General features: G+C 42.5%; 2 protein-coding genes and 1 pseudogene across 3 annotated transcripts; 1 reads left to right on the forward strand and 2 right to left on the reverse strand.

Moving 5' to 3' along the window:
• The first annotated feature begins 15,130 nt into the window (after positions 1 to 15,130).
• On the forward strand, positions 15,131 to 20,157 carry tnnc1a (troponin C type 1a (slow)). Of its 2 annotated transcripts, none has more exons than XM_021615570.3 (6): positions 15,131 to 15,333; positions 17,042 to 17,072; positions 17,762 to 17,908; positions 18,274 to 18,388; positions 19,053 to 19,189; positions 19,440 to 20,157. In XM_021615570.3, exons 1-6 carry the CDS (start codon positions 15,310 to 15,312, stop codon positions 19,469 to 19,471), a joined length of 486 nt encoding a protein of 161 aa, XP_021471245.1. In that variant the 5' UTR covers positions 15,131 to 15,309; the 3' UTR covers positions 19,472 to 20,157. The 2 variants fall into 2 exon arrangements, with proteins under 2 accessions (XP_021471245.1, XP_021471246.1); XM_021615571.3 differs by having other exon boundaries at positions 15,193 to 15,333; positions 19,542 to 20,157.
• Positions 20,158 to 38,794: 18,637 nt separating this feature from the next.
• Positions 38,795 to 44,186, reverse strand: LOC110532001 (dual specificity protein phosphatase 7). Its single transcript, XM_021615572.3, has 3 exons — positions 43,404 to 44,186; positions 42,337 to 42,765; positions 38,795 to 40,877 (listed from the first exon to the last, which is right to left on the reverse strand). Exons 1-3 carry the CDS (start codon positions 43,768 to 43,770, stop codon positions 40,567 to 40,569), a joined length of 1,107 nt encoding a protein of 368 aa, XP_021471247.1. The 5' UTR covers positions 43,771 to 44,186; the 3' UTR covers positions 38,795 to 40,566.
• A 4,258-nt stretch (positions 44,187 to 48,444) lies between these two features.
• LOC110531161 (5-aminolevulinate synthase, non-specific, mitochondrial-like) lies at positions 48,445 to 52,067 on the reverse strand (annotated as a pseudogene).
• Positions 52,068 to 72,089: the final 20,022 nt, after the last annotated feature.

Here is a 72,089-nt window from a genome sequence, read left to right on the forward strand (position 1 = left end):
ATATTACAAATTGCAATTCATACAATATGTTACGAATTTACAAAACGTGCAATCAAATCAAATAAAATAAAATTGTATTTGTCGCATGCACCAAATACAACAGGTGCTGTGAAATTCTGACAAGCCCTTAACCAACAATGCAGTTTTAAGAAAATAGAGTTACAAAAATATTTGCTAAACAAACTAAGGTACAAATAAAAGTAAGACAATAAAATAACAATAATGAGGCTATATACAGGTGGTACCGGTACCGAGTCAATGTGCAGGGGTACAGGTTAGTCGAGGTCATTTGTACATGTAGGTAAGGGTAAAGTGACTATGCATAGATAATAAGCAGTCAGTAGCATCAGTTTAAATGCAAATTACTTTCTTGGTGTGTTTGGACCATGATAATTTGTTGGTGATGTGGACACCAAGGAATTTGAAACTCTCAAACCGCTCAACTACAGCCCTGCTGATGTGAATGGGAGCGTGTTTGGCCCTCCTTTTCCTGTATTTCATGATCATCTCCTTTGTCTTGCTCACGTTGAGGGAGAGATGGTTGTCCATTGCACCACACTGTCATGTCTCGGACCTCCACCCTATAGGCTGTATCATCAGTGTCGGTGATCATTATTGACAAATAGACACACACCGCCACCCCTAGTCTTACTGGACGTAGCTGTTCTGTCCTGCCAATGCACGGAAAACCCAGCCAACTGTATATTATCCATGTCGTCATTCAGCCAAGACTCGGTGAAACATAAGATATTACAGTTTTTAATATCCTGTTGGTAGGATAGTCTTGGATGGAGTTCTTCCAGTTTATTCTCCAGAAATTGCACGTTGGCCAATAGAACGGATGGTAGAGACGGGTTACCCACTCGCTGACAAATTCTCACAAGGCACCATGATCTGTGCCCACTGTATTCTCTTATTTTCTTAATGCGAATGACAGGGATTTGGGCCTATATCCTTCGCATCAGACTCATTAAATAAAAAATCTTTGTCCAGTTTGAGGTGAGTAATTCCTGTTCTGATATCCAGAAGCTCTTTTCGGTCACAAGAGATGGTAGCATAAACATTATGTTCAAAATAAGTTACAAACAAAGCGAGAAAAAAAACACACAAAATAGCACAATTCGTTAGGAGCCCGTAAAATGGCTGCCATCCCCTCCGGCGTCTTGGTCATATGTTATGAATTCCAATTTGTTGTGGCTAATATTAGATAGGCTAGGTGGCTAAAGCTAATGTTAGCTAGGCAGAGGTTAGGGTTAGGGGTTATGGTTAGGCTTAAGGTTAGGTTTAAGGTTAGGGTTAGGGTTAAGGTTAAAGGGTTAAGGTTAGGGTTAGGGGAAGGTGTTAGCTAATATGCTAATTAGTTGCAACATTGTTAAAGTTGTCCGTGGTGAATTTGGCTTGCTAGACATTCGCTTTATACACCAACGCATCTACCCTGACCAACCACCCAAATTTCATTTTTGCTGTAAGTAACCTTCTGTCTTATGTAACCTTACCAAACGTAACATATCATACTAATTTGAGTGTCCCGTATTTACATTTACTATGTTATGTTTAGTCTATGAGACCAGGCTGGGTCTATATTAAAGGGCACTTCATTTAATACAACAGGCATTTAAAAGGAAATATTGGTGCTAATTAACAGTAGTGAAAGTGCTAATGGTACAGAAAGTCGACACAATATGTGGTGTTAATAATAGTAATTATTTCCACTAACATTTCTACTACTGTCAATACTGACTACCATTACTGTTACTGTTACCACTACTACTACTACTACTACTGCTACTAATACCTATTTTGATGGTGCTTTGTGTTCTGTTTCTAACCTTTGATAATTTTAATGATAACGAGTTTCAATTATAGTTTGCCTGCTTTCAAAAACAATACAAGATGGTTGAATTCTGGGTGACACTGTTACAGAAAACTGTAAGATGAGAACTGCAGTATCATAACATCCACCTCTTACTGTGAGGCAGGAAGAGGGAGAGGCGGGAGAGCGACAAGGGATCATCATCACCTCCAAATACACTCCCCATCATTATGAAGCCCTACATTCTTAGAAGAAAATGGTGCTATCTAGAAACAAAAATGGTTCTTCAGCTGTCCCCTAAGGTAAACCCTTTTATTTTGCTTGATGCTCTTACTCATACAGGTCCCCTGTGGGTATTGAACCCACAACCCTGGCATTGTAAGCACCATGCTCTTCCAACTGAGCCACATGAGAACACAGACAGCTTGCCCTGGAACATGAAAGAGTTCTTCCTGGAACCAAAAAGGGTTTGTACCTTGAACCAAAAAGGCTTCTCCTATGGGAACAGTCGAAGTACCCCTTTGGAACCCTTTTTTTCTAAGAGTGTAGGAGCTATATGGAGGAGCAGAGACATTGAGCTGTTTGAAAATGTCATTTTTTTTAACAGAAAGCCTCTAATCTCTCTGCTCCACACTGCCCCTGCGAATATCCCCTATTCACGCGCATCACTATGGAAACTGACTGACTGGATGGCTCGCTCCTGCAGCCTGCCTGCCTGAATTGCGCCATGGAGCCATGTCTGGGGATGTGAATGACACGCAGGTTGCACAGCAAATACCTTGTCAATCACAATGCCAACCAAGCATGTTTTCGGCAGCCATGTTGTTTTTTGGTGGCTGCCATCTTGATGCTGTCAGGACCAGGGACTCGATGGGCTCCGGCCTAAAAGCTGTAATCTGTGTGTGTGTTCATGTTATAACCTCACCCGTGAGAGCCTCAGACCTACATTATCATCTAATGGTTAGCTAACTACTGACATAATTAGATAGGGACGTCTATGTTTACAGTTTTTGAGTTATTTGGCAACATACTATTTTTGTATGTTTACTATTGGCACCTTGTCCATTTCTTTTCCTTTCTTTCTGCGAAATAGTGGGGGTAAATATTGGTCATGGTTTTAAAAGGTTTATCAGCTTCAAAGCTCAGCGAGCTGGTCCACCAGCCCAACTGGGAGGACCCAGTTCTGACAAGAATGGGCCGGAGCCCATTCTTAAACGTCTAATTCAGGCATTTGCATAAAGCTTGGAGAAGCACATTTACATGTGCTGTTGACGTCAACCCTAATCCACCGCAACCCCCAGTGATCACAATAAACGATCAGCATCGTCAGGGTTATCCTTAATTGTGTAATTAGGAAGTGGTGTTTCAAGTTTCACGTTATTACTGTCACGTGCACAAGTACAGAAAAATGCCTTTCTTGCTTGCTCGCTCTTTCACAACAATGCAGTAATCAATTTCAGTAGTAGTTACCTTAAATAAATAAAAAGTCTGAGACAAACACACAAGAAATAGAAATAAGAAGGCACGAGAAAGGTATTCATCTATATACTGTACAGGGTCAGTTCAGGGGTCAGCAATGCCATATTTACAATGTGCAGGGATACTGGAGTGGTACTGTAGGGTTAGATACAGAGGCATCATCCTCATAAGGGGCACAGGGGCACGTGCCCATTAGATTTGTCCTGTTACAAATAAATACAATTACAACAACAACAACAGCAAAAAAACGTTACTTTACATATGTATATATTTTGTAGCCCAGATAGGCTCCCAACCATTTCAAGCTATCAATCAAGTTAAAGTAGCTAGCTTGTCTGACTATTTTAGCTGGCATGCCTGCTGGCAAGGTTGGTAAGACTTTAGAAAAACAAGCAATAACTAAATGTCCTGAATAAAACTCATTCCTTTCAATCTTTTACCCAGACTTTTTGCAGAGATGCGGAGCAGCATGTTTAGTTGCTTTAAAAAAAAACAGTCAGGAGGATACAGACAACTCAAGAAGTATGCTTAGATATGCAGAAAAACAGACATAATTTGTACGTAGATTTAAGCATGATGACTATTGCTCTAGATTGCAGAAAAAAGCTGTTTCAGGTGTTTGAAAAATGCTAAATTCCTCAACCACCCTCCAGCCATCCTCACGTACTTGTGCCCCCTCAGATTTGTGGGGTCCAAGATGCCCCTAGTTAGATATGCATAGAGGTAAGGTGACTGGGCATCAGGATGTATGATAAAAAGAGTCGCAGCAGCATATATAATGATTGTATATGAGTGTGTGCGTGTGTGTAGAGTCAGTATGAATGTGTGTGTGTGTGCTATGTGTGTGTGAGCAAAGGAAGTGTGAGTGTTGGAGTGCCATTGTGAGTGAGTGTGTAGAGTGTGCATAGAATGAGTGTGTGAGTGTGCATTGAGTCAGTGCAAAAATCAAATTGAAGGGTCAATGCAGATGGTGGCTGTCTAGAGGGTGGAAAAGGGTTCAGTGACAAAACCATAAACGGTGCACAGTCAAGTGCATCGTACACAGTAATATATTTGCTGACATATCATTCACACATGCCAGACATGCTATGGCATAAACACTGTGACTGCTTTGGCTGATGGGACACACATGTACGGACATTGTCCTGATTTACGGCCTTTTAAAAACAAATGAGTCTGCGCCCCAAAACCCACCCTCCCGCCTATTGTGGCTGTCACCTTAGATCTGTTCACAACAGTGCCAAAAGCGTGGCCAGCATTAGAATTAGCTGGCTGAGTGGAACCTCTGCCCACAGTGGGGCCTGTAGGGCTTCTTAAACATCACATGATGCTTAATTAAAGATCCTGCTGCAATTAGGTTGTTGGAGCTGGGCCAGATGTCTATCAGTCAGTCGTCACAGTCAGTCTCAGCCTGGTTGACTAATCAGCTGGCCCACTGAGTTACTGCATGAGCTCCCCTGTCTGTCGCTATACTAGAGCGCTGTGCTGCAGAGTAGATGGCTCTCTGAACTCTCCTCCTCTACTGGGCTCAGAGCCATTGTTCATGTGAACACAGAAAGGGGTGGTTCATATTATTTAGCAAACCTGGATTGAACCTGTGTCGGTTTAGATGTTCGCTGTGTGTACAGGAAATGTCTCTTTGCCATGGTAGCGATCTACCTTCTGGTAAAAAAAAAACAAAAAACAAAAAAAACATCTACAGTCATGTTTTCAAATATGTATTTTTGCAATTGCGTATGTGGGATCGCTGGTTCATCTCAAGTGTTTTGGTACTCTCAGATGCATTTTTTGGAGCGAGTAATGCCTACATTTTGGGGGTCTCAGGGTTTGACGAGAGTTTCTGTCAGAAATCACGGTGTAAACAGAAACCGCTCCATTCAAATAACATCTAACTTATCGAAGTGATTGACTTGCCACTCAAATCAATATAAAATCGAGCCAATGGTGTACACGGACACATAACATATTTCACATGACATTACCATAGAAACCAAATGAGCCAGCTAGGGACCTTTGACCCCATCATTTTGATCTCCCAGAACATTATGAGGCCTGAGTAACAATCAATATCAAGCACTGGATTAACTTGCAGTTAGATAACGCTGTTAGAATTAAGGAGATAAATAAATCCAGTATTCCATTTGTGTTGTGTGCATTTAAAATAAAGTTGCTGTTATTGTCAGTATCTACTTGGTACATATTTTCTTAACTATTCTTGAACTGCACTGTTTTAAGGGCTTGTAAAGCAAGCATTTCACGGTAATCTACAAGTCTACAGTCTTGTTGTTTTCGGCGCATGTGACAAATAAAGTTTGATTTGATTTGATCACAGGTTTGAATACCTTAAACCAACATGAATGGGGGGGGGTATTTGAGATGCTGTTAGTGTGTGGTTCATTGACAGTCCCTGATTGGGCAACACCATGGTCAGTGAGAGGTTAACACCTTGTAGAATAATAAGTTAACACGAACATACTCTTCATTTATGCCTTGGCTATGTGAGAAAGAAGGCAATCGTATCTTTGATCAATGAGATTATAACCTATAATTACCCACTCAAAAAGACAGGCAAAAAAGTTAGTTGAATTTCCAATGTGTTATCTGTGCTTTCAACTGTCTAAAAGCACAACCAAATTCCAATGGAAAAACCAATGTCTGATTTGTTGTTTCGTTTTAATCGAACTGTGTTATCATTGCACTGTCAACCATTTAAAAGCACAACCAAGTTCAAATGGGAATTACATGCCATCAGATATTTTGTATTTTTACAACAACTTAATGTGTTATCACTCAGCTTCATTTAATAGCACAGCCAAATGACCTGAAATCCAGTTCAGATTACATTAAAAGTACATAGTGCAAGTGGTTGAGATTCCACCCTCAAAACAACAGTATTTTTCACGTAGATTCACAATACATTGACAAATTATGCTGGAAACAAAGATGATTCAAACAGTTTGTGTTCAGTGGGTAGCTTCTTTTTTATTTAATTGTATTTCTACATGCTTTAAATATCCCTTCGTTGTAGATACCCCCATTTTCATTTTTACTTCATTTCATCATTTTTGATTTTTTTTCACACTCTCTCATGAGCATTTATTGGATTAATTAAAGCGTTGGGAGGTTAGTATTATTTCTCTGGGGATTTGGAAAGATCAATGGCTTCATATAACCTTTTACCGCAGTGGGCTAAATCAGGGTCACAGAGTGATTCTTGGTCATCTTAAAACAAATCAACTTAGGAGCAAAAGTAGGCCCATACACCTCACACACATGATTATGGGTTTAAACAAAAGAACACACCTGTACCATGTCAGATATAGAGTCGAAATGTACAAGATCTTGAGTTTGCATCCAAATATTACACTATGTATCCATCACAGAAGACTGAAATATAACAAAAATGTTTGACATAGAAACACTGGATCAACAAAAACGTTTTTTTTAAATTCACGACAAAGTTATGAAACGTGTTAACAGCATTCCACCCATGAGGCCAAAGAGCTTTTGGTCATTGACCGCAGGAAAGGGCTACCGATTCTCACCAAAGGAATGCTCTTAGCCCCCTCCGGTTTTGGAACTCCAAAATGCCAGTCTGAAAAGAGAGTCTTAGTGATGGGGAGATGCAATTTTGTGATTCAATTCACAAAATGTCATATACGTGTTTTTTCTTCTTCTGCCCATTTAGCCCAAATCATGTTAGTCCATTTACCACGGCACAGTACGCTGCGTGTGTGCGTGTATGCATGTGTGTGTGTTCAGATAGTGAATGCTAATCATCCTTTGTTTCGTGTGAGGCATCATGGAGACACGTACTGTATTGTTCAGAGACTGTTGTCATGTTGTGCATGATGAGACGGACCCCGAGGCTGTGGGTGAATGCCAATGCTCCTGCTAGTGTGTGTGTGTGCATGCAGGTGTTCTAGCGGCCGCTTTGTGCGTGCTGAAGACAGAGATAGCAACGAGTTTTTGTCTTTGTGTGTGATGTGTGCGCCGACGTGTCCCAGTGCTTATGCGTGTGAGTGTGCGTGTGTGTGCATATGCATGTAGGCTTACAGTACGTGTGTGTGCTTACGTGTGTGTGTGCCTGTGTCTGCACATGCACATGTAGCCTATGTGCGTATGGTGTGCTCCTGTCGGAAGCAGATTGAGAAGCGTAGTGTGTGAGTGCGATGCAACACCTTCAATAAACAAAGCTGAATCCATCCATCCCCTAAAATGGGACAGATGCGTGGGCAGGGATGAAGTCACTTAATTCAGTTGTTGGCAATGGCATCAGGAAACATTGACCTTTAGTGGATTCCTTGAGGCCATCCAGTGAGTCACATGAGGGCCGGATATTTACAGTGTCTCTCATCATCGGCCTTGTCAAATCACAGCACACTCCACTGAAGGCTGGGCGGCCCCGGGGCGCAACTTCAGCCACACAGATGGACGCATAGGTGATTTGTTCCTCTTTGAGCCAGAACGTACTATAGCCTCAATTCGGGGATACAAAATGGATATGTGCGTGCGTGCGTGCTTGTGTGTGTGTGGAACACACATGCACCCCGGGGTGTCCTAAGCCCCACAAATCCGGGGCCAATTCTTCTCATAAATGGGCTTCGTCCATGCATTTAATCCCCAGCGAGTCTTGTGAATTGTATTACCACTGGGATTGTACATGGGACCTCTCCCAGCAGATACTGTTGACATTTTCTATGGTACAGGTTGGAGGAACGTGGAGCTCATCTCAACAGGAAATTGACTTGTCCTGTGCTATATTCTTTCTCTCTGTCATGGAGTAAAAAAATACATGGTAACATCAGGTAACATTGATCAAAACACTGCAGAATCATTTCTAACTAATATTGTGCTGTTATTCCACTTCCGTGGCCAGTGGTGATAGCTGGGTGATAGAGTGACCAGCCACATTCGTTAATTTCCCCACGAGCTCCTTAGGCAACGCTTGACCTTTCGACTGAGTTATTCTTGTACGAACAATTGTTTTCTTGTAGGCACTGTAGGTGTGTAACACGTAACCCCCATGACTCAAACTGAGTGATTACAATATGTGTTACACCACACTTACAAGGATGATTACGTAATTACAAAAACACTACCCAAACCTGCTCAGTGAAACTGAACTGTATTATCTGAGGCATGTCTTTAGGTACTATCAGAAGCATGTTGTCTTGCAGTTAATGATGATCTTGTAACGGCCAAAGCCAAAACTTTGCTATTTTAAGACTGTTTTTTCAACTGATTTGAATCAGGCTGTTCTGAAGATTTGGTTGCTGCAGACATGAAACAATTTGAGTTATGTAAGAAACCCAAATTGCCCATTTCCCTCTTTATTATAATTTGCTGTTCAGGCGGAATAGCTGGGATGTTGAAAACAATGATTGGCAGAAATGCTGGCCAATGCAATAGCGCCAAGACACGTTTTAGGAGGAGCATACATATTTGGAGAGATTTTCCTCTTTGGTTTTTTCTTCTGTCTACGAGAAAGTTTCCTCAATGATGCCTCATCAAGTTGAAAGGCAATGGAAAGCCTTTCCTCAGAGTCATGTCTGTCTGGTGAAGGCTTCTCATGCACACTCACCTGACTCTGCATGAGGAAGATCATTGTTGACTTTTACTTCCTCTAGATAGTCAAGTTTGATCGTCTTCTCGCAGTACACAAATGACTAATTTGCTAATGTTCTGAAGGACGTGTGTGTGTGTGTGTGAGAGAGAGAGAGAGCTGTCTGTGATGTGGACTTTGCACTCAGAGAGATGAGAGACCGATGATAAGGTGTTAGGTCTGTAACTGGGGGGCAGTGGTGTACTGCACCCATCGTCATCGCCATGACGCACACCACTCGAATGGCATTGAAGACCACTGATTACTGAAAAAAAGAATGTGTCATCTGTGCTCAGATCTATCTTCATCAAAGCTCATATACTGCAGGTGTACACACACACACACACACACACACACACACACACACACACACACACACACACACACACACACACACACACACACACACACACACACACACACACACACACACACACACACACACACACACACTAACACAGACAAACAACTCACTGAAGGAACACGCACCTTTGATGTCACTTGATATCTTTTGATATATTCAACAACATGTTCATTCCAATATAATACCTCATGATTATGACCAGCATATTTAACATGATTGTTTTTCAGTACTGTTTCTTTTTTTTTGCAGTCGTGAGGGTGGGTTGGGGACTTGGTGGTCTGCATGACAGTAAGCCCTTCAATACAAACCTTGCAGCCATCAAACGGCAGTGGGAAGGTAAATGAGAGAGAGGGAGAGAGTAAGAGAGAGACACATCCCCTCTCCTCTAAAGCCAAATCTTTCCATCCGAGTCTGACGTTTGTCACCGTTTGAGAGCGGAGAGAATACAGGCTCCCCTCTGAGTGGTAAGTGTTGGCTGGAGGAGTGCTCACTGTATAGAGAGACTTAAATTGCCCCGAACCACTCCCCCTTTTAGTCCTTCACTCTGAATACACCCCAGATAGAGAGGGAGGGAGAGAGGGGGGGGAGAGCAGATGAGAGGGAGAGAGTTAAAGTGAGGAGAGAGAAAGGGGAAAGAGAGAGGGGAGAATGAGAGTTAGGAGAGAGAAAGGGAGAGCAGCAGAGAGAGAGAGTGTGTGAGAGGGTGGGAGAGAGAAAGGGATAGAAAGGGAGAGAGGGTGAGAGAGAGAGAGTGAGAGAGGGGGGAAGAGAGAGGCTGATGGACTTGGAGTAACCCTCCAACCAAGGAGAGAGAGACAGAGGAGAGACATAGAGGAAGACACCTGGCCTGCATGACAATAAAACAGCAAATCATTTCTCTGACAACCTTTATGCAATAAAATTAATGAAATATCACTAACAGAGGAACTGTGGTTGCACGCTGTAACATGAAAACAATATTACACACTTGGTTTGAAGAATGCAGGGGCCAGATTCTTAAAAAAATTGACGATTTGATATTTTGTCCCTTTTCCAATAGAAAGACCATTTAACCTAACAAAATGGTGAATTGAACCTATTTTGAAGCAACCATATGAACTTACAGTATTTGCTGGCTAGGCTAGTGCAAACCTTGAATACTATTCCTAACCTGATCCGTCCCAAGTCAAGGCACCCAACAAAGTTCCTTTTTATCTTCGCTATGACACATGCAATATAATCATTTGGACACGTGGATTAAGTCATCCATAACATTTGCATAAATGATTCTCATTAAGGTTACCAGGGAATAAATAATGATTGCCAAACCTGTGTGTGCGTGTGTGCATTCGTCTGTGCAAAAGGCAAAGGAGAAGAACGAGGAATACAGTGACTGCGAGGACAAAATGTGGCGGGGGGGGCTAGCTCTCCTCATCTCCTCTCCTTGTCTGCAGCTACAACCCGGCAGGGTTTCTATGGCAACCTCTCAAAAAACGGTGTGCGGGTGATTTGAGGATTTGAGATGCGCTGTCTGATCATGATGTGTGGAGATATGGTTGGCTCTTTCGTCAGCAGCCCCTTCCTCTGTGAGAGGAAATTGGTGAAGTGTTCCAGTGAAAACTGCACTCCGTATGCTCCTATTGATGTGGGCTTCTCCAGGCTCTGTCAGGCTGCCATCCCACAGTCGATAGAGCTCATTCCGTCTGCGTGTTTCTGGTTCAGTCAGAGAGAGAGAGAGTAGAGGCTTTACATTAGAATCTACTGCCCCTTGTAGAGCCGCTAATACTGGAACTCAACACATACTCCGCTCATCTGTCTGCTGGACACTGTAGATTGACTCATCAGTATGCTTTGAGTGGAGATGATAGCCATGGTGACACCCACACCAATGGTGACACCCAGCTGAACTTGCATGTCAACTGGAGTGAGGTGCAGCAGGTTACGTGGGGACGTCTTTCACCGTATCACTGCAAGCATCGTTTTTTGCCTTTTGAGGGCGAAATGGGAAAGATTGAAGAGATGACTACTGTAGGAATGACAGTATCTCCTGCTTCATTCTCCCATAATCCTTTGCGCTAGTCACGTACTAAACCACAATATTATTTTAAAAAATATATATATATACTGTATATATCTTCTCTATAGAAATCCATGTTGAGATTTCATCCCTTTTCGTGGTGTGGATTGTTGTGTGTTGTGTTGTGTACACTAAAGAGAGTAATAGCTGTTGGATTCAGGCAGGGTCTCCCTGTGAGAGCTATCTGTCTGTGAGGGCAATGAATTCATGACTGATGTTGTTCAGTTCAGCCTTCTGTCTGTGAAGCCTCTTTATTCGTGGGGCATTTCTCTCTCTATGAGGGATCTATCTACAGTGCCTTGCGAAAGTATTCGGCCCCCTTGAACTTTGCGACCTTTTGTCACATTTCAGGCTTCAAACATAAAGATATAAAACTGTATTTTTTTGTGAAGAATCAACAACAAGTGGGACACAATCATGAAGTGGAACGACATTTATTGGATATTTCAAACTTTTTTAACAAATCAAAAACTGAAAAATTGGGCGTGCAAAATTATTCAGCCCCTTTACTTTCAGTGCAGCAAACTCTCTCCAGAAGTTCAGTGAGGATCTCTGAATGATCCAATGTTGACCTAAATGACTAATGATGATACATACAATCCACCTGTGTGTAACAAGTCTCCGTATAAATGCACCTGCACTGTGATAGTCTCAGAGGTCCGTTAAAAGCGCAGAGAGCATCATGAAGAACAAGGAACACACCAGGCAGGTCCGAGATACTGTTGTGAAGAAGTTTAAAGCCGGATTTGGATACAAAAAGATTTCCCAAGCTTTAAACATCCCAAGGAGCACTGTGCAAGCGATAATATTGAAATGGAAGGAGTATCAGACCACTGCAAATCTACCAAGACCTGGCCGTCCCTCTAAACTTTCAGCTCATACAAGGAGAAGACTGATCAGCGATGCAGCCAAGAGGCCCATGATCACTCTGGATGAACTGCAGAGATCTACAGCTGAGGTGGGAGACTCTGTCCATAGGACAACAATCAGTCGTATATTGCACAAATCTGGCCTTTATGGAAGAGTGGCAAGAAGAAAGCCATTTCTTAAAGATATCCATAAAAAGTGTCGTTTAAAGTTTGCCACAAGCCACCTGGGAGACACACCAAACATGTGGAAGAAGGTGCTCTGGTCAGATGAAACCAAAATTGAACTTTTTGGCAACAATGCAAAACGTTATGTTTGGCGTAAAAGCAACACACCATCCCCACTGTCAAACATGGTGGTGGCAGCATCATGGTTTGGGCCTGCTTTTCTTCAGCAGGGACAGGGAAGATGGTTAAAATTGATGGGAAGATGGATGGAGCCAAATACAGGACCATTCTGGAAGAAAACCTGATGGAGTCTGCAAAAGACCTGAGACTGGGACGGAGATTTGTCTTCCAACAAGACAATGATCCAAAACATAAAGCAAAATCTACAATGGAATGGTTCAAAAATAAACATATCCAGGTGTTAGAATGGCCAAGTCAAAGTCCAGACCTGAATCCAATCGAGAATCTGTGGAAAGAACTGAAAACTGCTGTTCACAAATGCTCTCCATCCAACCTCACTGAGCTCGAGCTGTTTTGCAAGGAGGAATGGGAAAAAATGTCAGTCTCTCGATGTGCAAAACTGATAGAGACATACCCCAAGTGACTTACAGCTGTAATCGCAGCAAAAGGTGGCGCTACAAAGTATAAACTTAAGGGGGCTGAATAATTTTGCACGCCCAATTTTTCAGTTTTTGATTTGTTAAAAAAGTTTGAAATATCCGATAAATGTCGTTCCACTTCATGATTGTGTCCCACTTGTTGTTGATTCTTCACAAAAAAATACAGTTTTATATCTTTATGTTTGAAGCCTGAAATGTGGCAAAAGGTCGCAAAGTTCAAGGGGGCCGAATACTTTCGCAAGGCACTGTACCTCTGTGAAAGCTGTGGATGTGAGTGACGATGTTAGTTCAGTGCAGAGGCTCTCTGTAGGTAAATGATAATGATTTGTGTGTGACTGATGCTCTTCTTCATATCTCTCTCTCTCTCTTCCTCTCTCTCTCTCTCTCTCTCTCTCTCTCCTCCTCTCTCTCCCTCTCTCCCTCTATCTCTCTCTCCCCTACTCTCTCTCTCTTTCTCTTTCTGGGCTGTTGTGTTGCAATGTTCATAAGCTGTGCCAGTCCCCATTAGCATCCCATTTGAACCCAGCAGGATCACCAGCCTTTTAGAGTCCCTGCCTCAACACCACACCTTCTGTCGCACTACGTGGGTCTCAGAACCGTCATGCATGGCGAGGTTTTAGAAGAAACTGTGTATGTATGCTGTTCTCTCCTACAAATGGATGAGATTGACGAGGCACACAAGGCACATGCATGATGCCTTTGGGGTGACTACTGTCCTTTCCTATCCAAGTCAGTGGGGTGGCGGGGAGAATCTAGCATAGCACAGGAGCAGGAAAGTATTGGATATTTTGTGGCTGAGGACATGATTTGTATTCAGATGTGTCCAGAGGGGTGAGCTGAGGTGCGGCTTACTATTTCGTTCCACATCCACACTTGTCTGTTCCCATGATACACATCAACACACAAAGGAATGGTCTAAGGTGTTCATTTCATTCAATGTTTTCAGGCAAATTGAAGTTCTTGTATTTGACCCAGATTTCTGACTTGAGCACCCTGTTGATAAATGGGATACGCTGTAGCACACCTAGCTGCGTAACAACTCTATTAAAACAACACACAGTAAACAGCGCCCTCTGCTGACTGAATGTAGTTTATAAAGGCTCAATATAAATATTTTATTTTTACCTAGGCAAGTCAGTTAAGAACAAATTATAATTTTCAATGACGGCCTAGGAACAGCGGGTTACCTGCCTTTTCAGGGGAAGAACGACAGAGTTGTAGCTTGTCAGCTCGAGGATTCAAACTTGCAACCTTTCGGTTACTAGTCCAACGCTCTAACCACTCGGCTACCCTGCCGCCCACTGTATAATATAATGTTAATTGTATACCTATAAATATCTATTGTTAATCTGTATATAAAAATGTTAAAAAAAAAAACATTTCCCCCTTCAAAATGCTATGTTGTAAAATTCTGCTGGTCAATGATTGATGATTCGTGCATTACAGAAACACATTATACACATTATACTGTGCAATCGCCATTTGGAGGGTGTTAGATTACATTTTAAATGGAAAGTGTCAGATAATATCATTTCAAATAGAAGTAAAACCCTTGTCGGTTAAATGGGTATTAGTGAAACACACAGACACCCACGCTTGCACGCACACACGCACACACACACACACACACACACACACACACACACACACACACACACACACACACACACACACACACACACACACACACACACACACACACACACACACACACACACACACCCGACCCAACCCACAAACACACATCTCTTTGATTGTGTTTGTTAATGGCAGGCTTTAACCCATTTGTCTGAACCGCTCTGCCTCCCACTCCCGTCCCCAGTCCACTGACTCTTATCCCTAGCCCTCTAAACCCCCATCCTCTATTCAAAGTTGCCCACCCTCTGCCCCCTCCTGTCCCAAGCCCCGTTTTGCTCTGGTCTACCCTCCATGCCCCTCTCCCCTGCCCCTCTGGTCTACGACTGATGGTGGAATGTTGAGTGTCTCTAGCTCCCTCCCTGGAGATTAAGGTTCGCCATGCGTGCCCCTTCACTTCATTCCATTCCAAAGTGTACCCCATAAGAGCAGCTACATTTTTATCTGAGCCTGGTGGTGATTGTGATGGATCGGCCCAATGACACACACACACACACGCACACACGCACGCACGTGGGACACCCAAGGGGATGGGCAGGCGGGCAGGCAAGCAGGGTAGGGAGGAACCAGGCCCTGCCAGGCTCCAGCTATAAAACCCTCCCAGGATGGGGCCAGTGTCCTGCTCCTAGCTGTGCTCTACCTCGCTCCTCTGTGCCACTACATCCTACAGACAGACGGGCAGCGGCCAAGCCAAGCTTCCATCATGAACGACATCTACAAAGCAGCGGTACGTCCCACTTCACTTCTACAACAGGGTATATTGTTTGTGGAGAATGTGAAAGTGTTTTGTATTTAGTAGGTAACATCATCATGAAAGGTTTGCTTTTAATATTGTTCAACTTTGGATTTCAGTGATAGGTGACATGGATGAAAATGCTGTTTTGGTTTAATTGTGAACTCCGCCAAGTTTAAGAATAGTTTAATAGTTTAAGAATATTTTGTTGTCAGATTTCTCTCTTTTGGACTGTAAAGGTTTATGTAGGTTACTATTTCAAATGAACACTTCAGCACCTGAGGGTAGGATTCACCCTTAAATAGAATGAAAAGTACCTGAAAAATTTAGTATTGAGGGTCAAATCCACTTAATAACACTTTTATGTTGTTAACAGTTTTAAACTACAAACTACAATGTTTCAGATCAACAATTCATTCAAATGAGGTACATTTGGATATTCCCCTTACAACAATTTAGCCATTTGTAATTCTGACATTGCTCAGATGATTCAACTTCCATTACAAACTGTGTCTGTCAAGCGAACACACACGACACCAGCCTTTGACAAGTGAGGTGAGACACCGTACGTATATAGACCTTGTGCCTCTTGAAGCCTATCAGGGTTGATAGGAGCACGCCAGGGGTCAGAAGCAGGACAAGCCCCTGGTCCACACTGTGGTTTCATTCATGACTACAAATGGAGCAGTCCCACTTCTCATCGGCTAATTTTGGCCAGTTGCTCCTAGCCTCCTGCGTGTGTGTTTCTGTGGTGCCAGAAGAGGGCTTCAGGTCTAGATACCCCCCCCCCCCCCCCCCCCCCCCACACACACACACAGCTGAATTCCAGCATTATCTGTGTGAGCCACTGGGAGAGCTGTTTGTTTATCTGTCTAGCTATCTCTGCCTGCTGCCTGGTGGCTGATGGGCTGGCCTACCCGTGTCTCTACTGGGCATTACAGCTAGAGGAGTCAACTGCAGGGAAACAGACTGGAATGTGTGTGTGTGTGTGTGTGTCGATGTTGAGATGGACATGGCTCTTTTCCCCCCAATATATCATCACCAGAGGAATGTGTGTTTAATTTGTTGTGGACGACAGACAATAACTCTTACGTAAGCAGCTGTCTCCCTCTCTCATTCGCGGTAGCTTTTCCTGGATTACGGTTCCATTGTTGAACCAGATCCACAGCTATGCTAATTTAAAGCACCGTGTATCCTGTCCTGTATCTGCTGTTTCTGATCCTCCTGTCAATGTATTTTTAACCCCTGCCTCTCACTGGCCCAGGCCTCATGTATGAAATATAGGTTTTGTGTTTTGTGAGGGACGGACGACCAAGTGTGAAGGACCAAAATAACTTTGTGTAAACTAAGGCGACATTTGAGGTGAACTGTTCCAGAGAATTGGTTCCACCTTGTGGAGTCTACTGTATATCCCCTGAAGGATTATTTTCATACACTAGATTTCTCGATCAACATTTTTAGGGTTTAGGACTGGGCCTTGTCTGAGCTGAATTTGAAAACTCCACAAATGAGATTAAAATGGCGGGCAGAGCGTAGATGTTGTACACGTGTTAATTGCACGAATGGAAAATATTATATTGTGCTTATCAAAGGAATACAGCAAATCAAAGTTAGGATTTGGGGTTGTACAAGACATCCCAGAGTGGATTCAATAACAGATATTGGCTCGACTGCTTCTGAAAACGTTCCATTTCTTCAATAGGTAGAGCAGCTGACAGACGAGCAGAAAAATGGTATGTAAAATGTGTTCATCCTCAGTGTTTCCCCTAGGAATTCTTTCAGTAGCGGTGGCAAAGTCTTTTTTTTTTTTTTTTTTGTGGTGGCCACAATTTCGCAGCGTGGGTGCGCCGCTGCTAAAAACATATAGGGGAAACACTGCATCTGAATTTCATTATGGTTTACTAATCTATGTCGGTCTCTGAGGCCTATGCATAAATGCTTCTTCATGTGGGATATATATCTTCACGTTCTACTAAATTTAATCACATCTAAATCAATTTTTGGCCTAAAATGTGTACCACTCTCTCCTTCAGGCCAAGATGAAAAGTACATTCTAGATATCTCAGAGGATCACATTTTTTTTATTTAACTAGTTAAGAACAAATTCTTATTTACGATGACGGCCTACCAAACCCAGACGAAGCTGGGCCAATTGTGCGCAGCCTTATGGGACTCCCAATAACGGTCGAATAAAATTACAGCCTGGATTCAAACCAGGGACTACAGTGACACCTCTTGCACTGAGATACAGTGCCTTAGACCGCTGCACCACTCGTAGGAACCAAATCATTTGATTGACTAAAAAAGTATATCTTACACTAAAGTAGCCTACACATAGAACTGACCATGAAAACAAAAGGGGAGGGGGGAGAAGAAGAAGAACTGACCGTGGTCATGTGCTGTGCTGCGCTGTGTGTTGCAGAGTTCAAGGCAGCCTTTGACATCTTCGTCCAGGATGCAGAGGATGGCTGCATCAGCACCAAGGAGCTGGGCAAGGTGATGAGGATGCTGGGGCAGAACCCCACCCCCGAGGAGCTGCAGGAGATGATCGACGAGGTGGATGAAGACGGTAAACACACACGCTCACACGGAAGAGAACAGACTCAAATGACTACAATAGGCAAATGCGTTTCCCATGAATAGTTCCTATCACGAATCACGTGTTAGAGTAAGAGGTTAGCTCATCAGCAGTGGATGAGGATGGTACACAACAAAGGCAGACACAAGTGTTCTGCTCATCAAAAGGCCAATTCATGGCTCATTGATGGCCCGGCAGGGACAGTTGGACACTGTTCTTTGTCAGACTGTAAACACACAAAAGACAAGCATCACATGGCTGAGTAGAGGATCTGGTCACATGTAGCTGCTATATCAAAGATAGGCTCCTTGATCCAAAAGGTGGTGTGACTTCATTCTGTTGACATGTCTTGGCAGGCAGTGGGACGGTGGACTTTGACGAGTTCCTGGTGATGATGGTGAGGTGCATGAAAGACGACAGCAAAGGAAAGACAGAGGAGGAACTGGCGGACCTCTTCCGCATGTTTGACAAGTACGTTTGTCCTCATAAGTACATAAGGAGATTCATGAGGGGGATGAACTCTGTAAAAGTAACTCTTTATAGTCTCACCCAACTAAGTACCCACAGCCTAGTACCACCAGGATAGACAAATACACACGAATGTACGCTGCAGTTTTAGCTTGGGTGCTAGTTTGTTTCTGTTTTTGTCTACTTGTCATTGTTTGAGGAGGCAACTATGTAATGTTTTTGAATACAGAAACAGTCATGTTCCCTGGTTAACCGATTTGTGAAGTAGTATAATCCTCCTCTCCTAAACGCTACAGACTCCCCAGTGTAAACTGGCCCGGTACAGAAACGATGTTGTGCACCATGCACTGACCCTTATGAACAAATGAGGAGGATACTAGGAGTATGGGATGGAGGCACTCATTTGGGAACGTGCAATAGTGAAAACGTGAAATGTAACTAACTGTCAAACGATCATGGATATTGAAATTATAGGATTGCTATATTATAGTTGCATAATGGGGAAGGGAGGGGTAAGAGTCCTTAAGCAGTCATTTTATGAATTTGTATGTTTGATGTGTCTGGCCTATGCCATGTCTCTCGCCCAATCGCAGTGCATGTTATTGCACGTAAAGCATACATCTGTGAAATCAGGCAATAAAGAAACGTATCCTCTATGGCCCCCCAGGAATGCGGACGGCTACATAGACCTGGAGGAGCTGAAGGGGATGCTGGAGGCCACAGGGGAGGCCATCACCGAGGACGACATCGAGGAGCTCATGAAGGACGGGGACAAGAACAACGACGGGAAAATTGACTATGACGGTAAAGTTTTGGAAATGGGAGTTAAAGCACACATGCTTCTGTGTAGAGACAGAAGCATTCATGTATTTTATTCGTGATACTGATGCAAGTGAACAGTTCTATGGATACTCCACTGCTAGAAAAGGAAATTGGGAATATGAATTATGAATGGTGACATGCTGTGTTATTCACAGGCAAAGCAGTGTCATGACCAAAGTGAGGGAAATAATTCACTTAATTGACTCCCTTTTTTCCTCCTCTTGGTTTCCAGAGTTCTTGGAGTTTATGAAAGGAGTAGAATAAACAGCATCAAGAGAAGACAGAGTCTGCTGACCCTTAGTGATATTTTTTCTATTTCTCTTCAACATCATAGACATCTACGGAAAAGCCGGCGGTTGACTTTTGGACGTCATCGGCAGAACTTCTGAACGACTTTGCAAGACCTAGTTCAATAATCTGATTGCTTGTGTATTTTTTATAACTTTTTGAAATGTCTTGCATTGTTGTAAATACTGTCTGTAACCTGTTTTAGGTGCCCCATACACTGCGTTTGAGTAAATGTAACCAACCGAAATACTCACATTAACAACTCACATATCACTTCAGTTTGCCTACTTGAACTAAGCATTATTGTTTAACTTCAAATGCATATGAATTTCTGCAGTGCCACAAACAGTTTACAAATCTCTTATTTTTCCAAGTTGCTGATGTTGTGCTGCCGGACAGAATGCTGTTTGAAATACATCCTTTTAGGCATAGGACAGTACATCTGTCCCTGTAAGTCCCTGTAATTATACCATACTTTGATTAGCCCGTTACTAGTCTAAACATACATTGAAATGCAATGTAGCCACAGCGGCACATTGCAACGGTTGTACGTTTTAACAGATTCCCTCAGGGCCATTTAATCTGCTGGAGAGCCTGTGGTGGATGTACACACCGTACGTCTGCTTAGAATGTACAGTCAAGTAATAAATGTGTTTGCCAAAGCAACGCCTGGTTTGCCTGATGTCGTATCGGTTTGGAAGTGTTTGCTTCAGTGGAGTGTTTTTTAGCGGAAATTATTCTTTACCATGAGAATATTTTTTTTTATATACAAGTATGGGATAAAACTCAATAAGATCATGTACGCCGTTGGTATGAACCTTTCATTATAACTTGTGAACTTCACTATTTACTCCAACTCTTCAGATTCCTTCTGATGTCTCCGTATTGTATTTCTCTCCTTTTTATTGTACTGTAGATGTTGATGCTACACAGAGGATCTTCTCTGCAAGGGGTATAATAATAATAATTAGGTGGGCGCTTATATTTGTCCGATTTCACAGATGTACAAGTGCGTATTAGAAATATGTTTTTGCATATTCCACTCTCCCTGAGAAGGTGAGTTCATAGCCAGAGTCTACCATTGTCAACAGTGACCCCGGAGTAATTAGGGTTATTATCTTGCTCAAGGGCACATCAACAGATTTTTCACCTTGTCAGCTCAGGGATTCGAACTAGGAACATTTCAGTTAATGGCCCAACACACTAACCTACCTGCCACCCGTATGTAGGCTGGTATCTAGTTACACAATGTATTTAGACAAGAGCTATTTATGTCTAATTACGTTAGTGCCCATGTTAGGGGATCATATTTGACCGACACCAGTTGACAATCAAATGCCTTTAGCCTTACAAGGCAGAGAGGACCAGTACAGAGAAAAACAGTCTCTGTGCTAGGCCTGTGAGCCAATGTGTCAGTGTACTATACTGACACCCAGTGTGCTCAGTGACTTGGATAGGATATTTCAGTTCAATGGAGTGTTGAAATGATTGTTTCCAGAAAATTCAAAACCCTCTAGTAATTGACTAACTATAACAAACTGATTGTCAGATTGCTGTAATCAAGATCATTGGCATGAATTAACTTCAAATTCATCTAGCGAAATTGCCCCTTTAAGTTGTGTTGATCGTTGATGTAACCTGTACACAATAGACAGACATGCTTTTACCTGCGCAAAAGAACAACAGTGTGCAGTTATCATTCTTACCACTAAGTGTCAGTAGAAAAACATACAGTCACTGAGAGGCCATTACCATTATTGGTGGAGGACGACATGTCAGTCGCCGAGCACAATAATGATATCAATACACAATTATGTTATTCTACTTAAATAAAAACAACTGTCGGACTGCAATACAAAACCTCAAACATGAAGATGTGATCCAAGTGAGCTATGACAAAATCAAATGTGCAGGCCCTATTTTCAAAGAAAAGGACAGTAATAGCATACACAATCATTTTAAGAGAATATGAACACATGTCAAAATAGGTATAAAACTATCACCTTAAACATTTTGAATCAATCTGTTTGAAGTTAGAAGAGAAAGAGAGAGAAAGAGAAAGAAAAGAGAAAAACAAAAGCTTGCTCGGATGGCCAAAGCCTTTTCTGGTTTTCATCCTCTCCTTCTAATCAGGTACTGATTTAGACCTGGAACACCAGGTGAGTGCAATTAACTACTAGGTAGAAACAAAAAAAAAGAAGTGTTTCGGCCCTCAAGGATGGGAATTGAACAGCCCTGAGCTAGAGAATGTGAAGAATGAGAATGATCGGATGGTGACCCTAGACCCACTTCAATTTGCTTACCGGCCCATTAGGTCCACTGATGATGCAATCTCAATCACACTGCACACTGCCCTCTCCCATCTGGACAAGAGGAATACCTATGTAAGAATGCTGTTCATTGACTATAGCTCAAGAGGCTGAAGAAATCTGGCTTGTCACCTAAAACCCTCACAAACTTTGACAGATGCACAATTGAGAGCATCCTGTCGGGCTGTATCACCGCCTGGTATGGCAACTGCACCGCCCACAACCGTAAGGGTCTCCAGTCTGCACAACGCATCACGTGGGGAAACTACCTGCCCTCCAGGACACCTACAGCACCCGATGTCACAGGAAGGCCAAAAAGATCATCAAGGACAACAACCACCCGAGCCACTGCCTGTTCACCCCGCTACCATCCAGAAGGCGAGGTCAGTACAGGTTCTGAGACCGAGAGACTGAAAAACAGCTTCTATCTCAAGGCATTCAGACTGTTAAACAGCCATCACTAACACAGAGAGGCTGCTGCCTACATACAGACTTGAAATCATTGGCCACCTTAATAAATGGATCACTAGTCACTTTAATAATGTTTACATATCTTGCATCACTCATCATATATGTATATACTGTATTTTATACCATCTATTGCATCTTGCCTATGCCCCTCTGCCATTGCTCGTCCAAATATTTATATGTATATATTCTTATTCCATTCCTTTACTTAGATTTGTGTGTATTAGGTAGTTGTTGTGGAATTGTTAGATTACATGTTAGATATTGCTGCACTGTCGGAACTAGAAGCACAAGCATTTCGCTACACTCACAGTAACATCTGCTAACCGTGTGCATGTGACCAGCAACATTTGATTTGATTTGGCCCGACGGAAGTCACACAGACAGAAATGCTCTTACTACAGGTCTAAATGACTAAGCCCAGGACCTTACATTGACTGGAAGTCTGGCTACATGAAAGGCCCTGATTTGGGAGAAAGCTGTTGGGCATCAGAGCAACAGCAGCAGTCGCAGCTGGGGTCCTGCTCTTTCTGTTAATTGTGGAGTATTCATACAAGGCCTGTGAGTGAGTCAGGCGATGTGTGTGCGTTTAGAATACAACTAATCAAAGCAGGAGGAATATCCTAAATACATTTCCATTGCAATTTATTTCTGAAAAGCTCCGCTTTGTCCATAGATTTTGCAATTCACAGTAACACAGCATTTGTACAGAGCATGATTGGCCATGTGTTGGCCCTAGTCAATGAAAGGCAGTAAAAGGCTTAGTAGTAGTAGGTTCCAGTGGTGTGTGAATGTGAATGAATGGGTCTGGGTGTGGAGCAGTAGGCAGGGTGGGGGAGTGACTCAGTTATGTAAGACCGGCCTGATGACTCATGCCTCCTGTCATTAAGACCCACTGCAGTGTGGTTATATATCTTAAAGGCCCAGTGCATTTAAAAATTGGATTTTATTTCCTGTGTTATATATATATATATATATATATTTCCATGCTATGATGTTGGAATAATACTGTGGAATTGTGAGAATTATGATAATGCCGTTCTATTGTAAGAGCTGTTTAAATAGACTGGCTGCAATTTCAGCCTGTTTTGGTGGGATGGAGTTTTGGCCGGCCTGGTGACATCGCCAGGCAGTAAATGAGTTAATAGACCAATAAGAAAGAGAGTTCCAAACCTCACTGCCAATAACTGCTAGTTTCCCCCTCCCCACTCAGACAACTCCCAGACAGTCCGAGTTAAATTCTTGCATGAGAAATGTCTCTTTGCTAAAAAGCTTCTTTTTTTTTTTTTTTTTTACTATTTTAATTAAAAACAGTAAGGTACATAAATGATTTGATATTGAGATAAAAAATGGCTGGGTTGGACCTTTAAAGAGCCACATTAGGTAATCTGTGTTTAAGGGACACACAGGATGCTTATGACTTGCTTTCTATTGTGTGAGCTGTGCCTGATGCCTACGCCCCTGTAACAATGACCTCTGACAGTGATTGAGGCAAGGTGGATGCAAATATGGTTCATTGACCAACATTATGTAATGGGGCCCTTTCCATTCATTCATTCATTGAGTGTGTGTGCGTGTGGAATGTTGTTATCCCATGGCTGTCAAGGAGCTAGACACTGACATGGGGTTGTGTTGATTGATCCACTATCAATGATGACGCACAGCACAGCACAGATCACATTGCAGGAGTACGATCTAGTGAAAACGGGAATTCAATTATGGATCTATGAAAGTAATCCACACGACAAGTTATAAAAAATGTTTTATAGGAACTCTTAACCAACTCAAATGTGTTTCAGCTGAGTAACATCTAACAATATCACTATTTTCTGAAATCAGCTTTTGCTACTTTTTTTTGCAAAATGTATACTTCAGATACGTTCTTCGAACCTACAGATTATGATTTATTTCACAATGAATTCATTCATTTTCATTTCAGGAATTACTTTGCACTTGTGTTGAGTTGTTGAGAGTGCATTTCTAAGGAGTTAACGAATCATACAATGTCACTACCTCCTACATAGAAATGGAGCTTAGTTGAAAGCAGCAGGCTTGTGGGCTTACGGGATTCCTGTTTTACCCGCTCGACTACATGAAATACTCTTGGAAGTGTTCCAACAGCAGAAATCACCCATGGTGTTATTCTTCAATTCACCGCGGACAAAGGCACAAAATACAAGGGTATCATGTCTTGAAATACTCCCATTTTTGGTGAGCTGATCCTTTTTAGGTCAAGGTAGAACATTTTCTATAATATGATAATCATTTTCTGCCTTTGATGTTTGCTAAGACACGATTAATAATCAAGTAAGAACACCTTAGGGTGTAAGAAAAATTTGATTCAGCGAGTTGAGAAAAATACCCTAAAAAGATTAAGAGGCAGAAGTAGAGAATTATCGCAGATGATCTAAAAGTCTAACAATTTACTCCTAGGAAGAAGATACAAAACAGATCCTCAAAAATATGTGACATCTCAAACCATTGTTTTTTTCACATGAGGAAATGAAACGAGTAGTTTGGTCCTTGTTACTGTAAATGCACAACGAGGGAGTGGAACGCTTACACAAAGAGAGAGTGGAAAGTGCAAATCAGACTGGAACAGACAGAATATTGTGTTATGATGCTCCATCCCACTTCTCTCCTTCAGAGAACACTGAAGTACTGTTCGGCCGTACTAACCACAATGGGCCGTGGAAGAGTAAGGATTCGAGAAATAGAAATCTCCAAATTCCGCTGTTCTATTTCACAGATTCCAGTCAATGTGAGCAATTGTTTTTTGTTTTAATGTATTAAAATGAATTCAATAAAATGCTTTGTCTATTTCTAAAGATTTTCAAAAGATATCATATTATTTTTAGTGTTTGTGATTTCTCGCTCACAACAGCACTCATCAGGGCCCTCTGTTCTGAACACAACCATGTCGGAGGAAACGTGTAACTCACACATGAAGCAGACAACTCTGCTGATGTATGTACTATAAATGTCATCTCTATGTTGTAGGGCAGGGTTCCTCAACTGGCCCCCAAGTTTACTGAAAAAAAGTAAAGAAATGTGTGGAATTTGTATTGTTGGACATAAAAAGACTGTGAAAACACCAGGAAATCAGCTCCAAGTGATTTCAATTTAAGAAATCTGTTCCTAAGTATTCCCACCCATAATAGAGAGACACGTGAATTATACATATGTAAGCAAGGTTTGAAATTATTATGTTTTAGTCAAACTACTGTATATCTGTTTGGGCTTCTTGCGATCAATTTGCAGTCTACAAATTTCCATTCCAGAAAAAAATCGACCCGCGGCTGAATCTAGTTGATGATCCCTGGTGTAGGGGATAGAGGCAAAGTGACCAAAGCGGAACTTCCTGGCCCTGGATTTACACACTCACAGAGCCCACTCGCATCCAGTGACACCATTGTTATGGTAACCTGTGTGCTGGGACTTCAAGGCCTGAGGCATGGCTCTGATTGGCTCAGCCAGCTATTCCATACTGTAAGCACCATATGGCCTTGCATGAGTGGGATACCAGCCATTCCCACCAATGACCCACGTCTGAGGTCTGGGTTTACATATACAGGAGCGATAGCCTGTTTCGTGTTGGGTCTGTGTACGTCTGAGGAATGTGCCCTTAAACAGTACAGATCGACCCTGTCTTGTAAACTCTCACCCTCGATCTAACATTCAGGTGCTTTCCAAGGAGGCCCCACTGTCCCACTGAACTTTTCCACAGAAAATTGCAGTAATCCTTTGACTAGAGAACTCTGTTTCGCCGTTCTTGGTGTGTACAGTTAGAGTACATGGCCCAGGTGGGATGGTGAAGTTGGCCATGGCAACAGTGGCTTCTGGCAGATGGCATCCTCTCCCTGCCTCTCGTATTCCATGTGGCTTCACTTTTACACAACCCATTTCTCAGGGCCACCACACCCTTTCTCTTCCCTCTACATCGAGATCTACTTCTCAGAAACAATTTTGTGTTTGCTTCGGTAAATGGAAAGAGATATGACAGCAGATAGGGGGATATCTCTCTTGAAAAGTTGATGTTTTCTTATCTCAAGAGACTTCCTGGAAAGATAAGACACTTCCGGAATAGATAAGGAGCCACTAGGCACAGACGTCAGTTCTTACATTTTGTTGAGTTGTCAACTAGAGTGGTTTCAATGTGAAATCAACAAAACATTTCACCGTGATATTGTGGAAAAAAAGACAAAATGCCCTTATGTTGATTACTTTTTACAAATCTAACAATTTTTCTAAGCTGAAATGGAATTGTTTTAACATGGTCATACCATGGTTCATTTAGCTCTTTGATTTTGAAATGTAGGACCTTTTATGTATGAAAAATGAATAAATAAAGCATTTTTTATTTAAATATTGAATTTGGCCTTTATTACCACAGCCCATAGCCTATAGCATTGAAAAACACATTCATAATGGCAAAAAAAATACATTTAAAAAAGTATGAATAAGGAGTAAGGTTTTGAAGTGTCTGTCCTATATCTAGGAGATGTAAGAAAGCTCAGGATATATAAACCCAACAAAAAAAGAAACGTCCTCTCACTGTCAACTGCATTTATTTTCAGCAAACTTAACATATGTAAATATTTCTATGAACATAACAAGATTCAACAACTGAGACATAAACTGAACAAGTTCCACAGACATGTGACTAACAGAAATGGAATAATGTGTCCCTGAACAAAGGGAGGGTCAAAATCAAAAGTAACAGTCAGTATCTGGTGTGGCCACTAGCTGCATTAAGTACTGCAGTGTATCTCCTCCTCATGGACTGCACCAGATTTACCAGTTCTTGCTGTGAGATGTTACCCCACTCTTCCACCAAGGCACCTGCAAGTTCACGGACATTTCTGGGGGGAATGGCCTTAGCCCTCACCCTCCGATCCAACAGGTCCCAGACTTGCTCAATGGGATTGAGATCCGGGCTCTTCGCTGGCTATGGCAGAACACTGACATTCCTGTCATGCAGGAAATCACACACAGAATGAGCAGTATGGCTGGTGGCATTGTCATGCAGCGTTAAGATCAGGGTCAGCCTGCAGGAAGGGTACCACATGAGGGAGGAGGATGTCCTCCGTGTAACGCATAGCGTTAAGATTGCCTGCAATGACATCAAGCTCACTCTGATGATGCTGTGACACACCGCTCCAGACCATGACGGACCCTCCACCTCTAAATCGATCCCACTCCAGAGTACATGCCTCGATGTAACGCTCATTCCTTCGACGATAAATGCGAATCCTGTAGGTGACGTTGTTGCCGGTGATGTCTGGTGAGGACCTGCCTTACAACAGGCCTACAAGCCCTTAGTCCAGCCCCTCTCAGCCTATTGTGGACAGTCTGAGCACTGATGGAGGGATTGTGCGTTCCTGGTGTAACGCGGGCAGTTGTTGTTGCCATCCTGTAGTTGTCCCACAGGTGTGATGTTCGGATGTATCGATCCTGTGCAGGTTTTGTTACATGTGGTCTGCCACACCGAGGACGATCAGCTGTCCGTCCTGTCTCTCTGTAGCGCTGTCTTAGGCGTCTCACAGTACGGACATTGCAATTTATTGCCCTGGCCACATCTGCAGTCCGCATGCTTCCTTGCAGCATGCCTAAGGCCCATTCACGCAGCTGAGCAGGGACCCTTGGCATCTTTCTTTTTGTGTTTTTCAGAGTCCGTAGAAAGGCCTCTTTAGTGTCCTAAGTTTTCATAACCGTGACCTTAATTGCCTACCGTCTGTAAGCTGTTCGTGTCTTAATGACCGTTCCGCAGGTACATGTTCATTAATTGTTTATGGTTCATGGAAAAAGCATGGGAAACAGTGTTTAAACCCTTTACAATGAAGATCTGTGAAGTTATTTGGAATTTCACGAATTATCTTTGATTTAACACATTTTTTGGAGTAGCCACAAAACTACCTCCATACTTCCGTTTATATTTTAAACCGGTGCCGGTTACCTTCAGACGAGTCCCGTGAGAGTTTTGGCGGTTGTAGAGGAAAACAGGGACCAGCATCTCTAGTTTAAAAGGACGGATTCTGAAGGGGATTTTTGTATTATGTTACTTAGGTTGACATTCAATAGACTCAAGTTTCTATGTGTTTGTTTCTCTTTTAAATGGTATTGTGTGTCTGTCATTGTTACGTGTCCTGTCCTTATAAGTTATTGATGATGCATGCTGTGATAATACAATTTTCCCAAGTTGGGATAAATAAGGTAATACTCTACACTACTGTACAGTAGATACATTGTGGGTGTGGATACAAGACATTCATACTGAACTACAAGCTAAGTATAGACAGCGAGTATTAGGCCTAACTCAAAATGTAGCAAAGAGTCCAGACTTAGAACTCTTACTGAACAAAATGCCTTCATTCTCTACTGTTAAGATCTGTAGAACAACGTTATAGAAATTACGTTATTCAAGTCACGCCATCTCGTCATATGCTGATGAAAACCTTGTACCATTCAAGCTTTTCCTAAGAATATGAAGAATACCATAATTGTACGATCAACACATTCCCATGGTTGATTTGAATGTAGGCTTATGTGTTGATGTATCTACACGGTATTGTGTCTTTGTCATGAAGGTTATCAAGCTTGTTTCCAAAAGAGCTCAGCTGATTATCAGTGGAGAGTGCCTCAGAGATACCACTGGAAAAACATAGAGATGAAAAGAAGAACATGTGTCAGCGATTGGCCTTAGCATATGTGCAAAATTAGTTGAGACTAGTCTTCAATATGTTTACTCTATGTGTTTTGAGTTTGGAGATTTATATTCTTAGACTCTACAATATCACAACAGTTTCTGAAAAACAGCCCTAGATGTTACACAAAACCCTAGCATGATATGTAGGTGTCCATGTACCCTAGTTCTGCCATCCCCATTTTCAAACACACTCCTCCATCCCTGTGTGGGAGAGTCCATGCTAATGCTAAATCCAGAGTTTGGCTCGTTCCATTACAGAGATGGAGGTGGAGGAAGCGATGCTAATGGCCTTATATGTTATTCAGGGATTCAATGGAATTAAACTGTAATCCCCCAAGAACAGGAAATAGTATAGTGACGACAGTGCATTACATTCCAATGTGGTGCATGTATACAGTCTTAGAATTAGTTGTGACTCTGGGAACCCTGGAGTTCCTCAAGGAACCATTGCTTGTCAATGGTTTCTATTTGCCACTTCGGTTAATTGAGGGGTTCTTGGAGGAACCTTCAATGGTTCAATGTAGCTACGGGATCCTGGAGGAACCCTGGAGTGGAGGCGGGGGTTAGTGGGGGTGTTGCTTCAAGATATATATTTTTGGGCCACCCGTTAGTGTAAATGTAATTCCTGTTTGTCTGTTCTGGTGTATTGTCATCACATGTTAAGGTTGAAAACTGACAGTCTTGTAGCTTCGATGAGTCTAACAGAGGTGTATGAGTTCCTCAAGAGCCTATAAAAATCCCCAAATTGGAATAGTTACCACTTTATTACTGTATGTAATCAGCAATGGTAATAATATTATATTAGAATATGTAATATGCAAAATTATTCAAGGACATTTTTTATTTGCAGTGTACAAACTTAACATGATGAACAGGAATGACATTTACGCTAACGGGTAGAGAAAAATAACTTACCTGAAAGCCACGCCTCCAATAAGCCAGGCCTCCAATCCGATAGGCTGCCAACTCTACAGTATATTATTAAAATGGTTAAAAATGTAAAGGCTCCGGTTTGAACCTTTACACAGGGGTTCCTCGAACACCCTTTTCAGAACTAGAAACGCAACACAAAAGTTTATTCCGTGCACTTTTACTTCTAAGAGCGTAGTTCTGTGAAATGATGGCTAAAGGATGTAACCACAACGCTGACATAAACGATGTGATCTGATTGGCAGGAGAAATGTGACCGTTCAACTGCTTTTGTTTTGCACAGGCAATTGGTGAGAATTATTTCCCTGGTATCTAGTAGCCTACGTGAGGATTGGTTCCGTATGACCCAGTTCATCAAATATGTTGATAAGATTACTTTCAGATCCCATCCAGCTTTAAGGCCTAATTCAGCCTTTACATCTCCATCCTGGCTAACTAAGATAGGCCAAATCAACATGAGGCAGGGGGAAAAAGAAACATGTAATTCTGCACGCTTTTGTCACGTTCTGACCTTTATTTCCGTTGTTTTGTATTTATTTAGTATGGTCAGGGCGTGAGTTGGGTGGGCAGTCTATGTTTGTTTTTCTATGTTTTGGGGCATTTCTATGTTTTCGGCCTAGTATGGTTCTCAATCAGAGGCAGGTGTCATTAGTTGTCTCTGATTGAGAATCATACTTAGGTAGCCTGGGTTGCACTGTTTGTTTGTGGGTGATTGTCTATGTTGATGGCGTGTTTCAGCACAGTCCATATGATTAGCTTCACGATTGTTATTTTGTTTACTGGTTTTGTATAGTGTTCAGTGTTCACTACTTTCTTTATTAAAGATTGACCATGGACACTTACCACGCTGCGTATTGGTCCTCAGATCCATCTCGCCTCTCCTCTTCAGATGAAGAGGAGGACGGCCGTGACAGCTTTTCCAAACTGTGAGATTAGGATGATTCTACATTGAGAACGTCTGCCTTCCACGGGCAAAGTGTGACCAGGGAAAAATCCTCCCAGTGATGACGGCATAGATCCAAATTAGATTCTCTTTCACACTGGAAAAGCTCAATGGTCTGACACAGAACTGGGAAAGAACAGAGTATACACCTGCTCTCTACTCATTTATTTTCATGACTGAAGTGAATATCAGATCATTGTTGTACTAGTGTACAAGTGACAATTCTAAAAATGAATAGGCTTTAGGAATACTCTATAATGTCAGTCTCGGAGGGACTGATTGAAAATGAACATATACTGTACTATTATCCCATTGGTCAGACCTCACTTTTAAAATGTGATTTATCGCTTGGAAACTCTCCAGGTTCAATGAAGGATAAACAAATAAGTCAATTATTCCAGACATGCTTGTACCATTGAGTCAGTGGCAGCTGTGAGATTATTTTATAGTCAATCAATGTGCTGAATGGGAGGCCTGTGGATGTGCTTAACCACAACAGGTGTGGAGCAGCATGAAGGGCTTCTGATCTCAGTCTCTTTCACTCTCTAACACACACACACACATGCTCACATACAAACTCACAATCACACACATACTGTACAGTCACAATGTCGACTCTCTCCTTCACCTTCACCTTCCCCTTCTCTTTCTCCCTGTCTCCCCCCTCTCTCTCCATCTCATTTCCCCCCTTCTCTCCCTAAAACCCTGTCAGTCTCAGAACACATCTGCTTCCCGTGCCACCACTGCTGAGCAAGCAGTGATTTAACCTCTGCTTCCCTTCGCTAGTGATTACAACAACATGACAAAAATACTCCACTAATCTCTTTGAGTACATTCCGCTGAAACATCAAAAATAAGGCAGGACAGAGGCTATATACCTGCTTAAGAAGCTTTAATTTGCCAAGATGGATAATTAATGAATCAATGATGTCATGACACACAGAAGTAAAACATGTTTCCATTCACATTAAATGCTCTCACACAAAGTCTAGTACCTTCGCAGCCTACATTAACATACAGTGCCTTGCGAAAGTATTCGGCCCCCTTGAACTTTGCGACCTTTTGCCACATTTCAGGCTTCAAACATAAAGATATAAAACTGTATTTTTTTGTGAAGAATCAACAACAAGTGGGACACAATCATGAAGTGGAACGACATTTATTGGATATTTCAAACTTTTTTAACAAATCAAAAACTGAAAAATTGGGCGTGCAAAATTATTCAGCCCCTTTACTTTCAGTGCAGCAAACTCTCTCCAGAAGTTCAGTGAGGATCTCTGAATGATCCAATGCTGACCTAAATGACTAATGATGATAAATACAATCCACCTGTGTGTAATCAAGTCTCCGTATAAATGCACCTGCACTGTGATAGTCTCAGAGGTCCGTTAAAAGCGCAGAGAGCATCATGAAGAACAAGGAACACACCAGGCAGGTCCGAGATACTGTTGTGAAGAAGTTTAAAGTCGGATTTGGATACAAAAAGATTTCCCAAGCTTTAAACATCCCAAGGAGCACTGTGCAAGCGATAATATTGAAATGGAAGGAGTATCACACCACTGCAAATCTACCAAGACCTGGCCGTCCCTCTAAACTTTCAGCTCATACAAGGAGAAGACTGATCAGAGATGCAGCCAAGAGGCCCATGATCACTCTGGATGAACTGCAGAGATCTACAGCTGAGGTGGGAGACTCTGTCCATAGGACAACAATCAGTATATTGCACAAATCTGGCCTTTATGGAAGAGTGGCAAGATGAAAGCCATTTCTTAAAGATATCCATAAAAAGTGTGGTTTAAAGTTTGCCACAAGCCACCTGGGAGACACACCAAACATGTGGAAGAAGGTGCTCTGGTCAGATGAAACCAAAATTGAACTTTTTGGCAACAATGCAAAACGTTATGTTTGGCGTAAAAGCAACACAGCTGAACACACCATCCCCACTGTCAAACATGGTGGTGGCAGCATCATGGTTTGGGCCTGCTTTTCTTCAGCAGGGACAGGGAAGATGGATGGGAAGATGGATGGAGCCAAATACAGGACCATTCTGGAAGAAACCCTGATGGAGTCTGCAAAAGACCTGAGACTGGGACGGAGATTTGTCTTCCAACAAGACAATGATCCAAAACATAAAGCAAAATCTACATTGGAATGGTTCAAAAATAAACATATCCAGGTGTTAGAATGGCCAAGTCAAAGTCCAGACCTGAATCCAATCGAGAATCTGTGGAAAGAACTGAAAACTGCTGTTCACAAATGCTCTCCATCCAACCTCACTGAGCTCGAGCTGTTTTGCAAGGAGGAATGGGAAAAAATGTCAGTCTCTCGATGTGCAAAACTGATAGAGACATACCCCAAGCGACTTACAGCTGTAATCGCAGCAAAAGGTGGCGCTACAAAGTATTAACTTAAGGGGGCTGAATAATTTTGCACGCCCAATTTTTCAGTTTTTGATTTGTTAAAAAAGTTTGAAATATCCCATAAATGTCGTTCCACTTCATGATTGTGTCCCACTTGTTGTTGATTCTTCACAAAAAAATACAGTTTTATATCTTTATGTTTGAAGCCTGAAATGTGGCAAAAGGTCGCAAAGTTCAAGGGGGCCGAATACTTTCGCAAGGCACTGTACACTATATGACCAAAAGTATGTAGATACCTGGTCGTCGAACATCTTATTCCAAAATCATGGGCATTAATATGGAGTTGGATCCCCCCTTTGCTGCTATAACAGCCTTCATTTTTCTTAGAAGGCAATCCACTAGACGATGGAATATTGCTGCGGGGACTTGCTTCCATTCAGCCACAAGAGCATTAGTGAGGTCAGGCACTGATGTTGGGTGATTAGGCTTGGCTCGCAGTCAGTGTTCCAATTCATCCCAAAGGTGTTCAATGGGGTTGAGGTCAGGGCTCTGTGCAGGCCAGTCAAGTTTTTCCACACCGATCTCGACAAACCATTTCTCTATGGACCTCGCTTTGTTCAAGGAGGTATTGTCATGCTGAAACAGGAAAGGGCCTTCCCCAAACTGTTGCCACAAAGGTGGAAGCACAAACTCGTCTAGAATGTCATTGTATGATGTAGTGTTAAGATTTCCCTTCACTGGAACTAAGGGGCTTAGCCTGAACGATGAATAAGAGCCCCAGACCATTATTCCTCCTCCACCAAACTTAACAGTTAGCACTATGCATTCAGGCAGGTAGCGTTCTTCTAGCATCTGCCAAACCCAGATTAGTCCGTCTGACTGCCAGATGGTGAAGCGTGATTCATCACTCCAGAGAACGCGTTTCCACTGCTCCAGAGTCCAATGGCGGCAAGCTTTACACCACTCCAGCCGCCTGGCATTGTGCATGGGGATCTTAGCCTTTGTGTGGCTACTCGGCCATGGAAACCTGTTTCTTGAAGCTCCTGATGAACAGTTATTCTGCTGACGTTGCTTCCAGAGGCGGTGTGTAACTCAGTAGTGAGTGTTGCAACCGAGGAAAGACGATTTTGCACTTGGCGGTCCTGTTCTGTGAGCTTGTGTGGCCTACCACTACCGCTGAGCCGTTGTTGCCTAAGATGTTTCCACTTCACTTACAGTTGACCAGGGAAGCTCTAGCAGGGCAGAATATGAAAGTCACTGAGCGCTTCAGTAAAGCCATTCTATTGTCAATGTTTGTCTATGGAGACTGCATGGCTGTGTGTTCGAATTTTATACACCTGTCAGCAACGGTGTGGCTGAAATAGACAAACGCACTAATTTGAAAGGGTTTCCACATACTTTGAATATACAGCACATTTGTAAAGTATTCAGTGCATTCGGAAATTTCTAAAAACCTGTTTTCGCTTTGTCATTTTGGGATATTGTACGAGGAAAAAACATTTTTCATCCATTTTAGAACAAGGCTTGTAAATGTAACAAAATGTGGGAAAAGTCAAGGGGTCTGAATACTTTTCGGAGTGTATTATTTGTTCTCTCACGTTTAATCCGATTGTACAAATAAGAGTGGAACGCGAATGATATAGCAGGAATTCCTTGAAAACATACAGTTGAAGTCAGAAGTTTACATACACTGAGGGGGCATTACTACTTCTACTTAAGAGAGAGAACGATAAACAGATTGAGACAGATTCAAATGGAAAAGACAGGTAATTGTAAATTCTGCCAAAGCGTTACAAAACAAAAAAAATATCAAAAAAGTAGAATGTTTAATTAAAACACATTTTTCAACCACTCCACAAATGTCTTGTTAACAAACTATAGTTTTGGCAAGTTGGTTGGGACATCTACACTGTGCATGACACAAGTCATTTTTCCAGCAATTGTTTACAGACAGATTATTTCACTTATAATTCATTGTATTACAATTCTAGCGGGTCAGAATTTTACGTACACTAAGTTGATTGTGCCTTTAAACAGCTTGGAAAATTCCAGAAAATTATGTCATGGCTTTAGAAGCTTCTGATAGGCTAATTTACACAATTTGAGTCAATTGGAGGTGTACCTGTGGATGTATTTCAAGACCTACCTTCAAACTCAGTGCCTCTTTGTTTGACATCATGGGAAAATCAAAAGAAATCAGCCGAGAAATAGCCGAGAAAAATATTGTAGACCTCTGCAAGTCTGGTTTATCCTTGGAAGCAATTTCCAAGCTTCTGAAGGTACCACGTTCATCTGTACAAACAATAGTACGCAAGTATAAACACCATGGGACCACGCAGCCTTCATACCGCTCAGGAAGGAGACGCGTTCTGTCTCCTAGAGATGAACGTGCTTTGGTACGAAAAGTGCAAATATCGACATAACCTGCTATATCGACATAACCTGAAAGGCCGCTCAGCAAGGAAGAAGCCACTGGTCCAAAACCACCATAAAAAAAGCCAGACTACTGTTTGCAACTGCACATGGGGACAAAGATCATACTTTTTGGAGAAATGCCCTCTGGTCTGATGAAACAAAAATAGAACTGTTTGGCCATAATGACCATCGTTATGTTTGGAGAAAAAGGGGGGAGGCTTGCAAGCCGAAGAACACAATCCCAAACGTGAAGGACGGGGGTGGCAGCATCATGTTGTGGGGGTGCTTTGCTGCAAGAGGGGCTGGTGCACCTCACAAAATAGATGGCATCATGAGGACGGAAAATTATATGGATATATTGAAGCAACATCTCAAGACATCAGTCAGGAAGTTAAAGCTTGGTCGCAAATGGGTCTTCCAAATGGACAATGACCCCAAGCATACTTCCAAAGTTGTGGCAAAATGGCTTAAGGGCAAAAAAGTCAAGGTATTGGAGTTACCATCACAAAGCCCTGACCTCAATCCTATATAAAATGTGTCGGCAGAACTGAAAAAGCGTGTGCGAGCAGGGAGGCCTACAAACCAGTTACACCAGCTCTGTCAGGAGGAATGGGTCAAAATTCACCCAACTTATTGTGGGAAGCTTGTGGAATGCTACCCAAAACATTTGACCCAAGTTAAACAATTTAAAGGCAATGATACCAAATACTAATTGAGTGTATGCAAACTTCTGACCTACTGGGAATGCGATGAAAGAAATAAAAGCTGAAATCAATCATTCTATATATTATTACACTGACATTTCACACTCTTAAAATGCAGTGGTGATACTAACGGACCTAAAACAGGGAATTTTTACTAGGATTAAATATCAGGAATTGTGGAAAACTGAGTTTAAATGTATTTGGCTAAAGTGTATGTAAACTTCCAACTTCAAATATATGTTGTACATAATGCTTTGGAGAATTCCAAAGTAATTGTGAAAGCAGGAGGCAATGGATTGAAGGGGAATTATGCGATACCACAGATGAGCTCTGCCTCTGAGGATGAAGTGGTATATGATTTTTATAATCGAGGCATACTTTTTACGCAACAGATGTCAGGGAATTTCCAAATAGGAAGTGTTGTAGTATCTACCAATTAACACTGAATGTGTTGCTATAGGGAAATTCTAGCACCTCAAACTTGCGAACAGATCTATAACTTATTTTTAACTTTGCTTCCTGATCAGAGCAGGGTACTTCCCATTATCCCCTGCCAGGGTTGGGGAGTAACTGATTACATGTATTCTGATTACAAACAATTTTGACTGTAATCAGTTATGTTACCAGCAGAAATATTGTAATCAGATTACAGATACTTCTAAAAATGTGCTTATTACTTTTTGGATTACTGTTAAAGTAAAAAATGATGTTTGCGGAAAAAACATACAATCAAACGCGTTCGATGGATTCTTTTCTTTTTTTAAGCCTCTTCTTTTGGGAAAGTAATCAGATTACATTACTGAGTTTATGTAATCCCAAAGTTACATTAATGATTACATTTTTGGACAGGTAATTAGAAATGAATTACATTTAGAAAGTAACCTAATGTCCCTTGCAGTGTTACGTTGCCGTGGAAGCTATCTCAATCAGCCCTATATTACTTCGGATGTGCCTCAGCGCTAAACCTCATTGGCCGGTTGATTGAAGCTGCAATGTCTGCACCATCAGCCCGGAGTGTCAGACGTCTCTGCTTGTTATCTTGCACGTAAGGCCAGTTTGGATCCATGGCCTCTGACTCGCCTAGATATGGGTGGGTGGCTCTTAAGACATAATCACAGGTGTTTCCTGCAGGTATGCAGCCTGCCAGGTTGTCATGCTAGGAAAACCATCACACACCAGGGTTTTATTGTTAGGCAAGTCTGGTCTGTGTTACTTTCAAAAGAAGACAATGGCAGATGAGGATTTTTTTTTCTGGACATTGGGGACATTTAAAGAAAATAATGTTATTTAATTTAGTTAAAACCTTTTCAGTGTTGTACTTATGAAGATGGAACTGGACAAGAAACAACCCATGCCTGGCGTTCTCCATTTTAAAAACCCCATAGTGAGCTCGGATACTCTGCTGTCATTTTCTGTTGCACTTCATTTTCCTCAGCTTAGCTCAGGGCTACGGATATCATAGGCTTAGCCTCATTTCATAACTGCTTCTTCTGAAAAAGAGGAACTGCATTGCCTGAGAATCATGGCTGTTTTGGCCTGGATCAGAGGTGTGATGAATGTCTAAATCTTCTTGGTGCACCCGACCAGGGTTTGGAAGAGCTGAGGCTTGTGGAGGGCTAGCCTCAGGCTAATCATCAGTCCTTAGTAATGAAACCTCTGAGGTAGGGATATTTCGAGGGGACCCGTGAACAGGCAAAAACATGTATTTTTTGCAAATAATTAACATCAAGTTAAGTATTCAACATGCTCTCTTAGGAGACGTGAGTTTGTGTGTGTGCTAATGTGAACATATCCACAGTAAGAAGTTACCCTCACATCACCCTCCCCAAACGTCCAACAGGACCCGAGGACGTAGCGACAAGCTCTCATTTCCTCTTTTCAAACGAGACACAGCAGCTTTTGGACATGAGAAAAACTAAATAAGATACTACTGCATTTACCCTAAACACTGAAACGTTCGTTCTGAGAATGACACACCAACTTAACATCCTTTAAAGAAAACCGTCTTAGTATGGATGTTAGTCATCAAGTAAAATAGACCTTAATTGTTACACAATGGACATGCTCCAGCTCTCTGCTGCCTCATCTTCCCCCTTCTCTCTGAGCAGGGTGACTCCGAGTGAGTGACTGGGAAGGGAAGTGGCTGTGTTGTGGTTTCAGAGATCTGGCCCTGCCTCCCGTCCTTCTCTCCATCAGACGGCCTGCATGGCCACAACAGACAGGAAGCCAGGCATCAGAGTGGACAGAGAGCGGATATCTCACCACACCTACAGCCTTGGGGCCCTGTGCTGCACAAGACAACATGACACAGACAGACAGCCAGATAGTGGCTGACTCTGCACTGGACTTGATATTCTTCATTGTAAATGTTGAGTGATGGAGTGTTGACTGAAAGTAGCCTAAGCTTTGGCACAGCCAACCTGAATAACAATAAGACGCTAATAACACAAGAATACATAGCACATTTGAAAGTAAAAAATATACACAATATATTTGTTGTATAAACTTGTACATAAATGTCTTGTACATTTAGTTTTACATACTGTACATACTGTAATCGGTCAATTTCACATCCTTCATGATTCAGAGAAAAGGTCACCCGTTACCAAGCGAATCTTATGTACATCTTTTACAAACCCATACCAAATAAACACAGCCCTCTGATGCGTTTCAGATGCCGTAACAAGATACAGATGTGCTGTATATAAAATCCCTGAAAATGTCTCTCCGTGAGGTAAGAAAAAAAAAATTGGCATCATTATCACGCGTTTCCTTTCATTCCGTCTCTCTCTCTCTCATTCGCTGAAACATTCAACTTCGATTACTGGCAAATACAGAACAGATCAAAACACACTGTGTTTCCTTTAACATGGTTCCGCCACAGGAAGAGTAGCTGCAGGCTGAAGATTGTGTCTATACGTGACTGTTACATGACTTAATAAACAAGGTAAAAATGTCCATTATGGATCATAACTTCGATATACAAGTCATTCATGGCAAGCATGGCAAATGACAATCCAATACCATACCCAGTTCCTTGGTTAAAGAGAGTTAAGTGTTAACTTAGAGGGTATCGGAAAGGCCACAGGAACAACAGGCATAAGAGGTACAGTATACAGAAGTTAAACTTGATTACATGCAAACAATGCAATGTTATTATAATTACCACAATTTACAAGAGCTTTGCAAAAAAAATAAAAAAAATAATGTGTTTCATCTTTAATATTTTGCAAGAGGGTGACCCTCTCCATTCAACAAAGGAAAAACTAACATAATGTACGGCGTTCTTACATTATGGAATAGAAAAAAACTAAATGTTTACTTTGAAGATGACAGCAAAGTAGAGAACATAACATTGGCGGACAAGTGCTTTCAATGATCACTCCCTTCTGATGTTAACTGCAAATGACGACATCTAGAACAGTCATCAATAGGAATGTTACAAAGTCGTTCAAGGCCAACCTAAAGTAGCCCAGGCCCCTCAGCAAGAGTACCATTCAAAATATCTCCGTTTGGTCCCAGAAAACAATGATTCACATTCTGCTTGGCCAACTACTCCCTTCAGAACAAGGCATTAGCCACAGTTGTTCTGAAAACAACTTGACACATCCACTTTCCAGCGGGTGAATATGAAATAACAGTCCCCCCCCCCCAATCGAGTTACCTCATAATAATTACATTTCTTGCAATAACCATTGCAAACCACCATTCACTATTATACACACTAAGCCTGTTGGATTACTTGAGTAAAACATTAAAAGGGATACTTCTGAATTTTGGGACTTCCCCAGAGTCAGATGAACTCGTCCATACCATTTGTATGTCTCTGCGTACAGTTTGAAGGAAGTTGCTAACTAGCGGTAGCGCAATTACTGAAAGTCTATGGTTAGCATTGGTTCACAAAACTTCCTCTAACTTCCCTCATACTTGACACAGAGACATAAACATGGTATCCACACGTTCATCTGACTCTGGGGGAAGTAGATAAAGGGCCTTGTTGCCAAAATCCCGAAGTATCCCTTAAGGCATCAGACAGAGCATGTACTGTTTTAAGCATAATGGCGGACACCATGTTCTATGAAAATCCATACTGAAATCACTTGCTTGACAGGTGAGTCTTCCCAGTCTCCACAAGCTGGAGTGCCAGGTGCATTTTCTTTTTCATTGACAGGCTACAAAATACCCTGGCGACACTGATGAAACAACATGGCCACCAAACCAGTCTTCTCCGTTTCCTCACGTTGACTCCAGCGTGTCCAGCTGGAACACATTGTGATTGGTCGGTGTGGTGAAGTAAAGCTGCTCATTGGACGAGGAGCGGTTGTCACATGGGCTGTTTAGCCCCAGTGTCCTCTCAAAGTCCAGCAGCTGGCCCATGAAGTTGAAGTTGGGGGAGATGTTGGACTTCTTCCTCTTGACAAAGTCGTAGGCGTCATTGAGTGACAGGTTGAGCCTCTGCATCAGGTAGGCCACGGTCACGGTAACGGAGCGGCTGATGCCAGCCAGACAGTGTACCAGGACGCCACACTGCTTGGACCGAGCCTCATCTACAGGTACAAGTGAGGAAGAAGGTCAGCATGGGTCAAATAGCACTGGCTGTTTGATCAGAACACATAACCCTAAGACTCTCTGGGTGTGGGGTCCAACAAAGAAGAGGTCATATGGCCGTACACAGAGGTAAACATGTAAGCCTACATCTTAATGTTTGCTCACAAGGATCAAGGGAGACAGTAAGTAGACCTTTACCTTTGTTGAATGACACACCTCCCTTCAAAAGGAATATTATGTATAGTGAGCTAAATCGCAGGCATTCCACAACCCTCTATTATGGAGTCACATTAAAACACCATTCTTTAGATTCTTTGTGATTTATGTTGCTGTTGAAAGGCGTAATCCTACGTACACAATTCAAGCTAAATTTATGTGACACCCCAGAGCATGACCCAAGGCTGTGTGTCACCGAACGTTTTCACATCCTCTGCTTAATTATGACAGTGCCACATGCAGACTACTGATGCTACTGACTACTGATCGGAGTTGTCAGTCCTCACCTTAGCTAGCTAGTCTTCGTTGTGTGCTGCTGTACGCCTTTGACGTTGAGGTTTATTAGTTCTACAGTAAACATCCACTTCAATCTACACAAGAACAGGCCACAATATCCTCTTTCCAGCCGAGAGAAGTCAGCAAACAAGTATGGCGAAACGCCCTGCACTAAACCTAACCCACAACCAGGATGTGTCAGACTCATGACCTGATAACCAAACACAGGCAGCCACAGAGAGTGGAAGCCATGTTTCCTTCTTCTACCACTAAACCCCCACCGACAAAACTATCACACAACAAGCCTGGAAACACCATTAGCACAAGAATGTTTCAGGTGCTGCTGTGGGTTTCAGTAAGTTTTTTAAAAGATTTGCCCCCCCATCTTAAAATAACAGACATACGACACTAGCAATGATCCAGGAAGTTCCTCGAGGTCAGCGCTCAGTAGCAAGGGACTTCATTCCAGCTCTCTTTTAAGAAGTTATGTTGAATTGGGACATTGATAACCGGAATTGAAAATCTAAGTAAAAGCCCTAGGTTCATCACACAAGGGGATTTCAGTGATGAGCAATGCTATTTGGGTATATACCAGGAACTGAGAGATAATAATGATTCATATCGTAATCAAAATATGACTAAAGTAAAACAAGAACATTAGGTGGCTAGCAACCAACTTCCTATTTCTCACTGTAATAAACAGAAGTGTATGATATTTACGTCATTTAGCAGATACTCTTATCCAGAGCAAAAAAAAATGCATATATTTTCATACTGGTCCCTTTCGGGAATTGAACGCACAACAATGGTGTTGCATGTGCCATGCCCTACCAACTGAGCTACACGGGACATCATATACTCTGTGTGCCTGTTTATAATTTCCTATAGGCCTCATTCATCAAATATATTAACTCTTGGAACACAGTGTGATCGATCAGGTTCTCTTCCACCTAGTCGGCTACTCACCGATGAAGGATATGGCCTCTGGAAAGAACTGGGACAGGTTCTGACTCCAGTGGTCGGAGATGGGGATCTGCTTGTACTTGAAGAGGCCGTCATGTTCAAACATGTTGGGGAGGTTGGGCGTGACGTTCAGGATGTACTTGATGTTGTACTGGCCCAGCACATCCAGGTTGGTTGAGTCTTTGGCACAGCCCAGGTAAAGGTAGGGGAGGATCTGGACTGGGAAGGCAGGTTGGTTGTTGGGAAGGGGGCTCTCCTCAGACTCGGTCGCACTGCTCGGCTCGCGGTCCGACTCACCATCGGAGAGGTCGGAACTGATCCGGAGACTTCCAAAGCCTAGGACGGACAGCGGTGGAGAAGAGCTGGGACAGCAGCTGTCCAGAAGGGTCTCACAGTGCTCCGAGTACTCGGTCTGAAACTTCACAAATCCCCCTAAGATCAAAAGAGCCAAGGAGTTATAATGTTGTTTATTAATTGTGTTATCCTATGCACCTCAGCCAAGCAATATATTCATATAATTATTTTCTATCATTCAAAGTGTAACAACTGCACAGAGATTGAGAATAAATATTATTTATTTGAGTTGATATAATACGTGACATGTGGTCTAATGACGTAATAGGCTATAATTTATTTGGATTATTATGAATAACATGAGTAACGTGATCAGGGCTGAGTAAATAACAATTTCATGCTATGTATACTATAACTAAGAACTGCATTGGCAATAGCTCTCTCCTTCACAGCAGACCATTCATGAAATGCATGCCCTTTTCCTGTAGTAGCAAAACATGGCGCAGCCATTTTGGAATTTTAATTGACACTCTCAGTCACACTACTTCTCAAAGTTTCAGAGATAATGATGTACATTCAAAACTAAGATGTATCATACATACCATCTATCTATATAATTAAGATGTATTCATTGGAGTTGTTTGTCGTAATATTTATGAAAACATTTTTTTACAATTTGTACCCTATTTTACATACAGTGCCAGGAAAGTTAAGACTACTATAGGCTACGTTTCCCAAAACAACTTGAAAAACAATATGGCAAACATTTAACTTGCCTTCCAGGTAATATGCTTTACAGCCGTCGTCCCATAGTTTCTGAAGAAGTAGTCCCAGAACCGAACCAGTGGCCCCATCCTGCCAGTCCACAGTGCACTCATCGTACAGAATCACTGTATCCGTATTACAACGTCTAACGAATTTCTCCTTGTCTTCGTGGTTGGGGATGATAGTTCGGATGGGTATGTTGCCTTTCTTGAACCTTCGCAGCATCAACCCTGGTATGGCCAAATTGATGGCCGTTTCTATGTGGGATGATTCATAAAGTTCGTGCGATCGGCAGTCCAACAGAAGCAGCGAACTTCCCCCGGATTCCAACTCTACCTGCAGCCATTCCACGCTTTTACTCGGCGTCACATTAGTCATATCGAACGAAATATCATGTTACATTCATGCAAGTAACACACAAATGTCGCTACATTGTACACCGAGTGGCGGCTAACTTCGCAGGGCAAACACTGTAACGTGTTAACTTCAAACATCAAATCTCAAATGTTGCGATAATGACATACTTCTAATGTATCACTTTCTTTAGAGCGGGAGCGTTGATTTCCCTACTCCAATGTCCATCTGACCTTGTAGGTTACTCACCACTTATCCACTCGCCCAGGGAAGCAAATACTAGTACATTTCCCCCCTGTGAAATAATAACACCAGACATTAAATATACGATCAACTTTCTACACTGACAATCGCACTAGTTGGAACACGTTCTCCTTTTTGCCATTCCGATGCAGAGGAAATGTAGTTGACAGTGGAGAAACTCAAGAGGGAGGTGCTTCAATTTAAAGACATAGAAGGAGATTGCTAAATGTGTTTTATGGTCCCTCCTATAGGCTATTACTGTGTAATCAATAACCTATTGGGTAGTGTAAAATATATCACTAGCCACTTTAAACAATGCTACCTGATATAATGTTTACATACCCTACATTATTCATCTCATATGTATATGTATATACTGTACTCTATATCATCTACTGCATCTTTATGTAATACATGTATCACTAGCCACTTTAACTATGCCACTCTGTTTACATACTCATCTCATATGTATATACTGTACTCGATACCATCTACTGTATCTTGCCTATGCCGCTCTGTACCATCACTCATTCAGATATCTTTATGTACATATTCTTTATCCCCTTACACTTGTGTCTATAAGGTAGTAGTTTTGGAATTGTTAGCTAGATTACTTGTTGGTTATTACTGTATTGTCGGAACTAGAAGCACAAGCATTTCGCTACACTCGTATTAACATCTGCTAACCATGTGTATGTGACAAATACAATTTTATTTTATTTGATTTGATTTAGTGTTTTATGATGTTGACCGTTTTTCAAATGATGAAATTAGGCCTACTGAAAATGCATTGTTCAATTGCATTATTAAAACAGGTCTATTCACTCATTTATGATGTTAAAAAAGTAAACTGTACAGCATAATTCATTGCAGCCCCACTACCTTCTCTTTTGACGTTTGTACGCAGTGGTGGTTCTATTCTTGGTCAATGTGTGGTCATATCAATGTAAATATTTGCATATGAACTAAACACAGTTCCACAGTTTAGCCTTGATGATCGTTTTACTGGATGCTTGCCACAACACAATATTTGAGATTATATCCTGTTACATCATTGAACCTCATCCTCTCCATTCTCATGTCATGCTGGTTTTGAACAGGGCTCGGTTGATTTGGGATTCTGATGTTGCGTGTACAGTCCCCTAAATTGTCTGCTCTCCTTTGATCATGTTGTATAGAATTCCACGCAATTACTAGTGTGCTGGTGACACTGTCTGTGATTTATTTAGAATTCAAGGCACACTTAACCAGCATGACTACCACAGCATTCTGCAGCGATACGCCATCCCATCTGGTTTGCTCTTAGTGGGACTACAATTAGTGCTCTTAGTGGGACTACATTGTTTTTCAGGATGATAATGACCCAAAAACACACCTCCAGGCTGTGTAAAGGATTGTTGACCAAGAAGGAGAGTGATGGAGTGCTGCATCAGATGACTTGAACTCCACAATCACCCAACCTCAACCAAGTTGAGATGGTTTGGGATGAGTTGTGAAGAGTGAAGAAAAAGTAGCCAACATGTGCTCAGCATACTCCTTCGAGACTGTTGGAAAGCACTCCAGGTGAAGCTGGTTGAGAGAATGCCAAGAGTGTGCAAAGCTGACATCAAGGCAAAGGGTGGCTATTTTGAAGAATCTAAAACATATTTTGATGTGTTAAACACTTTTTTGGTTACTGCATGATTTCAATTGTGTTTTTTCATAGTTTTGATGTCCTCACTATTCTACAGTGAAGAGAATGACTAGGTGTGTTCAAACTTTTGACTGGTACTGTATGTCTTGCCAGAAGATATATTTTGCTCTCCTTCTTTCATAAAAAAAAACAGAGGATTTTGTGTTTTGTTATCATCACATTGTGGACTACAAAGACGATGATTTCTGTGGCAAGAATCCGCAGGACCACCCTCAGTGTCTGTTTTTGTGTGTGAGAGAAAGAGAATGTGTGTGTGTGTGCTAAAGAGAGAGAGGGAAAGAGTGTGTTTGTGTTGAGTGCAATGGGAAGCCAGCCATTCAGCTCATCTGTCTGTGCACGTGAGTGGGGGAGACACAGATGTGCAGCGCTCGCAGGATTAATGCAAAAAGGAGGGGAGCAGAGCTGAACCTGCATTCTCTCTCTCTCTCTCTCTCTCTCTCTCTCTCTCTCTCTCTCTCTCTCACACACGTGTGTTGTCTTCTCACCCACATGCATGCACCCTGTTTTCTCCCCAGAGAGTGTGCAGTGCAGAGGCATGGGTCCTGCCTCTGTTCTGCCCTGATAAGGAACTGCAGGGTGTGCATTTAATCTATGATGAATGATGTAGGTGTAAGACAATTTGGTCGAATGCAGAACGTAGTGTACAGAACATTCTGCCAAGTGCACTAGTGGTGCTGGTCGCTTGACTAGTACACTCAGAGAAGCATTCCAATTACATAATAATCTCAGAATGTGAGCTCATGGTAATTCTCTCTCTCTCTCTCTCTCTCTCTCTCTCTCTCTCTCTCTCTCTCTCTCAGGAACAGCAGGAATATCTTTGATTTGCAGGATCCTGGCTTTGCATGTCGAGAGCGTTGCTTCGAACCCTCTCCCTCACCCCATTATGTACAACGCTCTTGTCATGTGCAGATGTTAAGTGTGTAGCAGAGGAGGCTGGTGGGAGGAGCTTTATCAGGACAGGCTCATTGTTATGGCGTGGTTGATGTGGTTGATGTGTTTGATACCGTTCCAATAATTCCAGCCATTCCAACGAGCCCGTTCTCCTATAGCTCCTCCCAACAGCCTCTTCTGGCATGTAGGTAACCCTCGTAAATAATAGAGTGACGGCTTTAACCATGGCACTTTTTCACGTTTTTAAACGGCTTCAACTCTACACTAGAGAATGTGGACAGACGAAATTAGATGGTTTCTTTCATATTTATATCTTGACAAATTAACATTAACGTTAAAACGGTTCCAAACGTATTGTCTTCAAAACATTGATTAACCCTTAGACCAAGGAGATGGTGGTGCGTGTTGCATTATTCCCGTCTAGTGTCACATTGCAATTGCTGCACTCACGGTAAATGAGGCAACCCGACTCCTTGAAATAAGGTGCGCTGGTGCTCCCTCTGGTGGAAAGAAGAAAGGCATGTTGAATGCACCGATCAGCTACACTGTGATGTGCGAATATGCTACGATCACGATGATATTCACACACTTTGATAGTGTGTCAAATGGAACCCCAAGTAGTGACCCGAGTTATGAAGGGTCTCATGACCAAGTGGCCTTACGCATATGAAGTGTAAAAGTACTAAGGAGCAAATGGAAATTGCATGTTGAGCTCAAGCTTATGCCAAGGTCGCACAGAAGAATTGGTTGTGCAAGAGCCCTCCAGAAGGCCAATGATAGTATTTGACACTTACCGCCAACTCCACCCCAAATTCCAGCCCCTCCTCTCTGGCGGCAAGTATAGGCAACCAAAAGTCAAAACAAACAGAGCCAGGGACTCTTTTATTTCAAATTCAATACTGTAACTTAATAAAATGTTGGACTAATAGCACTTTAGCACTTGCACATGAATTAACATGTTCAAGCAGGCCATTTTTTGACATTTCTATCATGAACCTGCACTTATCCAGTCTACTTGCTCACAAATATCCTTCGCGATTTTAATGTTGCTTTTTAATGTGTCTGGTCTGCATGTATTGTGAATGCTGCAAAAATGAATGGCCTCTTTGAGGACATTAAAGCTTTCTGAATCTGTTAAGCACTAATGTGTAATATGCTGGAATGATGACTCTCCATTTGAAGCCTTCTAAACCTAGATTAGTTAGAGTCAAAACAGTGAATGAGTGTCGTCAATTCAAGAGGTGACTTGTTCTGCTCCGCCTGAGAGTCTTTTGCTAACGTTAAAGGAGCAATTATTGAAGGCCCAGAGTTACATGGAGGTGCATGAAGGGGCACAATGCTACATTCTTCAACACGTTGAAACACAGTTAAGAGGGGGATTTTACTATGATTTAGGTGTTGGCTCAAGGGTGCTGTTAGAGGAATAGGCACACCCCAAGGTTAACATCTACGAAAAATGACTTACATATTGACATAGAAATTCATTTGCAACTTCTGAAAAACATTGAATGCGTGTAGGTTCTATCCCTTTGGACCAACTGTATCCAAGTCCTCCATGTCAGAAAAACATTCTAAAATGCGTAGGGAAAAGAGTTACACAACGTGTGTTCTCACAGTGGTTGCAGATTTGCTGAATCCCTCCGGTGAGGTGTGGCAGAGCAGAGGTTATGTTTAATGTTTGTCAAAGCTGATATTTGGTTGAGATAATGTTAAATAATATAATTTCCAGTTGCTCAAAACACAGCATAATAGCCAAAGCATAACTTTCCCCAACCATTTACTTGTAAATAAGAATATTTCATAAATGGTGATAGAATTATACATAGATAAGAGAACAAATATCTTAAAATATCATTTCTGGGGTTAAAATGTTAGGCCCTGGCCGATATCATGTTACTCATGCCGATGACTTCTCTCTCTCTGTCATCAGCTCAAAATCTAGCGGCTGCTGGCAGAAGTTACACTCCCCTGACGAGTGAAGCTTCAGCTCCAGACCTACCTCCTTCCAGGCCTTCACCAGATGCTCTGTGGAGAGAAAAACATTCATATTTAATCAATCACAATTGTAACTACTGGATTCAAAACCACAAAGACTCATTGGGGTGTGTGCTTACCGAAAAAGTACTGCATTATCTGGGGTGTGTGATGTGGGGTGGGGGCGATGCGGAGGCCCTCCTCTCCCCGGGCCACCATGGGGTAATTGATGTCTTGCACGTAGATGTGGTAGCGAGACATCATGATGTCACACACGTCTGTATTCTTCGCAGGGTCCACCACCTGGAACAAGGGGTCAAAGATTAATCATCAGGTGATAATATAAATTGCTTTCTTCAGGGATGAAATATAACATCCAAAGTTGATAGGATTTTCCGTCTCTCGTTTCCATGGTTTGAATCTCGATTAACAGGCCAGGCTTACCCTGACAGGGATGATGTGGCTGGGGCAGTGGACCGTGGACTGAGGCCATCAGCATCTGGTGCAGCAGCTTGATGTTCCTCTGGTGTTTCCTGCGCAGCACGCGGCCCTCCTCCCCATTCAGGGTCTGGATGGACTCCCGGGCCAAGGCCAACAGCATGGGGGGCAGCGAGGTGAAGATGAAGCCTACTGCGTAGGAGCACACAGTGTCCACCAGGGCACCAGGGCACCAGGGCATTGGTACCGACGATGTAGCCGCCAACTAAACCAAGCGCCCTACCTGTGAAGAATAAATGAGGTAAGGTAAGGCATAAACCAGGTAAAGATGTATTTAATTAATATGACGGTCTGGGTGAGTTAAATATTTGATAAACACCCATATTAATTTGAGCTTTTTTTTTCTCTTTCGGAGAGTGTTTATCAACCATTAATTGTTGCAATTTTTTAAAAACAGATTTTTCAAATGTTCATCCACTTTTTGAATGAAGGTTTGTGAACTAATGTGTGTATGATTTTTTTGGATTGAAAGCGGTGGAAAAAGTACTCAATTGTCATACTTAAGTAAAAGTAAAGATACCTTAATAGAAAATGATTCAAGTAATAGTGAGTCACCCAGTAAAGTACTACTTGAGTAAAAGTCTAAAAGTCTAAGTATTTGGTTTTAAATATACTTAAGTATAAATAGTAAATGTAATTGCTAAAATATATCAAAAGCAAAAGTATAAATGATTTCAAATACCTTATATTAAGCAAACCAGACGGCACTATTTTCTTGCCAGGGGCACACTCCAACACTCAGACATCATTTACAAACGAAGAGAGTGTTTAGTGAGTCCGCCACGTCAGGGGCAGTGGGGAAGACCAGGGATATTCTCTTGATAAGTGCGTGAATTAGATAATTTTCCGGTTTAAAATTGACTTTTGGGGCTCAAGTAAAATGTATATTATTTTCTTTCGGTATGTACAGTAGTAGAGTAAAAGTAAAAGTTGTCAAAAATATAAATAGTTCAGTACAGAAAACCCCCAAAACTACTTAAGTAGTACTTTCAACTTTCAAAACAAGACAGCCTATAGGGAGGAGGTCAGAGACCTGGCCGGGTGGTGCCAGAATAACAACCTATCCCTCAACGTAACCAAGACTAAGGAGATGATTGTGGACTACAGGAAAAGGAGGACCGAGCACGCCCCCATTCTCATCGACGGGGCTGTAGTGGAGCAGGTTGAGAGCTTCAAGTTCCTCTGTGTCCACATCAACAACAAACTAGAATGGTCCGAACACACCAAGACAGTCGTGAAGAGGGCATGACAAAGCCTAATCCCCCTCAGGAAACTAAAAGATTTGGCATGGGTCCTGAGATCCTCAAAATGTTCTACAGCTGCAACATCGAGAGCACTGGTTGCATCACTGCCCGGTACGGCAATTGCTCGGCCTCTGACCGCAAGGGACTACAGAGGGTAGTGCACACGGCCCAGTACATCACGGGCTAAGCTGCCTGCCTTCTAGGACCTCCACACCAGGCGGTGTCAGAGGAAGGCCCTAAAAATAGTCAAAGACCCCAGCCACCCTAGTCATAGACTGTTTTCTCTAGTACCGCATGGCAAGCGGTACCGGAGTGCCAAGTCTAGGACAAAAAGGCTTCTCAACAGTTTTTATCCCCAAGCCATAAGACTCCTGAACAGGTAATCAAATGGTTACCCGGACTATTTGCATTGTGTGCCTCCCCCAACCCCTCTTTTTACGCTGCTGCTACTTTCTGTTTATCATATATTCGTAGTCACTTTAACTATACATTCATGGACATACTACCTCAATTGGGCCAACCAACTAGTGCTCCCACACATTGGCTAACCGGGCTATCTGCATTGCTATCTGCGTCCATGGAGAGCACCATCTCAAAGGCCACAATCATAAGGGTGGTAGGGTCAGACTTAAGTAGCAGCACTATTACATGTTTGATGTCGTTGTGATGGAAGATTCACTTCTTGGCCCCGCTGTTCCTTCTACCCTGCATCACATCATTCTGTCCATGAGCATGTCATAGAATGTAAAATGAATCTACTATAGAACCCGGGAAAGAACAAGGGTATGAAAAACTATTCCGTTTGGATCAGTCATAATCGGTCTTCTCACCTTTGTGCCCCACTCACATGATGGCCTGAAAGGCTCTGGGTCGCCGGCTCATGCCCAGGTCGTCATTGCTGCACCACACAGACACGTCTCTCTTCATGAGAAGCGACTCTGAGCAGTTGTCTGCCATGGGGAAGGACTTGGCGCGCCCTTTCACCGTAGTAAACATCCGGTAGCTGTGATCTTTCTTCCTGGCGTCAATCTTCTTCTCAAAGAACTTGTGGTAGTGGAAGTTGGCACACGCTGCAAGAGAAATAACGACGGGTAAGGTCTTTGTCACTGTAGTTTGGATGCAGCCTCTTTCTAAAATCAGGGATGCCTGAACAGTCGATACACAAAAATATAACGTGTAGCCCCAAGTGTACCAGGATACATGTGAGCAGGTGTTTACCTTCGTGCAGGTTGTCTCGTAGTAAGTGAGAGACCTTAGGGGGACGCTGTTTCAGCATGTTCTTCAGGGTACCTGGGTCGGCCCTGTCAGCATTGATTGGGACCCACAGCGGGATACACCTTGGACTCAGACTTCTCTGTATCAATAAAGGGGGATGAAGACGGTTTAAAAGAGTGATCAACTAGACTCCTACAGTAGCAAAACCACTTCCACCTCACCTAGGTAGCTTTTACGAGTGGTTCTACTAGACTAGGTGTAGTATGACAAAAGTCCTGGGATTTCTTGAAAGGTGACTATCCACACCAAGCTTTCATAACACACATATAACTGCTTACACAACTGAGTGGAAAAGGTCAAAGACCGCTCGCATTCTTACCTGTGTAGACTGTACTCCTGTCCTGTATTTCCTCTGACAGCTCGATGCGGGCCTCCCTCACCACGTTGGTGTTCTTCTGCACCATTTCAGCCACCAGGAAGGGGAATTTGGAGCACACCGGCTGGCCAGCATGGGGCATTGGGTGGCCCGGGGGTAGCTGGACCACCTGCTCTGACTCTACCATCAACAACAGGAGGACATTTGATTAACTTAAATACATGTATCCGTCTTTGATTGAATTGTGTAGGCCTATTAGTGCACTGAGGAAAATATGAAAATACACCGAGCAGAAATATAAACTCAACATGCAAAAATTACAAATATTTTGCTGAGTTACAATTCACGTAAGGAAATCAATATACCCTCATGAAGACAGCTAGTCTGTCGAAACGTTGGAAATGAGATTATTAAATGATTTAATCTGAGCTCCTAGAGTGTGCGGCTCTCCTTTTCGTTTTCATGTAAGGAAATCAGTCAATTTAATTACATTCATTCGACCCTAATCTATGGATTTCACATGACTGGGAATACAGTTATGCATCTGTTGGTCACAGATACCTTAAAAGAAAAGGGAGGGTGTGGATCAGAAAACCAGTCAGTGTCTGGTGTGACCACCATTTGCCTCATGCAGCGTGACACATCTCCTTTATATAGAGTTGATCAGGCTGTTGATTGTGACTTGTGGAATGTTGTCCCACTCCACTTCAATGACCTGTGCAAAGTTGCTGCATATTGGCAGGAACTGGAACACCCTGCCGTACACGTCGATCCAGAGCATTCCAAACATGCTCAATGGGTGACATGTCTGGTGAGTATGCAGGCCATGGAAGAACTGGGACATTTTCAGCAACCAGGAATTGTGTACAGATCCATGCACATGGGGCCGTGTATTATCATGCTGAAACATGAGGTGATGGCGGCGGATGAATGGCACGACAATGGGCATCAGGATCTAGTCACGGTATCTCTGTGTATTTAAATTGCCAGAGATCAAATGCAAATGTGTTTGTTGTCCGTAGCTTATGCCTGCCCATACCATAACCCAACCACCACCATAGGGCACTCTGTTCACAACGTTGACATCAGCAAACCACTCACTCACAAAACGTCTGACATCTTGTACAGTTGAAAACGGGATTCATTTGTGAAGAGCACACGTCTCCAGCGTGCAAATGCCCATCGAAGGTGAGCATTTGCCCACTGAAGTCAGTTACGAGGCCGAACTGCAGTCAGGTCAAGACACTGGTGAGGATGACAAGCACTCAGATGAACTCCCCTGAGACTGTGTCTGAAAGTTTGTGCAGAAATTCTTCGGTTGTGCAAACCCACATCTTCATCAGCTGTCCGTTTGGCTGGTCTCAGATGATCCAGCAGGTAAACAAGCTGGATGTGGAGGTCCTGGGCTGGTGTGGTTACACCTGGTCTGCGGTTGTGAGGCCGGTTGGATGTACTGCCAAATTCTATAAAACATTGGAGGCGGCTTACGGTAGAGAAATGAACATTCAATTCTGGTGGACATTCCTGCAGTCAGCATGCCAATGGCACACTCCCTCAAAACTTGTGGCATTGTGTTGTGTGACAAAACTGCACATTTTAGAGTGGCCTTTTATTGTCCTTAGCACAAGATGCACCTGTGTGATTATCATGCTGTTTCATCAGCTTCTTGATATTCCACACCTGTGAGGTGGATGGAGTATCTTGGCAAAGTAGAAATGCTCACTAAAAGGGATGTAAAGAAAAGTGTGCACAAAATTTGAGAGAAATACGCTTTTTGTGCATATGGAACATTTCAGGGATCTTTTATTTCAGTTCATGGGACCAACAAATGTTGCATTTACATTTCTGTTCAGTCTAACCAATCTATGGTTTAGTTTTTTGACCATATTGAATGAAAATATTTCAGAAAATAACAATAGGTTTCCCAACTTCACTTGAACTCCTAAAAATCTAACTTCAATCGAGCAGGCTGAGTAATATGATAAGGATGGGTGTGGTTTGCTCTCCGCAGAGTAAAACTGACACATTCACATTCTCAAAGTCAACTCTGGTTATTAACACCAACACTGGGGTTCTTTTACACTTATGAGTGTTAATGTAACAATTACAGAGATCATTTAACACCCGAATCAACACTAGAATGTTACACTAGGTAACTAGGTAACTAGTTAACACTGGCCAATTTGATGGGGATGATTTTGATTGACAAAACTATAGCTTAGTTTAGATTAAACTGTGCAACAATTTGCAGGCTTCCTTCAAAAAGCAATCTATTTTTGTTTGCCTTTCAGAGCAAACACCAAAGAACTAATCAGCATATAGCTAACCTTACCTAGATAGCTAGGAGTCAATACTTCTGATGCCCTATTATGTTGCAGCTTGCGCCTAGCCCAAATTCATGATATTAATAAGAGCTAAACATTTGCATTTGGATTTTGTCTTTTTTGTTTACGTAGAACAAAATAAATGTCAGAATTGTAAATATAAATGTCAAGTCAGTGGGTGGCAATTGACAACCTGTTTTTTCTCTGATAAGCAGCAAAAAAGAGAGATCACACCACACTTGGCTGGTGAAATTGGATGGTTAACCCGTAGACTATACAGTGCATTCGAAAAGTATTCAGACCCCTTGACTTTTTCCAAAACCCTCATCAATCTACACATACAGTGGGGCAAAAAGTATTTAGTCAGCCACCAATTGTGCAAGTTCTCCCACTTAAAAAGATGAGAGAGGCCTGTAATTTTCATCATAGGTACACTTCAAATATGACAGACAAAATGAGAAAAAAATCCAGAAAATCACACTGTAGGATTTTTAATGAATTTATTTGCCATTTATGGTGGAAATAACAAAAGTTGGTCAATAACAAAAGTTTATCTCAATACTTTGGATATACCCTTTGTTGGCAATGACAGAGATCAAACGTTTTCTGTAAGTTTTCACAAGGTTTTCACACACTGTTGCTGGTATTTTGGCCCATTGCAGATCTCCTCTAGAGCAGCGATGTTTTGGGGCTGTTGCTGGGCAACACGGACTTTCAACTCCCTCCAAAGATTGTCTATGGGGTTGAGATCTGGAGACTGGCTTGGCCACTCCAGGACCTTGAAATGCTTCTTACGAAGCCACTCCTTCGTTTCCCAGGTGGTGTGTTTGGGATCATTGTCATGCTGAAAGACCCAGCCACGTTTCATCTTCAATGCCCTTGCTGATGGAAGGAGGTTTTCACTCAAAATCTTACGATACATGGCCCCATTCATTCTTTCCTTTACACGGATCAGTCGTCCTGCTCCCTTTGCAGAAAAACAGCCCCAAAGCATGATGTTTCCACCCCCATGCTTCACAGTAGGTATGGTGTTCTTTGGATGCAACTCAGCATTCTTTGTCCTCCAAACATGACGAGTTGAGTTTTTACCAAAAGTTATATTTTGGTTTCATCTGACCATATGACATTCTGCCAATCTTCTTCTGGATCATCCAAATGCTCTCTAGCAAACTTCAGACGGAACTGGACATGTACTGGCTTAAGCAGGGGGACACGTCTGGCACTGCAGGATTTGAGTCCCTGGCGGCGTAGTGTGTTACTGATGGTAGGCTTTGTTACTTTGGTCCCAGCTCTCTGCAGGTCATTCACTAGGTCCCCCCGTGTGGTTCTGGGATTTTTGCTCACCGTTCTTGTGATCATTTTGACCCCACGGGGTGAGATCTTGTGTGGAGCCCCAGATCGAGGGAGATTATCAGTGGTCTTGTATGTCTTCCATTTCCTAATAATTGCTCCCACAGTTGATTTCTTCAAACCAAGCTGCTTACCTATTGCAGATTCAGTCTTCCCAGCCTGGTGGAGGTCTACAATTTTGTTTCTGGTGTCCTTTGACAGCTCTTTGGTCTTGGCCATAGTGGAGTTTGGAGTGTGACTGTTTGAGGTTGTGGACAGGTGTCTTTTATACTAAAAACAAGTTCAAACAGGTGCCATTAATACAGGTAACGAGTGGAGGACAGAGGAGCCTCTTAAAGAAGAAGTTACAGGTCTGTGAGAGCCAGAAATTTTGCTTGTTTGTAGGTGACCAAATACTTATTTTCCACCATCATTTGCAAATAAATTAAATAAAAATCCTACAGTGTGATTTTCTTGATTTTTTCTCTCTCATTTTGTCTGTCATAGTTGAAGTGTACCTATGATGAAAATTACAGGCCTCTCTCATCTTTTTAAGTTGGAGAACTTGCACAATTGGTGGCTGACTAAATACTTTTTTGCCCCACTGTAATACCCCATAATGACAGAGTAAAACATTTTTTTTTTCACATTTATTACAAATATTTTTTTAAATATTGAGCTCAGGTGTATCATGTTTTAATTGATAATCCTTGAGATGTTTTTACAACATGATAGGAGTCCACCTGTGGTAAATTCAATTGATTGGACATGATTTGGAAAGTCATACACCTTTCTATATAATGTCCCACAGTTGACAGTGCATGTCAGGTAAAACCAAGCCATGCGGTTGAAGGAATTGCCTGTAGAGCTCTAAGACAGGATTGTGTCGAGGCACAGATCTGAGAAAAAAAACTAAAAAGTCTGCAGCATTGAAGGTCCCCAAGAACACAGTGGCCTCCATCATGTTTAAATGGAAGACTCTTCCTTAAGCTGGCCGCCCAGCCAAACTAGACAATCAGGGGGGAAGGGCCTTGGTCAGGGAGGTGACCAAGAACCCGATGGTCACTCTAACAGAGCTCCAGAGTTCCCCTGTGGAGATTGGAGAACCTTCTAGAAGGACAACCATCTCTGCTGCACTCTACCAGTCAGTCCTTTATGATAGCGTGGCCAGGTGGAAGCCACTCCTCAGTAAAAGGCACATGACAGCCTGCTTTGGGTTTGCCAAGAGGCACTTAAAGGACTCTCAGACCATGAGAAACAAGATTTACTCGTCTGATGAAACCAAGATTTAGCTATTTGACCTGAATACCAAATGTCACGCCTGGAGGAAACCTGGCACCATTCCTACAGTGAAGCATGTTGGTGGCAGCATCATACTGTGGGGATGTTTTTCAGCGGCAAGGACTGGGAGACTAGTCAGGATCGAGGCAAAGATGAACGAAGCAAAGTACCAAGAGTTCCTTGATGAAAACCTGCTCCAGAGCTCCGAGGACCTCAGACTGGGGCAAAGGTCCACCTTCCAAAAGGGAATAAAAACAATTTCATCCATTTTAGAATAAGGCTGTAATGTAACAAAATGTGGAGAAACTCAAGGGGTCTGAATACTTTCCGAATGCACTGTGTAAGGGTTGCCACTCCAGGGCCATAGTCGCAAACATTAGAACATGTTTAGGTTTTATTTAAAGTTAAATTGTCAATGTAGTTGCACGTGATAAGTAACCTGGCAAATTTTTCCCTGTAGACAACAAATCAAAGTTTATTGCTCGCATACACAGTTCAGCAGTAAAATGCTTACTAGCTCCTACTGTAACAATGCAGTAAAATGTCAAACGAGTACACAAATAATTATAACATTTAAATATACAAGAAATGATTAAAAACCCAAAATAGCACTGTAACAGTTATACAAATGCAATATTTATGTACACCAGATTAATTTACATAAGCTATACTCAGAATTATTTGCAGTAAACTCAGCAAAAAAAAGAAGAGTCACTTTTTCACGATCCTGTCTTTGAAAGATAATTTGTAAGTATCCAAATAACTTCACAGATCTTAAACACTGTTTCCCATGCTTGTTCAATGAACCATAAACAATTAATGAACATGCACATGTGGAACGGTCTTTAAGACACTAACAGCTTACTAACAGCAATTAAGGTCACAGTTTGGAACTCTGAGCACATTAAAGAGGCCTTTCTACTGACTCTGAAAAACACCAAAAGAAAGATGGCCGGGGTCCCTGCTCATCTGCGTGAACGTGCCTTAGGCATGCTGTAAGGTGGCGTGAGGACTGCAGATGTGGCCAGGGCAATAAATTGCAATATCCATACTGTGAGACGCCTAAGACAGCACTACAGAGAAACAGGACGGACAGCTGATCGTCCTCGCAGTGGCAGACCACGTGTAACAACATCTGCACAGGATCGGTACATCCGAACATCACACCTGCGGGACAGGTACAGGATGGCAACAAAAACTTCCCGTGTTACACCAGGAACGCACAATCCCCACATCAGTGCTCAGACTGTCTGCAATAGGCTGAGAGAGGCTGGACTGAGGACTTGTAGGCCTGTTGTAAGGCAGGTCCTCACCAGACATCACTGGCAACAATGTCGCCTATGGGCACAAACCCACCGTCGCTGGACCAGACATGACTAGCAAAAAGCATCATGGTCTCGGGCGGTGTGTCACAGCATCATCGGACGAGCTTGTTGTCATTGCAGGCAATCTTACAGGGAAGACATCCTACAGGGAAGACATCTTACAGGCATCTTACAGACATCTTACATCCTCCTCCCTCATGTGGTACCCTTCCTGCAGGCTCATCCTGACATGACCCTCCAGCATGACAATGCCACCTGCCATACTGCTCATTCTGTGCATAATTTCCTGCAAGACAGGAATGTCAGTGTTCTGCCATGGTCAGCGAAGAGCCCGGATCTCAATCCCATTGAGCACGCCTGGGACCTGTTGGATCAGAGGGTGAGGGCTAGGGCCATTCCCCCCAGAAATGTCCAGCAACTTGCAGGTGCCTTGGTGGAAGAGTGGGATAACATCTCACAGCAAGAACTGGCAAATCTGGTGCAGTCCATGAGGAGGAGATGCACTGCAGTACTTAATGCAGCTGGTGGCCACACCAGATACTGACTGTTACTTTTAATTTTGAGCCCCCCCTTTGTTCAGGAACACATTATTCAATTTCTGTCAGTCACATGTCTGTGGAACTTGTTCAGTTTATGTCTCAGTTGTTGAATCTTATGTTCATACAAATATTTACACATGTTAAGTTTGCTGAAAATGAAAGCAGTTGACAGTGAGATGTTTATTTATTTTTTCTGAGTTTAGATATATATTAGAGTGAGCTATGTCAAGAATCCAGTATTGAAATAAATATGCGGTGTGTGTTAATACAATTTCAGTTACACTGTTTATAAACTGCATATTTGTATGTAAATACTGGATTTTTGCATTTTCTTGGATACAGTATTAGAAATAGTAGAATGAGCTATGTCAAGACTACAGTATTTAAATACACAGTGTAAAAGGGGAAGTGTCCAGTAGTTTCATTTCTCTATAACATGGGACAGCAGTGTGGGCTGTGCTTGTGTGTGAGTGCGTGTGTGAGTGTGTGTGTGTGTGTGCGTGTGTTTGTGAGTATGAGGTGTGTGTGCGTGTGTGTGATAACTTGTGTGTGTTTTGTGTGAGTGAGAGTGCATCGCCAGACACATAGGCAACTGCCACTGTTACACAAATAATAGTCACTAATATAGGCTATATTACATCGACGTATAGGCCTACACTTACATGTACAATGGTTTACATGCATTTTTATAACCATCGCAAATCAAATCAAATTGTGTTGGTCACATACACATGGTTAGCAGATGTTAATGCGAGTATAGCGAAATGCTTGTGCTTCTAGTTCCGACAGTACAGTAACATCTAACAAGTAACCTAACAGTTCCACGGCAACTACCTAATACATACAAAGCTAAAGGGATGGAATACGAATATGTACATGTAAATATATGGATGAGTGATGACCAAGCGGCATAGGCAAGATGCAATAGATGGTATAAGATACAGTATACACATGAGATGAGTAGTGTAAGATACGTCAACAGTATTAAAGTGACTAGTGATCCATTTATTTAAGTGGCCAATGATTTGCGTCTGTATGTAGGCAGCAGCCTCTCTGTGTTAGCGATGGCTGTTTAACAGTCTGATGGCCTTGAGATAGAAGCTGTTTTTCAGTCTCTCGGTCCCAGCTTTGATGCACCTGTACTGACCATCTACTTTGTCACGTATGTGTTATTTGACTCCAGGACCAACAATATTCTTTCCCTCAAATAAAATACCTTGCCCTGTGGGGAGTTCGAACTTGCGGCTATTGCAATCACGTCGTCTCTGGCCTTGTCGCTTTAGTGCATCTCACCACCAATTAGTGATAGCAGTAAGCAGTCAATTACAGCTGTTTTACAAGACCACAAGCGTCTTCAACGTCACCCCCCCCCCCCCCCCCACCCCGATGTACGAACATTAACTTACATGTTGTATAATCCTCCTACATCTTTATTGCTGTGAAAGCACATTCATATGTGTGAAACGGATAGGCGAATACAAGCTGTGTCAAATGTTAGTAAGTAGCCTAGTAAATGATGCGATGATCATGCAATATTGGCACTCAACACTTGAGACAGACCAAGTAAAGGGAAACGAAAGTAAACCTTAAATTTGGAGGTTTAAATATATCCCCTTGGTGGCCTAGTTCACCTCTTTAAAAATCGCAGAAATGCCATTTGTTTGTGGAGAAAAAGTTTTAAACTTTGATAGGCTTACGCAGAATTTGTTACAGGAAATAATCACTGCCACCTGGTGAGGTTAGTATGGGGCTAAAGGCGTCCGCATGCTTCCCAGCTGAAACAGTTCAGAAAAGTTTGTGCATATTATGACGACATTTTGTGACGATTTTGCTCGTTTTGGACTTGGACAAGTTTTTGGGGGCAAATATATTTTTTAAGTCTTTGCCCCCTCGTCGGTGATTGGTCAACATAAGGGATTCTTCAAAAAAGTGCCTGTTGTCATATTATGCACATTTTTGCACCAAACATCCTAGTCAGATGCAAAATTGCTCGACAAAGATCTCAGCAAAAACATCAACATTAAAGTTGCACTAGGCAGGAATCGCGCCGCCATTTCCTGGTTGCTAAAACTCTAATAGTTTGCCTAATTTCAGTTTAGGTGAGAAAATAAGCTAGTATAGTGTAGAGAATCATTGTACCATCTAAACCGGCCGCTGTTAAATATATTTTCCATAACCAAAAAGTGTACAAAACCAAACGTAAAAGAAGCAAAAACAAAAGCACACATAGAACATATCTACTGCTTCTTCTACTTTCTTCCACGTAGAATAACTCGCATGTCTATGTGACATATTGCCACTTTAATGACACATTTCTTGAGTTATCTATATAGATTCATTCTGACTATTTTAAGGAAGTGTATACTGGCTAAGGCATCTCAAAATTGACAAATGGTACTATTGCCAATTTTTTAAAGCAAAGTTTTTTTTGCGGGAGTACTATGCACGCATACTTGTTCAGTTCAGTGAGGCATGCTGTAGCCTTTACGTGTGCCAGTTTATCTGATGGGATTGGACCAGCTACAATGTAGCATTCTATCTCCTGCAAGTAAATTGAAGATTTGAATTGACTGATGTGCATTTTGCCAAGTGTGATGACAGCCTACTGCGTCAGTGGGCACACCAAGCTGGATGCACAATTACTAACAGCCAGTGTCTGTATGTCACAGTGTCTAAATGCCCTCCCACAGGATTTGTTTGAGGATGATACCATAACCTCTATGGAAAGTATGCAATACCTCCCATAGAACTAGACCAGCCAATACTACCAAGAGACCAACGAAACGTCAGACAATACACATTTACCTTTTTAGTATCCAGACACAAATAAAAAACACTGCAACTATACCACATCTATACATGAGCGCTTGAATCCAGCCAAAATCAATTCCCACATCTCACCACAGAGTGGCAGTGTGCGATCATATCCAGCCCCCCGTAGCGCAGCTTGTTGGGCAGGTAGACCCGGCTATGGACCCCAGGGACTGGATCTCAGCTTTCACCTTGGTCTGTTGCATCGTTTCCATCTGCAACAAGGACAAAACATGCGTTCTTAAGAGATTTGCAAGAGGAGGGATGTGCAAACAGAGTTGTGCCTGGACCACAAGGTGTGATCTGATCTATTTCACAAAAGAGCTGGTAGCTAGATCAATACATACTAGGTCATACAATTGGCGAAAGATCAGAACTGGTCTGTCTGTGGAAACTAGTGATGCATGTCTGCTGTTTGTCCATCCCCCCGACCTTCAATTGCAAATAACCCATCCGCAACTGCCTGACTATGTTAAAGTGAAAATCTGAAGCACGCACCCGAGCCTAACCTTCAAATACAGAAAATGCACTGTACAGTTCCATTTTTTGTTATTGAACAATTACGTTTATCTTCAAGTTATTCATTTCTTTATTGAATATTTAGGCCTATTGAATAATAGCCTAATATCTTGCTGAAAGAATACAAATCTAACAATAGCCTAAATTGACACCTTGCGCATGCTTTGTGAGAGGAAAAATGGTCAATTAATAAATCATACCTTGCACATGCTTTGTGAAAATGCACTGTACAAATTAGGCTACTTTGCCCTTGAACAATGTACTGAGCATTTCCGTTTTACATGAGCATTTAGGCTTACGTTGGAACTCCTTCAAGACAGTTGGAAAGGCATTCCTCATGAAGCTGGTTGAGAGAATTCCAAGAGTGTGCAAAGCTGTCATCAAGGCAAAGGGTGTCTACTTTAAAGAATATAAAATATGTTTTGATTTGTTTAATGTGCTAGTTAATAGTTGTGATGTCTTCACTATTATTCTACAATGTAGAATATAGTAAAAAATGTATATATGTCAGTTCATGCTGCAAGACCTCTGTTAGGATAGAGGATGTCCTCCGGAAGTTGTCATAATTACTGTGTAAGTCTAAGGGGGAGAGAAACATGAGCCTTTTAGCTTTTGTATTGAAGTCAATGTACCCAGAGGAGGACAGAAGCTAGCTGTCCTCCGGCTACATTATGGTGCTACCCTACAGAGGGCTGTTGAGGCTATTGTTGACCTTCATAGCAAAACAGTGTGTTATAATCAATTATAGCTTTATCTAAAAGGAATATCTTTTGAAATGTTTCACTTAAAAAAAAAAATGAAATTCACTGAGGAGGATGGTCCTCCCCTTCCTCCTCTGAGGAGCCTCCACTGCTAAAAACACACTCAGAGAATGCCGCTTACGTGTCATAAAACAGGAGTGAAGGACTACAAGCTTACAGTTTCTTCAGAAGAGGTTAGTGGAGACTAGGGGCATGTTTACGACACAGACCGACCCACCTGGCTTTCAGCTATTCTCTGAGCGGGTTGAGAGGTGTAATACAAACTCTTTCTCCTGCCCCCCGTAACTCTAAGTTGCTTTGGATGATGGTCTTCGAAATGACAATACTAAGATAAATATATAAATGCTGTTGCTACAACTGAAACAAAGGAAATACCCTGAAACATAGTAAATGCTCCCTCCATTTATGTCCGAACAACAGAAGATGTGGATGTTTTGATCATGAATTGTGCAGTGGTGGGGGGGGGGGGGTACTAGCAAACAATAAAAAAAAGTTTATATTCAAGGTTAAGTGAAAGCATCAGCCAATTAAAATCGCTGACGTAGTTGCACGCGATCAAAGGCAACGTGTTAGCTGTTAGACACTGCACAGGCCATGTTCGATAATGTACAGAAATACATAGGCATGGGAGGATGGGAGGACTCATCACTGACCTGTACTTGTAGATGCACATGATCTCAATGCCTGGGAGAGAGAGAGAGAGAAGAGAGCGAGAAGAGAGAGAGAGAGAGAGAGAAGAGAGAGCGAGAGCGAGAGCGAGAGAGAGAGAGAGAGAGAGAGAAGAGAGAGAGAAGAGAGAGAGAAGAGAGAGAGAGAGAAGAGAGAGAGAGAGAAGAGAAAGAGAGAGAGAGACATAAAGAGAGAGAGAGAGAGAAGAGAGAGAGAGAGAAGAGAGAGATAAAAGAGAGAGATAAAAGAGAGAGAGAGAGTGAGAGAGAGAGAGAGAGAGAAAGAGAAGAGAAGAGAAGAGAGCGAGAGAGAGAGAGAGAGAAGAGAGAGAGAAGAGAGAGAGAGAGAGAAATAAGAGAGGGAGAGAGAGAGAGAGAAGAGAGAGAGAGAGCGAGAGAGAGAGAGACTACAATCACTACCATACCAGAGCAATTATCCTTTGAGACATGTAGCTAAGGGGAGATAGAACAAAGCATTACACATGCGACTTGCCATGCGATGTGAGGAGAGAGGAGGGGAGCAGAGAGGTGCCGTATGGAGAGGGACAGTCGATGTCATTGAGTCCAGGGGCCCCAGTGTGATGATTCCACTAGGCTAGAACACGCTAACACAAACAATACCCATTCCAACTACCATGACACATCAGATAGGGAGGGGTCTGTGGGCTTAGCAGGACACGCAACCCCTCTGTGTGTGCGTGATAGGACACAAAATGGGGATGTGCAGGGTGTCCCAAAGCTTTCTCCCCATCAGCCTGCTGTTCACATCTGGGACACCTTTACCCTGACACACACACACAAAACAGATTCAGAATAGGTGTGATTGACACATTCAGTTTAAAGCAACCATGAGAACAGAGAAACCATGAGTTAGCTTTCAAGCTAAAACTGATAATGAGATATCAATCTGGCTGTTTGGTTAACATGTGATTTATGCAACACACAAACAGTGGAGATAATGAAAGTAAATAGCTTGAGGTTGTTTTCTTTTCTGAACAGTTATGCTGTTAAACCGAGTGATTAGTACATGGGTTGAACTTGGAAATTGTGGCCAGAGAGGTGAACACAGGATTCAATAGGTTTGGGATAGGAGACTACGGATCTCTGTTATGTTGTTGAAATGGGAGGAGTTTTAGTGTTGCGGACATAGATGGTGGATGATGTTACCGCATAACAAATATCTAACACCATATGCATATTCGACAGGGACCTGACCGTACTGTGACGATCCTACGACGCTGGGGGAACGTAGTCAGGGTGTTAGTGGGACGTACAGTGGAGCTGGATTGACAGTCCACCCTGGTGCTGTCCTCCTGCAGGTAACACAGATCACCTGAGATGAAGCCCCCCCCCCCGCCCCCCTTTGAGCATGCAGGAGATTTCATTCACAACGGAATCAACAGTTTTTAATGATCCAAAAACCGTCGTGTCATTGTGATAGATGCCCCTGTATAAAAAAGAGAGAACAACTTCTCAAAGCACTGTAGGTTGTTACAGCAAGGATGTATTTTCGTGTGCGTTCCCTATCTGACATAACATGGGACATTTGTAGCACGTGCTGCTCGGCACAAGTTTGTAGATGGTGGAGGAGGGGAGGGGGGGGGGGACAGATGAGGAACAGTCAGCTCCGAAACTGTGGTGACAGAAGTTCCTGAAGTCATTTTGAAGGCCAACGGCGTTGTTAAAATGAATGAAGAAGAAGAAAAATGATTTGTGAAAGAATTCTTCACAGAATCTGAACATTTGGTCCCGTGTCTTTGATCAGCTCTGCAAAGGAGCCCGTCACCTTTGTGATCATTCTAAGACGAATCCTAAACCCTGGGGGCTACCTGTGAGAAGTATAAAGCCTCCCCCATACCTCGACTGCATTTCCTCTGTGAAACCTTTGCCTCCCAATCTGTGGGATTCTCACATTTGAAACAGCCAAGCCAAAATGGGCTTTGAGCTATAAGGCTTGATGGAGACTCAACCGGACAGTCTGCTTTGTTCTAAGCATGAGGTCTCCAAAGCCTGTGCACATTAAAGACCTCCACAAATCAGACCAGCCAGATTTGCATGTGTGTGTATGTGTGTTGGTGTGTGTGTGTAGCTGGTGCTTTTTTTTTAACATCTTTTATGAAACTGACAACTATTCAGAGTCAGGAAGTTATTTCAGCTTCAAGGATTAAGGTTCAAAACTTTTAGTGACTCTGTCGACACATTTACTCCCACACAAATCCCTTTTGACTTCTTAGCTGTCTCACACATTCAGATCGACTGAGAGAACAAAAAACGAAATTATTCCCTCCAATTGCGTTTAACAGTTTAGACCACTTGCAGGACCTGACTTTTCACATTCAGTGTAATGTTCAATTTACACTACTTGACGCTTATTTAAAATGTACTGGGTATATTTACACAACATAAATAAGACGTCGGTTGTATAGATGTACATGTTTATCTTGCAAAGGTCAAACAGAGTGAGTATGTTGGGTCTAAGAACCACCCACACAGCGGTATATAGTGCATTTGGAAAGTATTCAGACCCTTTGAGTTTTTCCCCATTTTGTTACTTTACATTTTGTTACTTTACCTCCCTCACTTATCTTCACACAATACCCCATAATGACAAAGCTAAAAAAGGTCATTTTTATTTTTGTAAATGTATAAATAATTTAAAACAGAAATATCACATATACATAAGTATTCAGACCCTTTACTCACTACTTTGTTGAAGCACATTTGGCAGCAATTACAGCCTCGAGTCCTCTTGGGTATGTCGCTACAAGATTGGCACACCTCTATTTGGAGTTTCTCCCATTTTTCTCAGCAGATCCTCTCAAGCTCTGTCAGGTTGGATGGGGAGCGTTGCTGCACAGCTATGTTCAGGTCTCTCCAGAGATGTTCGATCGGGTTCAAGTCTAGCTGGGGCACTCAAGGACATTCAGAGACTTGACCCGAAGCCACTCCTACGTTGTCTTGGCTGTGTGATTAGAATCGTTGTCCTGTTGGAAGGTGAATCTTCGCCCCAGCTCCTCCAGAGCGCTTAGGATGATCAATGATCTCTCTGTACTTTGTTCCGTTCATCTTTCCCTCAATCCTGACTAGTCTCCCAGACCCTGCCCCTGAAAATCATCCCCACAGCATAATGCTGCCACCACCATGCTTCACCGTAGGGATGGTGCCAGGTTTCATCCAGATGTGATGCTTGGTTTTCGGGCCAAATAGTTCAATCTTGGTTTCATCAGACCAGATAATCTTGTTTCTCATTGTCTGAGAGTCTTTAGGTTCCTTTTGGCAAACTCCAAGTGGGCTGTCATGTGCCTTTTACTGAGAAATTGTATTTATTTGAATTATTTCACCTTTATTTAACCAGGTAGGCAAGTTGAGAACAAGTTCTCATTTACAATTGCCAAGATAAAGCAAAGCAGTTCGACACATACAACGACACAGAGTTACACATGGAGTAAAACAAACATACAGTCAATGGCTTCCGTCTGGCCACTCTACCAGAAACACCTGATTGGTGGAGTGCTGCAGAGATTAATTACCTTCTGGAAGGTTCTCCCATCTCCACAGAGGAACTCTGGAGCTCCGTCAGAGTGACCAATGAGTTCTTGGACACCTCCCTGACCAAGGCCCTTCTCTTCCGATTGCTCAGTTTGGCTGGGTGGCCAGGTCTAGGAAATGGTTCCAAACCTCTTCCATTTAAGTATGATGGAGGCCACTGTGTTCTTGGGGACCTTCAATGCTGCAGAAATATTTTGGTACCCGTCCCCAGATCTGTGCCTCAACACAATCCTGTCTCGTAGCTCTACGGCTGGTTTTTAGCTCTGACATACGCTGTCAACTGTGGGACCTTATATACCGTAGATAGGTGTGTTCCTTTCCAAATTATGTCCAATCAATTGATTTTTACCACAGGTGGACTCCAATCAAGTTGGAAAAACATCTGAAGGATGATCAGTGGAAACAGGATGCACCTGATCTCAATTTCGAGTCTCTTAGCAAAGGGTCTGAATAGTTTCTTATTTGTTATAAATGTTCAAAAATGTCTAAAAACCTATTTTCGCTTTGTTATTATGGATGGAGTATTGTGTGTCGATTGACGAGGAAGAAAAAGGATTTAATACATTTTAGAATAAAGTTGTAACGTGACAAAAATGTGGGAAAAGTAAAGGGGGTCTGAATACTTCCCGAATGCACTGTATGGATAAGAAAAAGGCCCAAAAGCTTTACATTATAGTAACAAAGTGAGTAGCTTACCTTACATTGACCAACTTGTATCGGTTGGGTAGGAACAAAACATCTTTAGAGAGACTGATCATTGTCTCTAGAATCGTCTTTTCAATGCAGGTTAACAAGTTCCTGGCTGAGAATCAGAGTAGAGGAAATAAACCTCGGTGGTAGGTCTAGCCTATAGTCTTAACGAAAGTACACCAGTTATTCATGGGAAAATCTGTGGACCACAAATTCAAACTGATTCAAACAATCCTGTCATTTTTTTTCACAAGCGTATATAGCCACATAAAATGTCTCCTCTTTAAACTCCGTTGAGCCAATACGCCAATAGACCTAGGTAGTAAAAACTGCAAGAATTAACTGAAGGTAGAAACTGAAGGTAGAAGCCTAAGTGTTTATTAGTTTACTCCAATTGGGGGAATGGTGGTAGGGTTTGAAGGGGAATAATAAAGGTACATTCTTAAAAAAGTATGTATATCTATATAGGTATGTGTATGTATATGTGTATATGTATGCATGCGTGTATGTATATGGACATATATATTTACCCCCAAAAATATATGGGGGATTGGAAATGATGCATACAATTACATTGATGGAAGTAACAATCTTTCCCCAATATTAGGCCTTCCTGTTGACTTCCTCATGGCTCTGTTGAGCGTCCATCGTCGTATCTACATTGTCCAAAAATAGGACCCGGAACTTGTCAACTTCGACAAAGTGTTTGGACATGTTTGGTTACATTCTTGTGGAGGAGGAATGAAATAAAACCTACACTGGAATGAAATGAATATGGATCGCTTTGCCCAGGGCCAGTGTGTGTGGGCCAGTTAGCACCTCATAGCAACCTACTAAACCTTATTAGCATCTCCTGACATGGGCCTGCTGCAACTTGTCCAATATTCCTTCCTGTGTGTGTGCGTGTGTTCTTACAGAGTGTGGGTAGATACAAATCATTGGCTAATCTAGTCTGACTGAAATTGAGAAATTGAGGTCTTTGATTTTGGCATTTGCTCATTGAAAATTGTGCATGTGTTGTCCGTCATTTGTTTCTGGGTGCCTTATTTGTGTTAAGGCTGTGCACATAATTATCTTTAGCAGACACCCACACAGTCTAAACAGCTGTTTTTGTGTCTGTGAACATGTGTTGTCAGTGAAACACGAAGCGACAGTGGTGCTGTCCGACACATCAGGAAATGGCTGTAATTTTCTGTGAGATGCCATAACTGCTTCTCATTAGGAGTGTGTTACCAGGAATGTGTGTGTGTGTGTGTGTGTGTGTGTGTGTGTGTGTGTCGCTCCATACTGTGCCGTCGCTCCACCAGCTGCAGACTGCATGCACTCCACCCCAAGACCCTCCAAACATTTGTCGGTACCTCTGTGACCCCTACAGCGAAACCACCACTGAGCCTCAAATTCCTGCCTACCTCACAACACCACAGGGCTGAGTGGGGGAAGCTTTCATTTCTCGCTAAAAAGAGAACCCCACACTCCACTCTCTATCTCTCTCTATATATATTTCTCTCCCCCTCTCTCTCTCTCTCCTTACTCTCTCTCTCTCTCTCTCTCTCTCTATTTCTCCCCCCCTCTCTCTCTCCTTTCTCTCTCTCTCTGAGGCCTGCTGTGAAGAACAAAAAAACTGTCGCTAAAATGAGTTAATATTTGCCTGGGGCCATTCCTTTCATCTGGCAATTAGAGGCATGAAATCCATGTCATTGTATTGTTATAACAGACAATCTCTTCTGAATTCTGGAAACGTTAGGTCATTTTGGAGTCTCCTCCTTAACAAATGACTTGCATGCATGTTCGGTGTGTTTGTAGGGGCACGGTGGTCTCGCAGAATGCTCAGGGCTTGTTTGGTAGTGTGTGGGAGCCAGAACTTGGAAGGAAAAAGGTCTCTGCCCCTGACCTGACCCTGAATATCTCCTAATGCGCTGCTTTAGCCGAGGTCTCCCTCTCGCTCCTGAGTGGCTATGACAAGCTGCTTCCGCAGTAATGGCTCTTAATAGCTAAGTAATTGCTATCTCTAGGTGACGAGCAACAACTCCAACAACGCCCGCCATGAAAAAAAATGAATAATCTGTGAAAGAAAGCCCACAAGATGTTGGGGTCCTCTTTCTTCCCCCTGGTTCAGAGAGGCAGGGATCCCCGCCGGTTCCTTTGGCCTGAGAAAGATTTGTGTCGAGTGTGAGGCCCTAACTTGAGGAGACAGAGGGCAGCGTCTCGGGATGAGTGTTTGTACTGGGTGAAAGGGGATTCATGGGGGGGTTGAGGGGGGTTGTAGGGTCAGAGGAAAGGGAGAAGAGGGAGGGAGGGAGGAGGCTGTACCCACTGCAGGTGAGAGGGATTAGCTGAAGCTAGAGGTCCAAACAAACCAAATACAGATCTGTCAGCCTAATCCTCACAAATAGAAAACAGAGCTGCCTCCTCGGACCCAACCACCACCCAACACCCCCACCCAAACTCCCCATCCAACTCCCTCTCTAACCCCTCCTACCCTGGTCCTCTAACCCTGTTTCTCACCAGATTTTTGCCCGGGCCAGTGAGGCCAGTCTGGCTGTGTTTCTGCTCCACTAAAAAATAAGTGACTGATCGCTAATCACCCAGGGCTTCGATTGACAGCCCAGCACAGGCTTACAGATTGATTAGAACAAGGGCCCACTCACCACAGAGACAAGGGTCTAAATGGGGGACTCCGCTGAGCCGGAGGGGCCATTATTAACCCCTCGCATCCCGATATGGACACACTGATGAGTGTGAGGTAATGTGGGGAGAGAACAGAGTATCGTCAGGCCGATTCTCTGCGCTGATGACACAGAGTGACAGGGTAAGTGGATGTCTGGGTGATAATATCCTGCTTTGGATAAGCAATAACTCTCTGTGGTTGGTGCATTAGTGGTAAGGCTTAAATAAACGCTATCCGTGCCTGTCAGCAGTAGAAAACATAACTGATTAGGGTGTGAAGAGCTGCTGAGTGCTATGAATCAGAGCCAGACTACTGTGGTGTTCCTGCGTGGCCTGTATCCGTCTGCAGTCTGACAGGGTGAGAAGAGACACAGGACACAGGAGGAAAGTACTGTAGGTACTGAATGACAGTAGGAGAACTACAAGTGCAGCATATCTAATGAGCTGATCATCATCATCATCATCATCATCAGGAAATGAGCACGTGTCAATTGGAGACCCGTGAGTTTGTCTCAAGTCTCTCTTTTGTTACAGTAAAGCTAAGCACAGTTTTGGAAAAAATCCACCTAGGGAATGGATAACACAAAGGGCATGAGTTTTAAGACGTTTTATTTTCTTCTCGCTCTCACGCCGGCCGTTTCCCAGCTGTGTCTCATATGTTGTAGATGCCCCTGGAAGTGTCTGACACCAGAAGGGGAACACTTGCATTCCCTCAGCCCCACTGTGTGCGCTGTGAAGCTTACGCAGTGGGGCTGTGCTGCGAAATGTAGAAAGGGGCGGACGGGCTGGGCCAAAACGAGTTGAGAAAAATGCACCCACCCCTCCCTCCCCCTGACTCCACACTGCTTCATTTGAGGGTCAGTTTACCCCAAAAGCAGGTTTTACTGTACCCTCTACAGGGCAGCTCGTGTGGACCCCACCCCAATGCCCCCACACCTTCAAAGGAGTGCCACTCGGCGCTCTCCGAGGTAACACTCAACAAAAATATGAATCTTACCTTTGACCTCTCCTCTGTTAAAGATATATATATATAGATATATAGATATATATATAGAGAGAGAGACAGAGAGAGACATAGAGAGAGAGAGACATAGAGAGAGAGAGGCGGGGGGGCACAGACTCCTCGCGGAATAAGAAGAAGAGAGGAAAAAGAGAGATCAGATGAGGGTGAGATTGTGTGTATGTGTGCGAAAGAGAGTGTTTGTGTGTGCGAGAAAGAGTGTGTGAGTGTTCCAGTGGTGTTTCACAGAGCTGCTGTGTGGTCTGTCTCTCAGAAGCTGCTGTCGTGCTCCAACCTGCAGGAAACAGGAGGTGTACGTTCGTGCAGGCAGGCATAGCTCAGAGTGAGAGTTGTTTTTTACAATGTGTGCATGTGTGTGTGAGGCTGTGCGTGTGTGTGTTTGGTAAATTATCTGTCCTTGAGTGCAAGGTCTTGAGTGCAAGGTCTTGAGTGAGAGCTCTCTTATCCTAATACGGATTAATACTAGTCTGTTAAAACAAAGATAGTTTAGACAAAATTACTATAAACACTTTGAAAGACAAACTTCCTCACTTTAATTGCATCAGAACATATACAGTGCATTCAGAAAGTATTCAGACCCCTTGACTTTTTCCACATTTTGTTACATTACAGCTTTATTCTAAAATGGTTTATATACATTTTTTTCCCCTCATCAATCTACAACCCCATAATGACAAAGCAAAAACAGGTTTTTAGAAGATTTTGCAATTTAAAATAATATAAAT

This window comes from Oncorhynchus mykiss, chromosome 9 (assembly GCF_057628025.1).
Source record: "Oncorhynchus mykiss isolate SJ-2025 chromosome 9, ASM5762802v1, whole genome shotgun sequence".
Classification (NCBI taxonomy): domain Eukaryota; kingdom Metazoa; phylum Chordata; class Actinopteri; order Salmoniformes; family Salmonidae; genus Oncorhynchus; species Oncorhynchus mykiss.

Coding starts and splice junctions, on each gene's coding strand:
- tnnc1a (XM_021615570.3), top strand. CDS start 15,310: ATGAACGACATCTACAAAGCAGCG. Junction 17,073..17,761: donor GACAGACGAGCAGAAAAATG/GTATGTAAAATG, acceptor TGTGTGTTGCAG/AGTTCAAGGCAGCCTTTGAC. Junction 19,190..19,439: donor CGGGAAAATTGACTATGACG/GTAAAGTTTTGG, acceptor CTTGGTTTCCAG/AGTTCTTGGAGTTTATGAAA.
- LOC110532001 (XM_021615572.3), bottom strand. CDS start 43,770: ATGACTAATGTGACGCCGAGTAAAAGCGTGGAATGGCTGCAGGTAGAG. Junction 42,766..43,403: donor TAAAGCATATTACCTGGAAG/GCAAGTTAAATG, acceptor TTTTGATCTTAG/GGGGATTTGTGAAGTTTCAG. Junction 40,878..42,336: donor AGAGGCCATATCCTTCATCG/GTGAGTAGCCGA, acceptor TTGTACCTGTAG/ATGAGGCTCGGTCCAAGCAG.